The sequence below is a fragment of the Chionomys nivalis genome, chromosome 1 (genome assembly GCF_950005125.1).
Source record: "Chionomys nivalis chromosome 1, mChiNiv1.1, whole genome shotgun sequence".
In the NCBI taxonomy this organism is placed as follows: Eukaryota; Metazoa; Chordata; class Mammalia; order Rodentia; family Cricetidae; genus Chionomys; species Chionomys nivalis.
In genome coordinates this window covers 1,124,552-1,192,836 of record NC_080086.1, presented here as the reverse complement: position 1 = coordinate 1,192,836, position 68,285 = coordinate 1,124,552, and the positions used below count along the sequence as shown (strand labels likewise).

General features: G+C 43.8%; 1 protein-coding gene and 2 pseudogenes across 3 annotated transcripts; 1 reads left to right on the top strand and 2 right to left on the bottom strand.

Annotated features, from left to right (window-relative positions):
- Positions 1-15,137: 15,137 nt before the first annotated feature.
- On the bottom strand, positions 15,138-17,368 carry LOC130887557 (sentrin-specific protease 2-like; annotated as a pseudogene).
- Positions 17,369-20,966: 3,598 nt separating this feature from the next.
- On the bottom strand, positions 20,967-54,868 carry LOC130878596 (regulator of nonsense transcripts 2-like; annotated as a pseudogene).
- Etfbkmt (electron transfer flavoprotein subunit beta lysine methyltransferase) lies at positions 54,525-67,122 on the top strand. 3 transcript variants are annotated; one of them, XM_057771308.1, is made up of 4 exons: positions 54,556-54,630; positions 56,144-56,404; positions 62,776-62,906; positions 66,153-67,122. In XM_057771308.1, exons 2-4 carry the CDS (start codon positions 56,229-56,231, stop codon positions 66,494-66,496), a joined length of 651 nt encoding a protein of 216 aa, XP_057627291.1. In that variant the 5' UTR covers positions 54,556-54,630; positions 56,144-56,228; the 3' UTR covers positions 66,497-67,122. The 3 variants fall into 3 exon arrangements, with proteins under 3 accessions (XP_057627272.1, XP_057627291.1, XP_057627282.1); XM_057771299.1 differs by having other exon boundaries at positions 55,999-56,404; XM_057771289.1 differs by lacking the exon at positions 56,144-56,404 and having other exon boundaries at positions 54,525-54,630.
- The last annotated feature ends 1,163 nt before the right edge of the window (positions 67,123-68,285 follow it).

Below are 68,285 nucleotides of genomic sequence, written 5' to 3'. Positions count from 1 at the left end.
TTATTCTCTCTGCCTGCCAGCCCTGCCTATCCTTTCTCCTATCTCTTTATTGGCTGCTCGGGTCTTTATTAGGCCATCAGATGCTTTAAACAGGCAAAGAATCACATCTTTAAGTCATGAAACAGATGCTCTACAGTATAAACAAAAGTAAGAAACCTTAATGTTCTACAACAGACTGGTCTTGTGATATTTTGGTGAAGAATGTGGCTGCCTTTTGCCATTGTCCAAAGAGTCTGCCTGAGGCTAAAATGAAGAGTTTGGGAATTATCTGTTGGCAGAGGAAATCTCAAAACAGCCTGGGATGGACTGTGGTGTGGTTTTTAATGGTAACTCTAATGAAGATTTATAATGAAAAGAAGCAAGATGAGCAGGGTGAATTACAAAATGTAAAATTCAAGGAGAAAGGAAACACCAAAAAGTGGAACGGAACTAAATCCTGTGTTCAAAGAGACAGATTAAGAAAAGAAATAAAGGGAGTGGTGACCTCAAGACAAGATTTCACTCAGCTAAATTTCCAATTTGTGAATTAAAGAAAATCTTAGAGCCAAGTACGGCAGTACACACCTTTAATCTCAGCACTTGAAAGGCAGAGGCTGGCAGATCTCTGAGTTCAAGGCTAGCCTTGCTCTAAAAATCCAGTTTCAGGACAGCCAACTTACGCAGTGAAGGTAAAAAACAGAAAGCTGGTGAAGATAGAATTGAAGGAGGGGGCCGTGTTCCTGTCCCAGTAAGCAGCAGAACCTGGCAGCTTTGGCCATGAGGTTCTGACTTTAGAGTTAAGGATGGAAGACTTTGCCTCCATGTCTGAGGAAAGCCACTGAGGCCAGGCATGAGTCAGGGGTGTCCCTGAGTGGAGGAATAGAGAGGCCATTGCATGAAGCTGTGAAGTTGAAGCCTGGGTTGCTTTGGAGAACCCAAGATGTTAGAGATGGGCAGGTTACACACCTAACAGAAGCTCTCCCTGGCAGGTACCCCACAACTCTGGCATCTCCAACATCTTAGGATCTTCAAGGCAATCCAGGCTTCAACTTCACAGCTCCATTCAATGGCCTCTTTGGGCCTCCATGCAGGGACATCTCTGACATATACCTTATCACCAAGGAGATTCTATAGCTCCTTTCTTTTATCCTTGAACCACGTGATCAAAGCTGCCAAGTTCTTTCTGCTGCTTGTTAGGGCAACACGGCCCTCTCATTCAGATACATTTTCACCAGCTTTCTACTTTCAGTAGTTCCTTTCACTGCTTAATCTCGGCTGTCCTGGAACTCAATCTATAGACCAGGCTGGCCTCAGTTGCAGAGATCTGCCTGCCTTTTCCTCTAGAAGTGCTAGGATTAAAGGTGTGAATCACCACATCCAGTTTAAGCTTATCTAATTACTTTTTACAAATTGGAAGTTTAGCTGTGTGTGGGGGTCTTGCTCTGAGGTCACTGCTCACATTTTTCCATTTAACACCAAGCTTTGCTTTAATCTGTTTATCTCCTCGAGCATAAGATGTAGCTGCCAAAGACCTGCTTGGGTGGGGGTGGGGAACAAGAGGAGACCATCCGAGGGTCTGAGGGTGAATCAAGACGCTCCCATGCTCCCCACCATGATGGTAAATGCTGGCAGCACTTAATTGGAAAAAAAAAAAAAAGACTACACCTTTTATACTCAATAATTGCACAGAGTATTAAGTGGGAGACAAGAAGCCTGTGAACTATTGCGGCTTGAGGAAGCTAGCCTTGGTCTTGATGATAGGCACCAGTCCCGTGTTAAGGAAAGGGCCACCAGTTCCCCTTGCCAGGGATAAGGAGAAGGACTGCTTTAACCAGCAGGGGTGGAGACTCTTATCTAAATGTCTAACCTTAGGAAAAGGTCTTCTTCTGGGTAGCAGACACACTACAGTTTTTTAGTCTTACTATATGGGCCTGTTCCTTTCATAACGCTCCCAAAAGGGAAGGTCCTGATGTCTTTTCCCATTATACCATACCATTCTGATTTCTATTTATTCACTGAACTCTTGCCCTTAATGGCCTCTGGATCTGAATTACAGACACTTCATCTTTGGGATCAAGGATGAATCCTTGGGATCAAGGTCTAGTAAATCTCTAACTTTCCTGTTTGTTCTTGGTGTAATTAGGAGGGCACAATGGAATTCCTGGTTCCTCAGTGGTGAGGATATTTTTCCAAAAGAATTATTTTGTTTAGAGAGGCTAGCATTGTACACATATTTATCCTTTCCCAAATCCTGCACAAAGGGAAAGGCATTAATACTGAGAATCATTAAAAATGAGAGTAAAAAGGTGCTGGAGAAGTGTGGTCTGCGAGTCAAAATATTGGAACTTTGTCAAGCAGCAATGGTCACCATGCGGTCCACACCACTTAGCTCCATTCCGCTCCCTGGTGTCCCTTTTCTCCTCAAACTGTACATTTTGTATTTTTCCCTGCTTAGCTTGTTACTTTTCATTATAAATCTCCATAAGCATGGGCACCAATAACCAAGCAATGCAGTCAAGACTAGGCTGTTTTGAAATCTCCTCTGCTGATCAGAATTCATCAAAAACTCTTCAATTTAGCCTCAGGCAGTTTTTTGGATAAGGGCAAAAAACAACCACATTCTTCACCAAAAGAATGATCTCTAGGCCACTTACTAATATGCTATGAAATCTCCCAACCTGGGCACCCACAGTTGAAATCACCCTCAGCACCACTGTCTTCAATGCTTCCACTAATATGGGTCATTAAGGCCACTATTAAAGCGTTCAACTGCCTTTCTAATCCAAAGTTCCAAAGCCCACAGTCCTCCAAACAAAAGCGTGGTCAGGCCTATCGCTGCAATACCTCCTCCTGGTACCAACTTCTGTCTTCATCAATGTTCTATTGCTGTGAAGAGACACCATGACCTTGGTAACTCTTATAAAGGAAAATGTTTAATTAGGGCTGGTTTACAGTTCAGAGGTTTCGTCCACTATCATAATGACTGGGAATTAAGCAGGCAGAGACTTTGTAATGAGCACAGGTTCAAGGCCAGCCTGATGTATGTACTGACTTACAGTCAGACAGTACTACATAGTGAGATCACGTCTCAAACAAACAAATCCAAAAGCAAACAAGCAAAAAGCTTCAAGGTTGTCCTCAACTACACAGCAGGTTCCAGGCCAGTATGGAATACATAAGACCCTTCCTCATATCTACAGTTTACTCTTTCACTAAATTCATTCCTCGGCTTCTTCAGTGAAGAGCATATATATATATATATATATATATATATATATATGTATGTATGTATGTATGTATATGTATGTATGTATATGTATGTATGTATACATATATACACACACACACAAACTAAATATAAAACACATATCTTTGTGCTCCTCCATCAGTTCAATATGATTATACATGAGGCAATTACTTTAAGTTTAGCAACTTAGTTACAGTCCCTTTATTGAATTAGGCTTGAAACATTAGACCTTTCAGGGTGTTTATTTGCCTTAGCTTACTTCTAGGCAGTCTGTAACCTTCATGTTAATGGCCCCCTCCACTTGCTCCATTTCTAGGGAGTAATTTTAGTTTAATGATAGTTTATGAAAAACATTTTAGAAAGGGTCTCATTTTCTTTAAAGAAATTATAAACTCTGTCTTTGTCTCTCTATCTCTCTTAGCCAAGCACAATGGCCTATGCCCGTAATAATACCTGGGAGGCTGAGACAGGAAGACCACAGTGAGATCTGGGCCAGCCTGGGCTACAAAGTAAGATTTTATTTTTACATAGGCAGGGGCTAGAAGGGTTGGACAGATGGTTCAGTGGTTAAGAGCCCCGACTGCTTTTCCAGGGACCCAGGTTCAGTTCCCCGGCACCTACACAGCAGTTCACTATCTTCCGTAATTCCTGTCCCAGGGGCTCCCTCCTTTGGCCTTTGTGGGCACCGTATACATGTGATGTAGACACACCTGCAGTCAAAACACCCATACTCATAAATTTTTAATTAATTAATTTTTAAATTAAAATCCTTTTTGAGACTTGGGTCTCACTATGTAGCCATAGCAGTCCTGTAACTCATTACATAGACAAGGCTGCCTTGAACTCTCAGAGATTTGTCTGTTTCCCTCCCAAGTCTTGGGATTAAAGGTGCATGTCTCTATGGCCAGCCAACTAACTTTTTAAAAGCTGCTTCTACAGAGGTGGCTCAGCAATGAAGAGTTCTTAAGAGTTTGGTTCCTAGCACTTACATCAAGGGAGCTGTGATCGCCTGCAGTTCCAGGTTCAAGGGATCTAACACCCTCCTTGGGTCTCCAATGGTACTTGCATAAACACATTTTAAAAAGAAAAAAAAAAGAAATTCCCCCTTTAAAACAAAAATTATCTCTATAATTATTTCCTTTCACTTCAACTTTAGACAATAATTAAAAACAGGCAGAAAGAGCTCTCTGCTTCCTATATGTGGATGGAAATGTGTTCAGCCAGTTTCCTGTTCCAGTCGCTATGTATGCCTTCTCCACTGAAGATGAACTCTGTCTCCTTGGGAAATAAACCCTTTCTTTCTTAAGGAGAAAAAAGAACAGCCAGAAACATGCTGGGAGAAAAGCCAAGCTAATTGTGCTATCCTCAATAGCTGTTCCTTACTTCTAGCTTGTTCACTGTTATTTTGTTAAGAAAAAAAATAATATTAGACTCCGACAATCTTCAAACAAATGAAAATTATAATCGGGTAGGTGGCTATTTAAAGTAACAGAACCCAAGGCAACATAAGAGGCTTAGTTCTGAAGATCCATGCTATTAACCAAGGGTGGAAAGGAACAGCACCTAATGGTCGGGTCAGGAGCGTGAACCAAGCATTTCAGACACACGCTCCCATTTCTTCAAGGTTCAATGACCTGTAATTAGCTTCCCTGTCTTTCAGCCGCAAGGAAACTTGTCTTTTGGTCTCTCAGGACAGGGCTTCTCAGGGTCCATTAGCAGGGTTTGGGATGAGGGTTCACCTGGCTGTCCTGGAGCTCACTCTGTAGACCAGGCTGGCCTCAAACTCACAGAGACCTGCCTGCCTCCACCTCCTGAGTGCTGGGATTAAAGTTATGTGCCATCACATCCAGATTTGTTGTTTTTGAGACTGCCTTACTATGTAGTCCAGACTGACCTCTAATTATTGTTGCCTTTGTAAATTCATTTTTATTATTATTTTTTTTTTTTTGGTTTTTTTCGAGACGGGGGTTTCTCTGTGGTTTTGGAGCCTCTCCTGGAACTAGCTCTTGTAGACCAGGCTGGTCTCGAACTCACAGAGATCCGCCTGCTTCTGCCTCCCGAGTGCTGGGATTAAAGGCGTGCGCCACCACCGCCCGGCTTTGTAAATTCATTTTTAAAAAAAAAAATCAAAGAAATTGCTTTTTAAACAAAGTACCTTACACAAATATGAAATGTCTCCTTTTAAGAGAATGAAGCAGACTTGGAGTTTATTAAAGATGTTTTAAAATAAATTTTAGAACTAAGAGAAAGGCAAGTGTTCAGAAATAAGAAGAAAAACATACCTGAGAGCATTCTCTTGAGAGAGTACCCTGTTGTGGAATAATTTTTCTGTACACTGTGAATATGTGCCACTCTGATTGGTTTAATAAAAAGATGAACGGTTAATAGCTAGGCAGGATTTTTGGAGCAGAGATAAGGCTGGGAAGAAGAGTGGAGTCACCAGACAGACGCAGAGGAAGCAAGAACTGAGGTAACAAGCCATAGCCATGTGGCAGACATGGATTAATAGAAATGGGTTAAGTTATAAGAACTAGTTAGGCTGGGCAGTGGTGGCACACACCTTTAATTCCAACAGTTAGCAGGCAGAAGCAGGCAGATCTCTGTGAGTTCGAGGCCAGCCTGGTCTACAAGAGCTAGTTCCAGGCCAGGCTCCAAAGCTACAGAGAAACCCTGTCTCGAAAAAGCAAAAAAAAAAAAAAAAAAAAAAAAAAAAAACAGAAGAAGGAGGAGGGAGGGGGGAGGAGGAGGAGGAGGAGAAAGAGAAGGAGAAGGAGAAGGAGAAGGAGAAGGAGAAGGAGAAGAAGAAGAAGAAGAAGAAGAAGAAGAAGAAGAAGAAGAAGAAGAAGAAGAAGAAGAAGAAGAAGAAGCAGTAGCAGCAGCTAGAAATAAGCCTAAACTATAGGCTGAACCTTCATAATCAGTAATAAGTCTCCATGTCATGATTTGGGAGCTGCCTGGCAGTACAAGAAAGACTGATTACAGACCCCAAAGTGTGATTTTAATTAAAATTGGTATGCTGAGCCTTGAAACTGGGGCCACTAAATTTTTTAAAAATGAAATATTATTCCTGTTTGATTTTTTTTTTTTTTGAGATAGAATCCTACTATGTAGCCCTGTCTTAACTAGAACTTGGTATTTAGATCACCAATTGCACTGTCTGTACCCCAGAATGCTGGGGTTAGAGGCTACTACACCCATCATGAACTCTTATTTAGTTTCTTTTTTGTTGTTGTTCTTTTGAGATGGAGGTGTATGTAGTCCAAGCTGACCTCAAATTCAATTTGTGGCTGAGAATAACCTTGAAGTTCCTATCCTCCGAGTACTGGTATTACAAGCATCACCTAAGGACTGAAAAAAGTTAAACGTGTTTTATACGATTGCCTGATCTTCACTTCAAAAAAATCATTAAATGCCTGGTTTTTGCTCAGCAATACATTGCTTGCTTAACAGAAAGCTCTGGTTTCAGTTCCTAGGACCACAGTGAAAAAAAGGAAAAAGCTTTAAACCAAGTATTGTGGTTCCTCTTATAATCCCAACACTTGAAAAGAAGCAGGAGGATCAGGAATTTAAGACCACCCTGGGCTATACAGCTAGTTTGAGGATAGTCTGGAATACATGAGACTTTCTTAAGAAACAAACAAAAATAAATAAAAATAAAAATATAGCCGGGCGGTGGTGGTGCACGCCTTTAATCCCAGCACTCGGGAGGCAGAGGCAGGCGGATCTCTGTGAATTCGAGACCAGCCTGGTCTGCAAGAGCTAGTTCCAGGACAGTCTCCAAAACCACAGAGAAACCCTGTCTCGAAAAACCAAAAAAAAAAAAAAAAAGAACTTCAGTGAAACAGAATAAAAAGGAGTCTGCCTTCTTCCTCCCAGCATTCAGTTTAGTTTTCCCTGCCTATCTCTGTTCTGCCTTGCTATAGGCCCAAAGCAGCTTTTTTATTCATGAATGGTAATCACAGCATACAAGGGGAATCCCACATCAGTAAATTACTCTTCACTGGGACTCTGGCTGGACTGGTCAGTTGGACTCACTCCTCCAGTTGTTTCTGAGGGATGTTGTGTCTGATTTTGTGTTTTATTTATTTGTGCCTTGCTGTTTGTTCTTTTACTGTTGTATGCTATAGACATAATAAACTCCAACCTGCCAAAATTTTTTTATTAGTGTGTTTGTGTAAGAGTGTGCACTTGAGCCGGGCGGTGGTGGCGCACGCCTTTAATCCCAGTACTTGGGAGGCAGAGGCAGGGGGATCTCTGTGAGTTCGAGACCAGCCTGGTCTACAAGAGCTAGTTCCAGGACAGGCTCCAAAAACCACAGAGAAACCCTGTCTCGGGGAAAAAAAAAAAAAAAAAAAGTGTCCTAAGAGGCCAGAAGAGGCCTGGAGCTGGACTTATAGGCAGTTGTGAACTACTCTAATGGGGTACTGGAAACTGAACTCCAATACTCTGCAAAAGCCATCTCTCCAACTCCACCTTTATTATTTAGTGTGTGTCTATGTGTGTGGATGAACATGTGAAACAATTTATATGTGGAAGTCAGAGGACAACCGGGTGAGATTTCTCTTCACCACGTGGGATCTAGGGCTCAAACTGAGATCATCAGTCTTGGCAGCAAGTGCATCTGTCTGCTGAGCTATCATGCTGGCCCATTAGAGCTATTTATAAAGTAGCTGTAATTGTTACCAGTAGAGAGAATTAGTATTATCCTGGGGATAGGGATGCACACTATATAATTTACAGCTAGAAACTTAAAAATATACACAACTACCTCACTCATCAACATAGTTGAGTCAAAGTGTCTTTGGACACTCCTCTAAAGCAACACACGGCTTAGCTGGATTAAAGGGCCAAATCATTGTAAACATTTTAGGTAAAAATGTTACTGAAATATGGAAATATTGCTAAATGTTTGTGTGAATGTAAGACATTAAAGTATTGTCTTATAATGTAATCATTGGCAACAAGCTGGCAGTGGGCTCCACAAAGTAGCAATTAGTGTGACAGCATTGTGCTGAGGCCAAATTAGGGGAATTATTGACTCTCCTTGCTATGGTTGGGAGTGTTTATGAGTTCCAGGATCTAGATAAATGAGGTTGTGGTTAAATACATGCTACTTTTTATATTCATCTTTAAATGTACAATTTGATTTTTTTTCAAAAAAAGACCATTCCAAAGCAAGAGAGATAGGAAACAGTTTACAATCTTTTATCTTGTGTGTTTTGAACATCATCCAAGACCCCAAACACTGGCAAAATATTGAACACATTCTTGCTTTTTGTTGTAGAAATTCCAAACACACACAAAATAATAGACTAGTGACCCTTCGAGCATCTGGTGTGACATATCTATATGTCTCAATATATGGCTGACCCATTTCATTTATAACCTCCATTTTAGTTTATTTGAAAACAACTATTAGAGTCTAACGGTATAGCTTAGTGAAAAATCTCTTGCTGTGGTGGTTTAAATGAGATTGGCCCCCATAGGATCATATATTTGAATGTTCAGTTATCGGGACATGGCACTGTTTGGGAGAAATTAGGTGGTGTGGCCTTGTTGGAGAAGATGTATCACTGGGGGTGAGCTTTATGGTTTCAGGAGCCCAAGCCAGGTCCAGTAGACATCTCTCTCTTTCTCTTCCTGCTGCCTGTGGATCCGAATGTAGAACTCTCATTTACTTCTCTAGTACTGTGTCTGCCTGCGTGCAACCATGTCCCCTGTTATGAGGATAGCAGACTAAACCTCTGAAACTGTAAGTTGCCCCAATTAAGTGCTTTTTTTTTCTTGGTAAGAGTTTCTATGATCATGGTGTCCCTTCACAGCAACAGAACACTAAACAAGACGCTTATGTATAGCTGGGCGGTGGTGGCGCACGCCTTTAATCCCAGCACTTGGGAGGCAGAGGCAGGTGGATCTCTGTGAGTTCGAGACCAGCCTGGTCTAGAAGTGCTAGTTTCAGGGCAGGCTCCAAAACCACAGAGAAACCCTGTCTCGAAAAACAAAAAACAAAACAAAACAAAAAAAAAGACGCTTATGTAACATATCAAGGACCTGGGGTTCAATTTCCAGCACTATACAAAATATAAAATAAAATCAAAGGCTATTTTTGGTTCATTAGTCTTTTAAAAAAAATTAATTTGGGGGGCTGGAGAGATGGCTCAGTGGTTAAAGCACTAGCTCCTTTCCCAGAGGATCCAAGTTTGATTCAAGACTATATGTATATACATAGTCTCAAACACACACACACACACACATTTTTTTTCAAGACAGGGTTTCTATGTGGCCTTGGAGCTTGTCCTAGAACTCTGTAAACCAGGGTGGCCTTGAACTCATAGAGATCCGCCTGTCTCTGCTGGGATTAATGCAGTGTGCCACCACCACTCTGCTTGATTTGAGACTAAATTGAAGTTTCAGCATTTGTGCACAAAGACCCTGGAGTCTCTAGGTCCAGTGAACACCTGCCATTCATCCTTTATCTGAAACACAATACACGAAACAGGAAGTAGAAAATCTACTACTGTCTTTTATGACTTTTTAAAAATGCTGGCGGGTCCCCGAGCGGCCATGTGGCGGCAGGCAGCGGGCTCTGGGATCAGCCAGTTCCAGACAGAGACACGAGGCCTCACAATTCTTTGCTTGATAAACAATCAATGATTAGCTCAGCTGCTTGTTCTCAGTGATCACCAGGAGCAAAGGGCTTGTTAGCCAAACTTTGGTCAATCTCTTTTCCTTCCAGGTCCCTGAACCTTGGCCCACACTCAGTTTGAGTCAACAAGTGTCCCCTAGAGGACAGTTGGCCTCAGGGTCATTCTCAGATCAGCCCACACACCCTTCCCATGTCATCTTGGCCCTGGTTACTCTTTGGCACCGCAGAAAACTTGATTAAGCCACAAAGACCACAGCATTCTCTGTTGAAATAGTTACCCTCTTCTTCTGTAGGGGCTCCGTGACCTTTAAATATTACCTTTAGATGAAAGTCTCTTTTTACCAAATCTGGATTTTTAAATTTATTTATTTTTTATTTATTATATATACAGTAGCCTGTCTGCATGTATGCCTGTAGGCCAGAAGAGGGTACCAGGTCTCATTATGGATGGTTGTGAGGCACCATATGGTTGCTGGGAATTGAACTCATGACCTCTGGAAGAGCAGCTAGTGCTCTTAACCACTGAGCCATCTCTCCAGCCCCTATTTTTATTTTTTTTGAGACAGGGTTTCCTAGCTGTCCTGGAACTAGCTCTTGTAGACCAGGCTGGCCTCGAACAACTAGAACTTGTAGACCAGGGATTCACCTGCCTCCGCCTTCTGAGTGCTGGAATTAAAGGCATGCGCGACCACCGCCTGGCCATTGGATTTTTAAGTTTAAAGACACAGAAGTACCAATCTTTCAGTTCCTCTTTTGAGCGCCATCTAGTGTACGAATTATTAATACTGGCCTCTTCAGCCGCCTGGGTGGATATCTAGTGTTGACCATTGGCTTGCCAAAAACAACGACCTCAGACAAATAATGATAAAGACGGACAATCACGTTAAATGCTTACTATGGCCTATAGACGGTTTCCATCGCCTTATATATTATTGTATTTAATTCCCCCAACTTCCACACAAGGTAAGTACTATTTTTCAGCTGTTTCACAGGTGCGGACGAGTTCAAAAAGTTCTCACCCAGCCAGTGAATGGTAGAGTTGGATGCAAATCTGGATCAGTCTGAGGTCGCAATTGTTCAATGTTGGAAAATCTCTTCATTGCATTTATTACAGATCCTGACTGTGCAGATAACAGTCTCCACAGTGGAGACCGACTGAATCTCTCCTCTTGGCATCGGAGTTTGAAGGAAGATGTTTTTGTGACAGTAGCCAAAATCAGAAATTAATCATCTTATACACGTTTGGCAGCGGGACCCTTCATTCTGTACTGAGGACCTTCCTGGGTGTTGATTGGGTGATGGCGTCACCACAGACAAGAAGCACGTGAAAAAGGACCGCTCAGCTAGGATCTAGGCCCGTGACAAGGAGAGCACATGTCCACCTGCTGAACATAACCCATCCTGGAACTGATGATACAACCGCAGAGGCTGCCAGGCCACGCTGCCACTGCTCTGGAGTGAGAATAAACAAACACACTAAAAAACAGTGTGAATTACAGAAATGAACAAAACACCCCCTCTGCTGGCGATCGTGAACATTGCAGCTGCCCTGTTACCGATGGTTTGGTTAGGTCTGATCTCTGCCACAGACTAGGTATTTTAGAGTTCCAGCATGGTAGGGTCTTGAGGTGTTAGTCTGTGAGACTGCACTCAGGAGGCCGAGACAAGACGATCGGAAGTTCAAGATCACTCTTGGCTACATAGCAAGTTAGAGGCTCAGTAGGAAAAAGTGCTCCCCACGAAACGCCAACAAGCCCGTTCCATCCACGAGCTCCAGAGGGAAGGAGAGAACGGATCCCCACAAGTTTTCCTCCGACCTCCATAGGAAAGTCATTCCCCGTACAAACACGTACAAACAAACAAATAAACGAACGAAAACTTTTAAAAGATGCCCAACCACCAGACGGCCCCCACTTTGCGTCAGCACCCAAAGCAGTGTTCACCTTTTTGAACTTTTGCTCCAGTCATAAACCTGACTCCCGTTACAAACGCTTCATCTCAGTGCTGTAGTTCCCTAGCTTTGCTACAGTGAAGGCTAGACCCAATTTATTGACTACAGCCGTGGACACTTTGGGCCAGCGACCTTCAACACAGCTTGTTTCTCTTCCCCCCACAGCTGGATGGACCAGGAACTAGCAGGAGCTCTGAACATCTGGTTGTCCTGAAGTGTTTGTTTCTTTGCTCATAGAACTTTTCCTTCTCTTCCTATTCCTTTTACTCTTCTTTCTTCTCCAAACATATACATATATGTGTATATATATATATATTTTTTTTTTTTTTGGTTTTTCGAGACAGGGTTTCTCTGTGGTTTTGGAGCCTGTCCTGGAACTAGCTCTTGTAGACCAGGCTGGTCTCGAACTCACAGAGATCCGCCTGCTTCTGCCTCCCGAGTGCTGGGATTAAAGGCGTGCGCCACAACCGCCCGGCTTGTATATATTTTTTATTTTATTTTTTTGAGAAAAGATCCCATACCCAGGTTGGTAATGAGTCAGCTATGTAACAGAGGGCAACCTTAAACTCCTAATGCTCCTGCCTCTGCATCCCCGGTGCTGGGATTACAGGCACATTAACATCTTGTTAGCTAGCCGGGCGGTGGTGGCGCACGCCTTTAATCCCAGCACTTGGGAGGCAGAGGCAGGCGGATCTCTGTGAGTTCGAGACCAGCCTGGTCTACAAGAGCTAGTTCCAGGACAGGCTCCAAAGCCACAGAGAAACCCTGTCTCGAAAAACCAAAAAAAAAAAAAAAAAAAAAAAAACATCTTGTTAGCTGCTGCCACCTCCTCCTTTTTTTTTCCCTCCTGGATCTTGTTATATACCCAAGGCTAGCCTGGTCTTCTTGCCTCAGCTTCCTGCTGGGATTACAAGTATAAACTTGATAGTAAATTTACTCCAGATACACATTAAAAATAAAGAGTACAGGGCCGGGCAGTGGTGGCGCACGCCTTTAATCCCAGCACTTGGGAGGCAGAGGCAGGTGGATCTCTGTGAGTTCGAGACCAGCCTGGTCTACAAGAGCTAGTCCCAGGACAGGCTCCAAAACCACAGAGAAACCCTGTCTTGAAAAAACAAACAAACAAACAAACAAAAAAAGAGTACAAAGAATTTTTGTAGTATTTTAAGATGAATTTAAGGATTCTTGAATCTCTGAGAATTTTGAGAATTCTGATTTCTCAGTCTGAATCAGAAAGGCTGACAGCTTAACCTTGTAACTTGCTGTAGATTAACAGAGTGAGAGCAAGCAGGGTATTTTTCTCAGCCAGTTCTTTTACTGGCAGGGTGCTTACTGCAGTTACAAAGAGGATATAAATCACTCTATTACTTATCTTGAAAGGTAATCTTATACAGATTTTTAAAAGAATCATACACCTAAACTTTAATATATAAAAAACAGTCAGCTCTACTTTAAATCTTTAGGGTGCATACCCACCCATCAACACTTTTTTATATCTGGAGACTGAGGACAGAAATAGGTACAAGGAATTATCACCAGTCAATCCTAGCAAAGGAAGGTACATCACTAATAATAATTGGGCTGCTTCGTTTTTGTCCCCTAACCTTAATGAATCCATCACTCAGCTTTGTGTCCTTGTGAACTTTAGATTGTCTTCTTGGGTTTCTCACCTCAAAGCTATTTGACAAAAACATCTTAGTCTAACCTTAAGTTATTTTCAAAGCTTTGTTTCAGCTATGATGCACTGTGAAACCTGTGAACACATTTCCCAACATTAAGATAAAAAGGATTTAAGCTAGCTGGGATACTGGGACTCACTTGTTTTTCTTAATAACCTAAACCACAGTCTACATGGCTCCTCAGTAGAAGCTCATGGGTTCTAACTTTGTGACACTTCCTTGTTTTATTTTTTATCCTTTGCGGTCTCTGCTTGTCAGAGGCAGGGGCAACATTGTATCCTACCTTTGCTAATGTGAATTTTCCCACTAAACTAACCTCTATCATAATACCTTCAAAATCCTGTTTAAGCTAACACTATCTTTTTTTTTTACACATCTGTAAGATTTTAAATGAACAAAAAAGTTAAATACAAACTTTCATATGCAAATTAGATGAGTGTAAAATGGATAACCTCAGAGCCAGGTACTAAATCTCTCTCAGGCTCAGTGGGACTGGAGTAGGGCATGCTAATGAGCCAAGAACTTAATTTCATATATATATTATTTCATTATATATATATAATTCTGAGAAAAGACAGGCTTAAATTGGGGAGCATCTTTTGAAATAGACAGTTCAGACCAGCCCTTAGCCATTGTGAGGCTCATACTCAACCACACCTAGGATGAAGCATTCATGGTCACAGTTACTTTGAATCCAGTTTCAAGAGGAAGCCAAGCTACTTCAGTTCTAGAAAAGGAAGTCTCTAAGATGAGCACGGGCTGTTCTGAGGCTGCACAGACCAAGTTCCTCAGCCACATTTCCATGAACTGTGCTTCTCTAAAAGGTAGCAGATTCCTACAACACAGCATCGTCATTTCTTCCGGCATCTTCAAGTCTCAAAAGAGAGAAACTTAGCTTCATGTGGGCAGTTCCTACTCCAGCATTAGAGAAGCTGATGAACACCCCTTCCTGCCCCTGCTGATGTTCCTCTGCAGCAGGAGTGGCAAGTTTGACTAACATTCTCTTCAGAAATAAATAGTTCAAGAAAATTATTTATCGTTAATTGAAAAAGAGCAGCGAGGAAAGGGCACTGCCCAGTGTTTGCGAATGAGGAAGTGAGTGAGTACATGTGAACAAATATACAGAAACAACAATCCACAAAACAAATCCTGCATTTCCCACATACATTTGGAGATAACGCTTTAAAACAAAAACATTAATTAGCATTTGTTCTTGTGTGGGGTGAACAGTCTAGGGCTCTGAGCAAGCACAGCCTTAGAAACAGGGTTGCAAGAAGCCTCTCCACACCTCAAGTCAGGACTGCTGTGGAGAGTCCTTCATGCACTCTTGATGACTCAGTACCTATGAAAGAACAGAAACGATATGGGAGCCGGGCGGTGGTGGCGCACGCCTTTAATCCCAGCACTCGGGAGGCAGAGGCAGGCGGATCTCTGTGAGTTCGAGACCAGCCTGGTCTACAAGAGCTAGTTCCAGGACAGGCTCCAAAACCACAGAGAAACACTGTCTCGAAAAACCAAAAAAAAAAAAAAAAAAAAAAGAAACGATATGGGAATCTTTTGACCCACAATGCATAAGGTTTTTGGAAACCTCCATGAAAGAACCACCAGCAGCTAGAAGGCCAGGGAAGGGCATTGTCACAGCAACTGCTGGTGAAGGATTTCCCACACCAGAGGCATATGGTACTGAGTAAATGTGATGGGTTTGTCCCTAGAAATATCATCTGCATATTTGCAAGTAAACGTTCCACAATCACTCTCATTCAACTGTTGAGGAATCTCATGTGGCTTTATGCTATAGTGGGTCCACTCTAAGAGACTGAGATCTGTATTTCTTTTGGTCTTACTTTCACCCTACAAATACTGAAGAAGAATCTCACAGATCCTGTGGCCTTTTTGTTCCATAGAAACCAGATATTTAATACACTTTTTTCCTTAGGTCCATCACCACCAGGTTCCAATGCACCTCCTGATGAATAGGTACCAGAACAAGCTCTTGTTCAAAGAGATTTACCCCTTTGGTCCATCTTTTCACTGCTTGGTAACCTCCAGACTTTAATTTGGGATAGAAGAATGTACTGAATGCGTGAAGTGCTGGTTGGATAGCCTTGCTTTTTACTCCTTTCCTCTAGATGATTCTTGTAAAAATTAATGACTTCATCATTAAGCCACTGATAGTTCCTGAAGGTCTGGATATCTCGTCGAGTAATTCGCAATTTGAAAATGCTACTTAGGATCTCGTCTGGTGGGCCATGGCCCAAGGCATTACTGATTTCCTTTTCCATGTCCTCTGTAAGTTCAAAGAGATCTGTTCTTCTCTCCTTTTCTCAGCTTGGGAAGTTATTTTCCTTTGCCTCAAGCACTGACATTTTCCTCCTGGGAAAGCCATTGCACCCACTTCCAAGGAGTAGCTGGGCAGACAAATCAGGCTCCAATTGGTGTCCTCTTGTACCCTCCTTTTCAAATTGGAGTCCCGCCTCCTTCTCTGTATCTGTTTTCCCCTTTGAGTGCCTCTTCTCACTTCTCCTTAAACAGAGAGGCCCCTTGTTTCAACAACTCTGTACTGTTTTGGAATAAAGTGGGTTCTGCCTCTATGACTCTGCTGCTCCACCTAGTCTGTAATGGTCTGCTCTGTCCCTTTAAGAGACAAGCCACGTCCACTCCCTTCCCCACCATCTGTGGAGGCTTGCTGATCTTTAGCTTCCAGCCTGAGTCCTTTCTTTTCATCTCTCTCTCAAAGAGGCAGCTTCTGTCTCTCCCTTCTCCCCTTCCCCCTTCTCTGTTTCTCTCTCTCTCTCTCTGCATGGCGTGCCTATCCACCTCTCTCTCTCTCTCTCTCTCTCTCTCTCTCTCTCTCTCTCTCTCTCTCTCTCTCTCTCTCCTCTCTCTGTCTCTCCTCGTGGGACTAGTTGCCCCATCGAGGTTTCTCACCCACCATGCAGCTCACTGCCTAGGACTCGTGGCCCACTGCAGCCACTCGGGGGACTGCACCGTCCCAGCCTGTGACCGGGGCTGCTCTCAGGACCCGCTGTCAGTTGCCTGCGGCCACTTCAGGAACCTGCGATCTCATGGCCCCCGCTGCCGCTGCAGTCACTTCAGGGGGATCTGCAGCATTTTACTTAAGCTATAATACAGCCTTTGGTCTTTAATGTGTCCATCTGACTTCTCTGAGAACTATGATGTGAAGCTACAGGAGGGAGAGTGTTTTGTTTTGGTTTGGTTTTTTTTTTTTTTTTTTTTTTTTTGGTTTTTCGAGACAGGGTTTCTCTGTAGCTTTGGTGCCCATCCTGGAACTAGCTCTTGTAGACCAGGCTGGCCTCGAACTCCCAGAGATCCGCCTGTCTCTGCCTCCCGAGTGCTGGGATTAAAGGCGTGCGCCACCACCGCCCGGCTCATGACCACCTTCTTTAAATCACTCCAATAATTTTTGGTATTTTTCCTTTTCATCCTTTTGGACACCCCCAAAGAAGGCAGGCCTCTACGTGGCTGATCTCTGGACACTGTCAATCTGATCTTTCAGCCTGCTGTTGCAGGATCCAGAACCCGTCAGTTCACAAGACAAAGAGCTTGAAAATACCTCTCCTGCAGGGGCCACCTTCCGTGTTCCGTTACAAGCAGAAGACACCATAGGTTTTGTGGTCAGCTGGCATGGTAATCCAAATAAACCCGCAGCATTGTAGAAACTGTTTTTCACTGGGTGAATGACGCAGTTTAATCTTGGCCTTTTAGCAGGGATTTCATCTGTGTCCACTGCAGGAGGAAACAGTGCGGCTTGAGCCCCGCCTTTTGAGCAGGGCACTGGCCCTGGGCCAGGGCAGCTTGCACAAGTGGAGAATGGTGCCAAGAACCCTAGCCAGCCACCTGTACATGCCAGCAGTGGCTGACACACCCGGAGAGGCTGCCTTCGCTGTTTCTGCAGTGTCCAGTTCTGGCACAGGCTTGTGAGGCTAACACTATTATTGTATAAAATCATTGCTTCAGTCAAACAGTACAGTTGAGGAGAAAATGATCTTCATAATAATCCACAGGTTAAAATGTCCAGTAGAACGGAATATTTTCAAGAGAAATAAAAGGCAGTGGTGTCAGGGACCAGCCTCGACAAAAATACCTCTTGCCAATGTAGAGGCATGAGGATTTAGAAATATAGTAATGAATATGAAGATGTGTGTCGACCGCCTCGACGGGTCACTCTGTCTAGGGTCTGTAACCCGCCTGGCTGGTCAGTTATTCCAGGGTCACGGAGAGGTACCACCTGAAAGACATAGGCTGATAAGAGGAAGAAGGCTAGGCATATTTGTCAAAGCCTCCGTTTATTAGAGTCATGGTTACAGCTTATATAGCCCCTGGATGAGGAGCTTGGGGGGCTGGGGCACGGGATCTTGCCACGTGGTCCATGCCCGTCACGTAGGCCAAGAGGTTATGTCAGGAAGTCACAAGTTGACACACCTAGTTCTCTAGATAGTTTGGAATGTGAGGCAGGTTCCGTTAACAGATAGCTCTCTATTAACAGTTAATTTGGGTGTGGGATAGGCTTTGTCAATAAAACTATTCTCAATACAATTGGGAAGTGGGGCTCTCTGCAAAACTCCTTACGGCGGTGCTTCCTATAATAATTTGGGGGGACATGGCTCCTGACAGATGTGAATGAAAATAATCAAACAGATAAACATATAGGATAGTATTGGGAGGGAATTCCAGTGAGTAATGAAAATTCGTCCGTGTTTAATTTCCAACTGCTTAAAATACTCCTGACCCCAAAACATAGGAATTAGACAAAAGAATGCATTAATATGATACAAGGAAATGAGCAAACCAGTTGAAGGTCTTGGGCTACATTCATAGCTAAACATTCTGTTGCTAGAACAAAACAAGTCACGCTTATACCCTAGACCAAAACATTCTGTAGGCAAACCACTCCCTGGGTGGAATCCAACCCTATCTCCTTAAGGGAACTGGAACTTAGCTGGATCCTTAGACTTTTGTTTGAGGTAGGAACAGATCTACTTCTCTATTCCTGGAGCACAAGGGCTGGCTATTAGCCTCACCTGTTGACAATAACCTTGAGAGAGCAGAACTCTCTGATTTACAGCCAGGTGGGACCTTTGTCTAAGGTAGAAGCACAATAACCTTGAAGGATCTAGAGGTGAGTTCCAACTCTCTGACCTTTGGCCAATGCAGAAATGGCTCCTATTTTCCGGCCTCCACACAGTGTGGATCTCCCCACACCCATTCTCACTGTACCGGATACTAGATAAAAATGGCAGCAGCAAACATATATTCTAGGTCTGAGGCTCTCAGGGCCTTGCCTGTCTGAGATTCACCCATCAGGATTTTGTTTCCTAGTGGGCTGATACCCTGAGGTCAATTGCCACCTGCTGACATTCCTCTGATATGTCCACCATAACACACACACAACAAATACACATAACTAAAAAAAATGACTCTGTGAAGCTCAGTACTATGTATATCAAACATTTGACAAGAAAGAAATGGAGGGAGGGAGGGAAGAAAGAAGGGAGGAAGGAAGGAAGAACAGACACAAAACAAAACTCTAATGTCAGTTTTTCTAGATTTGGTATTCCAGATTTCAAAGGAGTAAATCATTGGCTCCAGCAGGTAAAAATCTTCCAGGGGGTGCATTGACTGGAATAATTCTGTAAGTTTTTGAAAAAGTAAAGTGAGTCAATTCACCCCAAGACTCCATTTAAAAACATTTGAAAACGTATGTCAGGGGAAAAAACCAATTACATTCTGAATCTCTACAGTCTGACAGTTACAGAGTTATTTGCAAACAACTAAACACATTAAACAGGTTGTCCTTTCCTTTTTCCTCCTCTTCCTTCTATCCTTCCTTTCTGTTGACTCAGGTCTTACTTTGTGCTCCGGCTGGCCTCAAACTCAAAGTGATCCATTACAACTGTTTGGACGCTAGAGTTCAACATTTGGTTCCCTGACCAGGAATCGAGTCGCTCCCAGACACACTCTAGACCCAGTTGGAGGTATAAAGAAACGAGCTCATTTTTATGTCTGTCTGTTTGTGTATTGTGTTTGTTTCTGTGTAACTGTGAATCAGTAATCTGAGAATTGTACTTGTGCAGGGTCTGTGTTGAAACGGGGCTCAGGGAGGAGGCAGACGCATCCTGAGATCCCTTGCCCCAGCCCTGAGAGACGTTTCATGGGCATTTATGGGAGGGAGGGGCGACCAGGTTGTCCTAATCTCCAGGGGAGACATGATCCTCCATCTGTATTTTTGGATCTGCTACCACGTGGCTTCTGCTATGTCTGTCTTTTTGTTCTTGTGTATTTTCAGTTCTACACCAGAGTGGTGGTGAGAGCACCAGCTTCTGGTTTTGAGTTTATGTCTGTCTCTTTGTGTTTTTGTTTTTGTATGTTGGTTTGTCTTTGTTAAAATCCACCTGCAGGAATTCACGACCTGGCACCGGGCCCCTGGCCATCATTAGTTCCCCTGATTCCGAAAGCAGCCCCACGGCTGGAGGATGCAGTGGCTGCCCTTCCCCAAGCCTTTTGTCTTCTCTCTTTCCTGTACAGGAGTGAAAGAAACCCAGAATCCAGGCACCTCTGGTTCTTCCTGATATCCAGCCGAGCATGGCAGACTACTCCCTCCTCCTCCCCGGGAGGAAGCACTTCGTTCCTGAGGAGCCCCGCTGGTCAGGCCCTAGCCCTGAAAACTTCAGTACTCAGCGTCTATGCTGGGACAGGGGAAGGATGAGAGTGACTTCTCAAGCATTTCCCCTTCGCTCAGTAGCAGGCCAATTACAATACTGCCTTTTTCTGCCTCTAATCTTTACTTGTAACCCTTCCCTTTCTCCGGACCCTCAGGCTGTGACCGGGCTTATGGAATCTGTTCTGGTTACCCATCAGCCCACTTGGGTGATTGCCAGCAGCTCTTACAAGTGCTCCTAACCACAGAGGAAAAGCAGTGAGTTCTCTTTGAAGCTCAAAAGAATGTCCCAGGAGCTGACAGCAGGCCAACCCAATCACCGGACAAGATAGAGAATTAGACTTCAATACTCCAGCTGGTAGGGAGCAGCTCCGTCTTTATTGCCAGACTCCAATTGGCGGGTCTAAAAAAAGGGGGGGGGTTGCAAAGCACCCCACTAATTTGCTAATTTGGCTAAGGTAAGAGCAATAGTGCCAAGGTCTGATAGTACTCCTACAGGATTTTTAGAAAGACTGTTGGAGGGGTACAGGAGGGGTACACCCATTTTGATCCCACGGCAGCAGATCACCAAGCCGATGTAATGATGTCTTTTATAGGCCAGTCAGCATCAGACAGCAAGTTGCAGAGAATGGAGGGACTGCAGAGATGCTCCCTCCAGGACTTAGTAAAGAAAAAAAATTAGATAGATAGGGAGGCAACAGAAGACGACAGCTGCAGAGACTGCGCACCTCAGACAGAGCAGCCCCTGAGTGGCCAAATGCGGACTTCAGTGAGGAGGAATGGCCCTACAGGACTTTGGGCTCGAGACACTTCCCAAAGCAGCTGCTGAGCAGAAGCAGGTCGGAAAACAGCGCCGAGCACATCCGGCTACTGAAGCAGCGCTCTGCCCACCTGAGAGGCAGCCACAGTGACAGTACTGAAATCCCCCCCTGCTTACACTGTGCACCCAGGTGTCCGATTCTGGGGTGTACGGGGGGAAAAGGGGACGAGTTCCCCCTCGCTAAGTCTAAAACATTTGACCATGGACACAAGGACTGATTATTCCTGAGTGTCCCCCGCTTTTATTAGAAAAAGACCTGTTGGAGACTTTGACTTCCCCTACTGTTCTTCAGGGCTGTAAAGAATAGCAGGCTGCTCTCTGCCTTTGCCATGTCCACCTTGCTGAGGAAGGCTTTGCAGCCACTGCCAGCTGAATCCTCCTTCCTGCTGCCTTGGTCACAGCCCAAGCCTGGGAACTCTGCTTACAGCCGCCTGCCCCGGCAGGTAGTGACTGACTGAAGCGAGGAGGGCCCTGGAGATGCCAGAGTCCAATTCTAAACAGCCTTCCCGAGCTGCTTGCAAGTTTCACAGAGAACAACTGCCCCCAGCTCCCAGACCGCAGCTGTGGGAAGCTTGGGGTACAGCAATGCCCAAGCAGAGCCAGTTTTGGTTGTAGACCGCCTCGACGGGTTACTCTGTCTAGGGTTTGTAACCCGCCTGGCTGGCCAGTTATTCCAGGGTCACGGAGAGGCACCACCTGAAAGGCATAGGCTGATAAGGGGAAGGAGGCTAAGCATATTTGTCAAAGCCTCCCTTTATTAGAGTCATGGTTACAGCTTATATAGCCCCTGGATGAGGAGCTTGGGGGGCTGGGGCACGGGGTCTTGCCACGTGGTCCATGCCGGTCACGTAGTTCAAGAGGTTACAATCGGTCACGATTCCTTGGTCAGGAAGTCACAAGTTGACACACCTTAGTTGTCTAGATAGTTTGGAATGTGAGGCAGGTTCCGCTAACAGCTCTCTATTAACAGTTAATTTGGGTGTGAGATAGGCTTGGTCAATAAAACTATTCTCAATACAATTGGAAAGTGAAGCCCTCTGCAAAAACTCCTCACGGTGGTGCTTCCTGTAAATTTTGGGGGGACACGGCTCCTGACATTTGGTGGTGCACGCTGGTAAGAAGGCAGGGCAGCAATGGTGAATGAGCTGGGCAACCTACTTAAAGGGACATCGGCCGGATATCAGAAAAGCTTCTTCTTACCAGGACTAAGAAGATCAAAGAAAAAATCTTCTTGAGGTTTGGCCTGCTCAAGGTAATCGAAGTTGATGGTAAAATTGCCTTGTTGCTCAGAAAAGTCAGGGCATAGGTAAGACTGGGAAAAATTACATTGTACATACAGACCCCAGAGTTCAGGACAGGTAAAAAGGATAAACAAAACCAGATTAGCCTTTGGAATCTGGCACTAGAGACTGGGTACAGCTCCTTCCCCTAGCCCTGTTCTGTGTGCGAAACACCCTGTCTCAGCTTGCAGTAACTCCCTATAAGATCCAATATAGGGGACCTCCCCCTCTTGGTTTCCTAAGGCCCCTCATGACCCATTTGCTCACAAACCCGATCTGCAGGCGCGGTTGAAGGCTCTCCAGATCTCTGAGCCCAGGCATAGAGACCCCTGGCCACCCTGACACCTGGAAATCTCGCAGTCGTTCCAGAATTGACGCCTGGGGTATATCCGGAGGGACATGAGGAAAGCTGCAGCACCCCACAGCCAGAACAGCAGCTGCCCGCTCATACCTGCAATCCACCCCTCCTCAAGCCCTTGCATTGATACCCTTGCCCTCACCCCTGATTTCTGTCAACTAGTGGCAGGGCTAGCCTCCTGGGATATCTGAGATACATATCCCCCACAGCTGCCCCTGGAGGCTGGCAGATTTTCCCCTGGAGGAGATATTTGGGCATGGGGGTCCAGAACATAGATGCCACTTAAAAGAGCTAGATTTTTATGCTTCCCCAAAACAATGCTCCATGTGGAACACAGGGACCTGTGACATCTCCCCCACTTGTCTCCCAGGGGCGAGCAGAGGGACTGTCTCCATGGGTGTCGGGAAGGACTTGGGGCATGAAATGGTATTTAGCTGACTAGAGAGCCTGCTGCTGCCGGCCAAACTAGACCCTCCCTAAAGGGGCCCTAGCTATCCCTGGTGTTGCCCGCTGGACTAAGCTACTCTCCCTGCTTCTCTGCCGGCACCTCCCAACACCAGCCCGGGCACCCGGAGATCTCACACCTGTTCCAGGTTGGCGATTCTGTGTACATTCGGAGACACCGGTCCCAGAACCTTGAACCTCGCTGGAAGGGACCCTACACCTACTGCCCTCAAAGTGGACGGTATTGCAGCCTGGATCCATTTGTCTCACGTGAAGCCTGCACCTCCACAGGATGACCCAGGACCTTCCAAATGAAAGCTTCAGCATACCCAAAGTCCTCTCAAGGAGGCCTGACTCTGCCAGGCTTGCTGATCTTTGCCCTGATGTTTATACCTCAGGACTTAACCTGGACCCTGACTAACTTTGAGACTGGGCAAGCCTTAAGGCTAGCCACTGGAGTTCATCCCCTGAATACCTGGTTCCCCCAGCTAACTTTTGACCTGTATGTTTTAGCAAAAGCCTCTTGGAAGGATACTGGAAACTTTTATCCTGTATGCAAATATTCTAAATGATATATTTGTCCAGGGGGGAAAAACAAACTCTGCAGTATGGGGGCACCTATTTTATTGTGCTGCCTGGGGATGTAAAACCAATGTCAGAATGTCTCCTGCTTGAGGGTTAACAAAAAGAACTTAGTGTCTTTCACCCGTACCACACCAGAAAAAAAATCTGAAATCACAATCACTTTCACTGAGAAAACAAAGAAAAGCTAACTGGTTAACAGGCAATACTTGGGATTTATGGTTGTATGATCCAGGAAAAAAAGACATAGAGATTCTGTTCACCCTGTGAGTTGCTGTAACACCTCCAATGGCCATAGTACGAGGGCCCAACCCGGTATTGCCTGACCAGGGCCTGCTATCCCCTGCTGAGGTAGCCCCCCTTGCCAGGGCCCTGGGCCCCACTCCTAGTCCTAAAAACCCTTCTGCAACCCCTACTTCACTGCTGGCAAGCTCTAATACAGGCCAGCGACTGTTTAATCTGATAGTGGGAGCCTTTTCTTTGCTAAATAGTACTGACCCCAGCTTGACACTATCTTGCTGGCTATGCTTGTCAGCAGGACCTCCCTAGTATGAGAAAATAGCCCCATCTGGCAGTTTCAACCATATCAGCTCTTATACGTCCTGTAACTGGGGACAAACTAACTCTCCCAAGTCCCACGACGACAGGACCTGATGCCTTCTATTGATCTATGATGAGCCTACAACATTGGTTTGTTAATTTCTGTGTACAGATCCAATTAGTCCCCCAAATTTACTAATATCTCAAGATTGAGATATTTGACCAAATAAGAGGAGGGAATGTAAGACTTTAAGACAATTCTGAAGCCATTTTGACAATTCTGAATCCTCTCAGCCTCCGTGCCATAGTGTTTCCCCTCCTCCCCTGCGAACCAAGGACCTAACAGCTACACTCGCACGTACTCAGTTCCTGAACAATTACCCATATACGTATACGCCTGCCTCTGCCTCCCAAGTGCTGGGATTAAAGGTCTGCTGTTTGTTATTAATTCTAGTTCAGTTCAGGTAGCCAGGTGTGGTGGCATGCACCTACAATCCAAGCACTTGGGAGGCAGAAATAGTCAGATCTCTGAGTTTGAAGCCAGCCTGATCTACAGAGCATGTTCCAAGACAGCCGGGGCTACGCAGAGAAACCCTGTCTTGAAAAAAAAAAAAAGAAAATTCTAGTTCAGGCTGATCTGAAATTTAGGTTACTGACCAGCGATGTAGCCTTGACCTCCAGGTGAGACACCACGCTCAGCTGCCAAATGTTTTGGTTTTTTTTTAACTGTTTTTGTTTGTTTGAAACAGCTGCCAGAGCTACCTGGAACTTATTAAGTGGGCTAGGTTGGCCTCAAACTTGTAGCAGTCATCCTCCTGCCTCTGCTTCCCAACTGTCAGGCCATCAGCATGAACTATCACACGTGAGCCTTCTCTTTTTGACTTTAAAAAGAATAAAACAAACAAAACAAAACCAGTCTTATTTGTTGCACTGACTGGCATGGAACTTGCTATATAGATCATGTTGGCTTGAACTTGCAGTGATTTCTGCTTCTGCCCCCCACATGCTAGAATTATAGGCATGTTCTGTCACACCTACCTAATGGATGGTAGTGAACATCCACCTATGCCTAAATGTACTGCTTTGAGGACCTTTTGTATTCTGTGTTTATAATATACAGAATCTGTCTTTTTTATTTTTCGTATGGTTTTCAAAACAAGGCTTCCCTGTGTAGCGTTGGATCCTGTCCTGAAACTTGCTCTATAGACCAGGCTGGCCTCGAACTCACGTAGTCCACCAGCTTCTGCCTCTCAAGTGCTGGGATTGAAGGCATGTGCCACCACTGACCAATCAGGATGTGTCTTTTGTATGTGTGTGTGTGTGTGTGTGTGTGTGTGTGTATGCTGTGGACTGAATTTAGGGTCTCAAGCATGTGAGATAAATGTCTTACCAATGAGCTACAGTCTTGCCCCCTTTTTACTTGAAAAATTTAAATTTTATTTTGTTTATTGTTGTTGTACATGATATGTGTGCCCATGTATGTGTGTGTGGGTGCACATGTGAGCCTGTGTATGTGTGTGGGTGCACACGTGTGCCCGAGTATGGGTGTGGGGTGCACACGTGTGCCCGTGTATGTGTGTGGGGTGCACACATGTGGCTGTGTATGTGTGTGTGTGCACACATGTGCCCGTGTATGTGTGTGGGTGCACAAGTGTGCCCGAGTATGTGTGTGGGTGCACACGTGTGCCCGTGTATGTGTGTAGGTGCACACGTGTGCCCGTGTATGTGTGTGTGTGTGCACACGTGTGTCCATGTATGTGGGGAGTTGCACACGTGTGCCCGTGTATGTGTGTGGGTGCACATGTGTGCCCGAGTATGTGGAGGGGTTCACACATGTGCCCGAGTATGTGTGTGGGGGGGTGCACACGTGTGCCCGTGTATGTGTGTGTGGGTGCACACGTGTGCCCATGTATGTGGGGAGTTGCACACGTGTGCCCGTGTATGTGTGTTGTGTGCCTGAGTATGTGGAGGGGTGAACACATGTGCCCGAGTATGTGTGTGGGGGGGTGCACACGTGTGCCCGTGTATGTGTGTGGGTGCACATGCAGAGAGCCAGGAGCTATTTTTGCCTTCTGCTGTGGGTTCTGAGGATGGAATTGAGGTCTTTGGGTCTGTGCAGCAAACACTTTTAGCTGATGAGTCATCTCTATGGCTTTTTTAATGTTTTATTTTGAAACAAGTCACACTGGACTGGCCTTGAATTTACTCTGCAGTCCAGGCCAGCCTTGTATTTGGACTCTCCTGCTTCAGAAGCTGGAATCAGTGAGATAAAGGTCTGCACCACCAGGGGTGGCTTACATATTGCCTTCATTAATAAATTGGTTTCTCATTTTTATAAGCTCTATTTGAAATTACCTGGGCGCGAGTGAGAAGGAAACACAGACACAGAACATGCAAAAACCTGCTTAGGAGTTTATTATTGGGGGTACGTACAGGCCTGGGGAATCAGTGTGCAGAGAGAGAGAGGAAGATGGTGCATCCAGCTTTTTAAAAGTTGTCTAGTGCGTGCGCACAGGGGGTTGGCGTGACTATGTCATATGCAGGTGATGCAGATGATGGGTTCACACATGTGTGCAAGGGTTTAGCTGAGTCATAGTGGATGTAACCACGTATGCATGCATGTGGGTCACGCGGGGGTGGGGGTGGGGTGAAGGGGCTTTAACATTCAGGCACTTTTGCCTGAGGGTTTGTCTGCACATTCATGGCTCTAGAACCCGGAAGTGCCGCCTTATTTTTGGCTGAATAATTACACTATTTATTCTCTTATTTTTCTGTACTGGAGCTTGAAATCAGGACCTGAAACATACTAAATCAGTGCTCCACCACTGAGCCACAACCCTAAACCTTCTCATTTTGAATTAAAAGAAAATGAAGTGTTAGCTTACTTGGAGAAACATCATAAAGTCTTCAAACAGTACTGTTGACTAGAAAACTGTCTGTACTCAAGCCTAACACTTGCTGGGCACTAAGGTACATCATGCAGATTTGACAAAGGCTAGAGGCAGAAGGTCCAGAATGGCCTAGGATATTCCACAGCTCTTTGGAAATGATCCTGCACCTGTTATGTATTTATTTTTCAGTGTTGGGTCTATGGCCCAACATCTTATGCAAGCTAGACTCTTGTACACTGTCATCTAACTCATTCACACACATACACACAAGTACACATACATACACACACATACATACATACCCACATACATACATACAGGTACACACATATATATACACACATACATACATGCACGCATACATACATACAAACGTAGAGGGAGTAAGGTCCTGCCTCACTCTGTAGCCCCAGCAGGCCTGGAATTCACTCTGTAACCTAGGCTGGACTTGAACTCAAGGCAGTCCTCCTGTCTCAGCCTTCCTAATATACAACCTTTTAAATAAAACATATCTTCCCTTTGCCTTCTTATGTTTCTCTTATGATTTCATGCATAGATGAAAAACCATTTCTAATAATGGATGGAGGACAAAAAGGTCACACACGATGATGGATGAAATAGGACTTTATAAAACCAAATCAAGATAAAGCAACACAAATCTAGTTAAGTGGCTCTTAACCTGGGGGTCATGACCCCCAAGCAAACCTCTATCTTCAAAAATATTTACATTACAATTCATAACAGTAGCAAAATCTCAGTTATGAATCACAAATGAAAATAATTTTATTTTATGGCTGGGGTCATCGCAGTATGAGGAACTGTATTAAAGTGTTGCAGCGTTGGAAGGTTGAGAATCACTGCCTAGAGAATCAACTCCCAAAATCTTTCAAGTTTTCAGAGTTCTCATTTCACCTTGTCAGATTCATCATAATCCATTTAAAGCCTACTCTTTTTTTTTTTCCCAAATGCCAAGTTTCAAAATAAATAATACGTCATCGGCTGGAAAGATGGCTCAGAGGTGAAAGGCACTCGCCGCCAAGTCTGACAACCTGAGTTTGAGGTTAAGTAATTTGCCTGACATTAATTTGCAGTAGGCTGGAAATGATAGCACAAGCCTGAAGTTCCAGCTTCTGTAGCGACTACAATACACCATGAGTGGTGTTATGATTTCAGCCACAATAAGGCTGACTTGGGGTTCTAGGGCCATGTATGTGTAGACAAGCCCTCAGGCAGAAGTGCCTAATGGCCCTGGGGCCCCGTGTGACCCACATGCATGTGTGGTTGCGTCATCATCCACGTATGACTCAGCTAAGCCCTTGTGTGCATGCGTGGTTGCATCATCCATGGATCCAAGCCTTTATGTGTGAGCCCCATCAGCTGCGTATGATGTGGTCACATCAACCCCCTGTGTGCATACATAGGCAGCTTTTAAAAGCTGGAGGCGCCCTCTCTCTCTCTCTCTCTCTCTCTCTCTCTCTCTCTCTCTGTACACTGACTTCCCCAGGCCTGTACACGCCCCCTAATAAACTCCTAAGTGGGTTTGTTGCATGTTCTGTGTTTCCTTATCACTCACACCACGTAATTTCAAACGGTTGCTTGAGTCTATGAGTTCAAGGATGAGTTCAACATAGTGAGACGGTATCTCAAACAACAACAACAACAATTCTCGGTAAAGCTAAGTAGACGCTTGTTCAAGAGCAATGCACTTTTAAACAGCATGTCATATCCCATTACCGGACTTAAACCCAGCAATGAGAAAGAGAGCTATTTCCAGCACATAGTCCAACACAGGAATTCATAGGTTCACTGTGGACAGAATAAAGAGCTCAGCCTGACTGGAGCGGAGTTTTCTGGGGCCGGTAACGGGAGATGAAACGAAAGGGATAGGGTGGGGGGCTGGAGAGATGGCTCAGTGGTTAAGAGCATTGCCTGCTCTTCCAAAGGTCCTGAGTTCAATTCCCAGCAACCACATGGTGGCTCACAACCATCTGTAATGAGGTCTGGTGCCCTCTTCTGGCCTGCAGAGATACACATAGACAGAACATTGTATACATAATAAATAAATAAATAAATAAATAAATAAATAAATAAATATTAAAAAAAAAAAAGAAAAAAAAAAAAAAAAAAGAAAGGGATAGGGCGAGGCCAGCTGATTCAGGACTTCCAGTGCCAGGCTTAGACGCTTGGATTCGGTTAGGAATTTTAATTGAGAGTCACGGTAGGTGTACAATCAAGGGAGTTAAATGAAAATAGCAGTTCAGTAGCTGTCAGCATCTAATGACTCTAATAATAAAGTAGACAAAATATGGAGTGTTGTGAGGGCGAGAGAAAAGCTTTCTTGTCAACAAGTTCAAGCTACTCTGTGCTGCCATGACATCTTGTGGGCAGATGAAAAGGTAACCCAGCCATGCTCACCAGCTTCCTGGCTCCTGCAGACAGACACAGAGGTTAATGGCTATAATTTGCCACTTCTCATAGTGAAGATACCCACACACGGAATCACCTGAAAACATATGCTCTGTCCTTTATATCCAGTTTCTACTTTGATCTGTGCAAGAGCTCAGTCAGAAGAGGAAACCAAAGAAGAGGGTGGTGTGTATCTCTCTGTTTTCCCTACAATCACTGTAGCCGCCTCGACGGGTTACTCTGTCTAGGGTTTGTAACCCGCCTGGCTGGCCAGTTATTCCAGGGTCACGGAGAGGCACCACCTGAAAGACATAGGCTGATAAGCAGGAAGGAGGCTAAGCGTATTTGTCAAAGCCTCCCTTTATTAGAGTCATGGTTACAGCTTATATAGCCCCTGAATAGCTTGGGGGGCTGGGGCACGGGATCTTGCCACGTGGTCTATGCCGGTCACGTAGTCCAAGAGGTTACGATAGGTCAGGTCACGATTCCTTGGTCAGGAAGTCACAAGTTGACCCACCTAGTTCTCTAGATAGTTTGGAATGTGAGGCAGGTTCCGCTAACAGATAACTCTCTATTAACAGTTAATTTGGGTGTGAGATAGGCTTGGTCAATAAGACTATTCTCAATACAATTGGAAAGTAAAGCTCTTTGCAAAAACTCCTCACGGCGGTGCTTCCTGTAAATTTTGGGGGGACACGGCTCCTGACAAATCACAGATACTAGTCTGGAAAAATAACTTTAAGGTCGTGTGGTGGCATCGGCCTGTAATTCCCGCGTTTAGGGGATAGAGGCAGAGAAGCTGTGAGTTCTGAGACTGTGGTGTTTTGAATGAGAATGGCCCCACCATGGTGCTGGGAACAGATAGTCTTTCGTGGGAACAAAGTGAACTCTTACAGCTGAGCCATTTTTCCAGTCCCCCACTCCTTTCTTAAAAAGATTTCATTTGCTGGGAGGGATAGCACACACCTTTAGTCCCAGCACTCAGGAAGCAGAGGCAGGCAGATCAACACAAGTTTTATTTATCTCTATTTTGTATGTATGAGTATTTTGCCTGCATGTACATCTGTGTATCACCTGTGTGCATTGCTCACAGAAGCAAGAAGAGGACATCAGATTCCTCAGAATTGGAGTTACAGATGGTTGTGAGCTGCCATGTGGGTTCTTGTCAGGAACCATTTTCCCAAAGACTATATAGCAGGGACCATTGTCCTGGGGATGTTTGCCGAAAGCCCCACACCCCAATGGTATTGAGAACTGTTTGTTGGCAGAGCCCACCCCACACCCAACTATCTTGAGAGCTATCTGTTAGCGGAACCTGCCCCGCATTCCAACTATCTAGAGAATTTTTTGTGGTTGGAATCACAAAAGGAACGATTCCGCTTGCATAGAGAACACTAGGTGTGTCAACTCGTGACCTCCTGACCAACGACTTGTGACCTCGTGACCGACTCGTGACCAAATGTCGACTTGTGACCATTGCTACAAGACCCCCTCCTGCCCTCGCCATGCCCCTGCCCCCATCCCAAGCCAAATTCCTCATTCAAGGGCTATATAAGCCACAACCATTTCGCCAATAAAGGGAGGCCTTGACAACAGATCTTGCTTGGCCTCGTTCCTCTTTCCCGCCCATGGCTTTTCAGATAGTGCCTCTTTGGGGACCCTGGAATAACTGACCCGCCAGGCAGGTTACAACCCTAGAATAACTGACCAGCCAGGCGGGTTACAGGTTCTGGGAATTGAACGCAGGTCCTCTGGAAGATCAGACAGGGCTCTTAACTACTGAGACATCCAGAAGCTCTTTTACTTCTACCAATGGTCAGACCGCAGTGGCTGGCCACTTTGCTTCTCTGATCTTCACCATTAAGTCTCATATCTGATTTTGGGTTTTTATGGAATTCATGCTACAGACAGACCCTGGGAATTGTCCAATCGTGTTCAAAGTTGAAAGAATTATAGCCCTAGACAGCCCGTGTTAGCCCTAGCTGATCAGAAATGTACTAACATAACTGCCACTTGCTTAGCCAATCATAGACAAGATAACCTATCTGTCCCTAAAAGTGCCTCTCAGGGTAGTCACCATTTTGTACAGGGGAACGACCCCGCATACGCTGGTATAGTAAATAAACGCTCTTGCACATGTTCTGGTGGTGTTTTGTGGGACCTCTCCCGGATCCTAACTCTCTCCACTCTGTAGGCTAATGGGGTATCAATAGGCCAGTGGCAACTCTTAGCCCTCTTCAAATCACATTGATGGCTCTAATATTTTTCCCACTTACTAAAGCATGTCCCACAGAGGTATATTAATACCACAAAGCTGGATTGGTAGTGGCATATGCCTTTAATCCATTGCTTTGGAGGAAGAAACTATCACATCTCAACTAGTATGGTTTACATAGCAGATTCTATTTTTTAGATTTTATTTATTTATTATGTGTACAGTGTTCTGCCTGCATGTATGTTTGCGTGCCAGAAGAGGGCACCAGATCTCATTTCAGATGGTTGTGAGCCACCATTGTGGTTGCCGGAAATTAAACTCAGGACTTTTGGAAGAGCAGCCAGTGCTCTTACCCCTTGAGCCATCTCTCCAGCCCATAGCAAATTCTTTTAAGACAATTAGGACTACATGGTGAGATCCTGTTTCAAACAAACATAGAGTTGGGCACAGTGGCAAATACTTAAAATCCTGTCACCCAGAAGACTGACATAAAGGATCACTTCAAGTTTAAGAAGAGCCTGGGCTACAGTGTGAGTTCAAGGCCAGGATGGAGTACACAGAAAGATTGTCTTTAAACAAACAAATGATCAAAGAACCAAACACAAAACATGGTATGGGAGCTTGATCCGTTTAACCAATGATTTTTGGGGTGACTTGCCGTGGGTGTGGTTTTCTCTGGAGAGGTGACTGGATAAATTGGAGGATAAGGGTTGTATGTGCTCTCTTGGGAGACTGGGGCTGGAGCAAGCCTTGCAGTTGGTCCTTATCACCCTGGGAGAACAATGGGACAGCAGCAGCTGGATCAGCGGTGTGAGTTTGTTTTTGCACTGCACCCCTTAATAAATTGTTTAATAGACTTTTGTGGGTTCTCACTTCAGCTTGGTGTCATTTGCCTGTAACCCTAGAACTAAGGAGACTGAGGCAGGAAGATTTTGAGTTCCAAGCCAACCTGGGCAGCATAGTGAGTGACTGCCACACACAGGGTTGGGAACAGGAATCCCACTTTTTTTTTCTTCTGGAGATAGGGTTTCCCAGTAGCTATTGAGCCAGTCCTGGAACTTGCTCTGTAGACCAGGCTGGCCTTGAACTCACAGAAATCTGCCAGCCTCTGCCTCCCGAGTGCTGGGATTACAGGTGTGTCTCCCACCACTGCCCAGCTTGGGAATCCCACTTTTTTTGTTTGTTTGTTTGTTTTGAGACAAGGTTTGTCTGTAGCTTTGGTGACTGTCCTGGAACTAGCTCTTGTAGACCTCGCTGGTTATCGATCTCACAGAGATCCACCTACCTCTGCCTCCTGAGTGCTGGGATTAAAGGCGTGTGCCACCATCGCCTGGCAGGAATCCCACTTTTAAGATGATAAAAAACACTTATGACTAGCTCAGTAGTCAACTGTTAGTCACCTGCTGATACCCAGCTAAAGGTAGGCACTCTGGGAGGAACAAAATGTATAAGGTTTTAGAGTCTCCCTTCAAGCGTTTTGCATGAATCTAAGTTGTTTTAAAGTGTGCATATGAGCTCTAAGGAAGGTCTATGTTACAAAAGAAATTCTGTTGTATATTATAGCACAGGCTCAGCTGTCTCAGTCTCTAAGACTTCCATGGGCTATAATCACTTGACTTAGCTGGGCCATGTTCTGTCTGTAAATGAGATGAGGTCCCTTGCAGGATTGTGGTGAGGAGAGCTTGGAACATTCAATACCTATTACTAATAATCATTATATGTTATAAATAAATATTATGTACCTTCATGAGTCAAATCATCCGGAATGTATCATGTTATATTAAGAAATTCCATGCTCTATCAAGAGTTGGGAGACATCTTTTTGTGTGTGTTTTATTGTTGTTCTGGAACTTGTAACAATTCTGCTGTGTCTGCCTCTCTGGTGCTAATATTATAGACCTGTAGTACCAAGCCTGGCTTCAAACATAAAAATTGTTATAAATGATACTTGGTTTACCGGTGTGTGTGTGTGTGTGTGTGTGTATGTGTATGTGTTTGTGTATGTATGTGTATGACAAAATCATGCTATCACCTAAGACTTGCATGTTTGCAGTTTAAAAACAAATGTGAAGGGCTGGAGAGATGGTTCGGTTGTTAAGAGCACTGGCTGCTCTTTCAGAAGACCAGGGTTGGATCCCAACACCCACGTGGCAATTTGTAACTGTCTTTAACTCTGGTTCCAGATGATTTGATGGCCTCTTCTGGCTTTCACAAACACTATATACCCATGGTACACAGACATACTTACAAGCAAGACATCCAGACACATAAAATAAGGACTTAAACCCTCAGCAAGTTAAAAGACTGTTAATAGACTTTAGTATGTGTGTGCATGTGTATACATGTGTGTCTGATGTGGGATTCCCCTCTGTATGTTGTGAATACCATTGGTTAATAAAGAAGCCGTTTTGGGCCTGTGATAGAGCAAAATAGAGCTAGGTGGGGAAAACTAAACTGAATGCTGGTAAAAAGAAGGTGGAGTCAGGGAGAAGCCGTGTAGCCCCGCCAAAGACAGACGCCAGGCAGAACTTTACCTGGTAAACCACAGCCATGTGGCCATACATGGATTAATAGAAATGAGTTAAAGTAATATGTAAGAGCTAGCCAATAAGAAGATAGAGCTAATGGGCCAAGCAGTGATTTAATTAATACAGTTTCTGTGTGGTTATTCCGGGGCTGAGCAGCCGGGAATGAGCAAGTAGCCTCCTACTACAGTGGTGTCAGGGTTAGAGGACAGAATGGGAGTTGGTTCTCTCTTTCCACTGTGTGATTTTCAGTGACTGAATTCACAAAACAGGTTTTATTCAGGCAATGCTCCTTTATCTGATAGGCCATCTTTCTGGCCTAAACAGGGTCTCACTTTGTAATCCCAGCTAGGTAATCTCTTTGCTTCAGCTTTCTGAGTGCTCAACCATGTTGAGCTCAGAATTCAACCCTTGATCTCTATTCAAGAACTTCTCTGTCTGACTTCATATTGGGAATTTATTTTTTAGGAAATTTTTTTTTGATATTTATTGAGCTCTGCTCCCCTCCCTGCCTCTCCCCCTCTCCAATTCTCCCCCAAGGTCCCCATGCTCCCAATCTACTTAGGAGATCTTGTCTGAGTTACCTCACTCAAAATAATGTTTTCTAGCTCCATCCATTTTCCTGCAAAATTCAAGCTGTCATTATTTTTTTCTGCTGTGTAGTACTCTATTGTGTAAATATACCACATTGTCCTTATCCATTCTTCGACTGAGGGGCATTTAGGTTATTTCCACCTTCTGGCTATGACAAACAATGTTGCTATGAACATAGTTGAACACATGTCCTTGTGGCACAATTGAGCATCCTTTGGATATATAGCCAAAAGTGGTATTACTGGGTCTTGAGGAAGGTTGTTTCCTAACTTTCTGAGAAATTGCCACACTGACATCCAAAGGGGTTCTACCAGCTTGCATTCCCACCAGCAATGCAGAAGTGTTTTTGATCTTGGCCATTCTTACAGGTGTAAGGTGAAATATCAGAGTTGTTTTGATTTGTATTTCTCTGATGACTAAGGATGCTGAACATTTCCTTGAGTGTCTTTCAGCCATTTTAGATTCCTCTGTTGAGAGTTTTCTGTTTAGGTTTGTACTCCTTTTTTTTTTTTTATTGATTATGTGTTCTTTTGGTGTCCAATTTCTTGAGTTTTTTGTATATTTTGGAGATCAGACCTCTGTCTGATGTGGGGTTAATGAATATCTTTTCCCATTCTGTAGGCTGTTGTTTTGTCTTGTTGACTGTGTCCTTTGCTTTACGGAAGCTTTTCAGTTTCAGGAGGTCCCATTTATTAATTGTTTCTCTCAGTGTCTGTGCTGCTGGGGTTATATTTAGGAAGTGGTCTCCTGTGCCAATGTGTTCAAGTATACTTTCCACTTTCTCTTCTATCAGGGAATTTTTTTTTTTTTTTTTTTTTGGTTTTTCGAGACAGGGTTTCTCTGTGGTTTTGGAGTCTGTCCTGGAACTAGCTCTTGTAGACCAGGCTGGTCTCGAACTCACAGAGATCCGCCTGCCTCTGCCTCCCGAGTGCTGGGATTAAAGGCGTGCCACCATCGCCCGGCCTCCAAGAATGTTTAAGATCCTGAGCCCTTGAGAACACCGAGAAGGCAAAACCCTTCATATTAGGTTACTATTTGTTCATCCTGTGATATTAAAAAAAATGCCTGTGCTTTGGGAGATGGGGAGGAGGGGGCTACTGAAGAGATGACTCAGCAATTAAGAGCACTGGCTGCTCTTCCAGAGGCTGGGGGATCTCTGTGAGTTCGAGACCAGCCTGGTCTACAAGAGCTAGTTCCAGGACAGGCTCCAAAACCACAGAGAAACCCTGTCTCGAAAAACCAAAAAAAAAAAAAATTGTATATGTTAAGAAGAAACTATTGTGGACTCCGTTCTCTCCTACTTTTGCTTGGATCTGGAGACCAAAATTAGGTTGCCAAACTTCCCCAACAAGCAGCATTAACCACTGAGCCATCTCTCTGGAATTTCTGACCTTAGAAGTGTTATGCCCAGATCACAGAGTCCCCCTCCAAAACCAGTTGGAGACCGAGTTCCTGTATGTAAAAGCAAGGAACCTTTATTCTTACACAAGTTCACAAACTTGGACTCTTCATGCGTCCCAGGTATTGGCCTTATCAAAGAGCCCTGAGTTCAGTTGGAGTTGGTTGTTTATAATGGTAAAGGTAGGGGTGAGGGATTTCTAAGGTTCAGGACCCCTGATTGGCTGCCATTTGTCTGGAGGGGGGGTCCTGGTGAAAAGTGATGGGTGTGTGCTGGCAGGTGATTCTGTATACAATGGTTGGAACGTTAGGAATTTCCTTTGGATGCTCTGTTCCTGGGTGGTACCTGGATAGTGGTCTTTCTTGGAACCAGGTTTTGTCTTTGGGTAAACAACTGAGACTCAGGTCTCTATTGAGCTTGTCATGACTGGGTCCTACAAGGAGAAACAAATCAGCAGGTTTTGGAGAACAATAAGTTTTATCATCTTTTAGTGAAATAATCAACCATTTTGTGAATAAGTGGAAGACACCCACATGAGAACAGAGGTTAGCTGGCTTTGTTCTAGCAAGGAAGTCCCCACCATTGCTAGACTGGCAAGCTCTGGAGGGGAGGAGAATGGGAACCAGGGGACCAACTCACGGGAGGCACTTATTTGAGACTGCTTGGAGGGGTGTGCTTAGCATCTCTGGTTGGATCTCAGTTTGATCTGAGGAAAGCATTAGGGAAGCTGACAGCTTGTTTTTGATGTTTTTACAGTTTACCACTGCAGATATTGGTGAGAATTCTCTTACCATGTAGGTTGGTCATTAACTCTAGATATATCCAGTCTCTTAAGTTGTCATAAAAAATAAAGACTTATAGAGAGAAGCTGCTCAGAGGGAACACAAGTGGAATTGATATGATAATCAGCAGGGTGGGGGTCTGTAAGCCGCTGCAGGCTGTCTGGGTTAATCAGGAACTAGGAGGAAGGCAGAGAAAGTCATGGCTTTCCTGACAAACAGGAACCCTCATCACAAGGTCTCTGAGTTGTTTTTAAGGTTTTATTTTAAGACGTTGTTTTAAGATTATATAAGATTATATAATCTTACATCATTTATTATATATTATATAATCTTACATTATATAATCTTACATACGTATCAATGTGTATATGTATGTGGTATACATGTATTGTGTGTATATGTATACATACATATATATGTGTATACACATATATGTATGTATACATATAAATACCTACACACACGTATGTATACATATATATGTATGTATACATATAAATACCTACACACACACGTGTGTGTGTTGTGTGTGTGTGCGCGCGCGCGCGTGCTCTATCTGCATGTACAACTTTATGCCGGAAGAGAGTATCCCATCTCACTATAGATGGTTGTGAGCCTCCATGTGGGTGCTCTTAACTGTTGAATCGTCTCTTCAGCCCATAATGCTGAGTTTAGGGTCTATTATTTGATAAGCACCCAGCCTGTGTTGATCCAGGCTGCTGTCATCTTAGGACACTGCCAGCAGCACTGCCAATCTGGGGCCTACTCTGTGACCTAATAATGACAATTTTTTAAAATTTCAGATACATTTAAAAGTTTTATTTTGAGATGGGATTTTGCTGTGTTGCCAGGACTAATCTCCAGGTCTCCATTCCTGAGCCTCAGTCCTTCCATTGCTGGGCTTTACATTTTTTTTTTAGGGTCCTTGTGGTTTTTCTATAGAGGCTAGTGTTATGCACAGTCCGTGGGGACCCCAGAAGACCACCAAGGAGACGACTTACTGAAATGGAAAAGCAAGGTCTATTGTGTGCACAATACTATTTGGCAGGAACCTTGTTAAAGTAATAGACATAGCGCAGCAAGAAGAGGTACCTGCCCTTCTAGAGGGCACTATTTAAAGACAAAACCCAGAAAAGTTACTTTAACAGGGTGTGGGGTGATGGGTTCAGTCCTGATTGGCTCGTGTCTAGGGCCTTTTCAGAAATTTTATTTTCAAACCTCGCCTGTTGCTTGTCAGGTTTTCTTATTGGCTGACCTGGGGGGGGGGGCAGACATTTGTACTCGCCAGTTACTTTTGCCCCTAGCCATTGTAGACCGCCTTGGCGGGCCAGTTAGTCTAGGGATTGTAACCCTCCTGGCTGGTCAGTTATTCCAGGGTCCTGGAGAAGCGCTACCTGAAAGACATGGGCGGGAGACAGGAAGGAGGCCAGCAGGGTTTGTCAAAGCCTCCGTTTATTAGCGTCATGGTTGCGGCTTATATAGCCCCTGGATTTGGAATTTGGGTTGGGATGGGGGCAGGATCGTCAGTCAGGAGGTTACGATCGGTCAGGTCATGATTCCTCGGCGAGTTGACACACCTAGTTCTCTAGATTGTTGGAATGTGGGGCGGGTTCCACTAACAGATAGCTCAAGATAGTTGGGTGTGGGGTGGGCTCCGCCAACAAAACAGTTCTTAATACCGTTGGGGTGTGGGGCTCTCTGCAAACATCCCCAGGACAATGGTCCCCGCCATCGTCCCTGGAAAATGGCTCCTGACAAACCATTTCTGAGAACTGGAATGTTTCACATAAGACACAAGATGGAGGCAGAGAACAAAATGGAGGAACTTTGGTTCTTCACGTAGACCAAAGGAGGAAGGATGGAAATTGAGGAGCTAGAGTACAATTGTAATAATTCAGGTGAAGTGGTGCAAGAGGGAGAGGGGAGAGGTAAAAAACGTGATACGGATGATATGAAATTGTTCTTAAACTTTAGGGCATATCTACTTATCAGTAATACTTATTTATGCAATTTCCTCCAACTAAAGAAACATGCACCCTGTAGTAATATTGCTGGATGGAATTCGTTACACATCACACTGTTTCTTTATTTCTTTTCTTTTTTTAAATTTTTAATACTTTTAGGTAGGACTTAGTGCTCATTAAATTATATGACCACTAGGTGGCACCACATCACCAGTTACCTAAAGATCGGGTTGGGTTTCGTTCTGCAGCAAGGGTTTACAGGTGTGAGCCTGCGCTGTTTGCAGACCAGGAACTAAATACAGGAAATTCAGATACCCACAAAGCTGGTGTTAGAGATTTGTCATTAGGCAATTTGTTGGCGAGAGAAGCTGGAAGAATGAAGCCCTAGAAAACCAAACTCCCGGCAGGAGTTGGTGTGGAGGTTATTCTTGCATTGCACGGGCAATTTTCGGTACTGAAGAACATGACTGCTCCTAGGTTTGGTGGAGGAGAAAGTTTATTGTAGATAAAAGAACATAGTCAGAGGCAGGGACATCTGGGAGAGTCCAGAGTGGACATGACCAGGCTCAGTTGGATCATGTGCAGAGAGGGAGAGAGGAAGGGAGAAGGGAGAGAGATGAACTAGTGAAGCAGCCAACAGGCCAAAGGTCCTAAAAGGGAGGGTAACCAAAATGTCTGAATTATATAGGGAAGAGCCTCCGAGGGAAGGACATCCCAGTCCCTGGGCTGGAGAGTTCGGGGTCGAGGGCACAAACCAGATCCAGCTTAATATATTAAATCCACACTTCAGCCTTTGACCCTGGATGGAAACTTAACAGGTGCAACTTAATTTATTCATTGCTTGCATTTGGACTCAGTTGTAAAACCGAACTGAGTTATTTATTAGGAAGATAGTTACCAAGCTACTCATTGTACAACTAGGAGCATTTACCAAACGTTCGATTTATAAGTAATATTACCGCTCCCCCCCCCAAAAAAAAGGGCACAGGATAGAGGAGAAAGGGCAAATGCCCCAGCTTTCCCAATCACAACTGGTAGGTTTCACATCCCATCCAGACATACCAGTTAAGAAAACAATTTATAGTCAATGAAGGTCTAGAAATAAGAATGAAAATATAGGGCTGGAGAGATGGCTCAGAGGTTAAGAGCATTGCCTGCTCTTTCAAAGGTCCTGAGTTCAATTCCCAGCAACCACATGGTGGCTCACAACCATCTGTAATGGGGTCTGCTGCCCTCTTCTGGCCTGCAGGCATACATACAGAATATTGTATACATAATAAATAAAAAATATTTTAAAAAAAAAGAATGAAAATATAGGAATAGAAATATAGACACCAAAGGTTAGGATATAGAAGCTTAGGCTATAGGAAGAAAGACACATAAAGCTGTAAACCCAGGCAGACTACCAACAGCTTTCTCAGCAGATCAAGGGTCAGTCATTCACAGTGAGCTATTTTCTCAGATGCTTAATAAGCTTCTATAAACTTAGGTATTTCATCTTACAGCTAGCTGTTTTATTTACAAGGCTGGAGCTTCTCTCTGCAAACTGAGAGTAGTTTCCTGGCCATCCTTGATCAATGACAGATAGGAGACAGAGACCTCTGAGTTAGGCACTGTCCCTGCTATGGGAAACTGGCAGCATCAAAGGGAAAAGTAGGGGCTTCAGCGAACACGATCTGGAAATACCACGAAACTGAAAAATGAAGATTGTAAAGTAAGGCGATCTGTATCTGAGTTTTACCCCCGGATTGTAATTGTAAAAATTCCTTTATTCAGACCTGATGCTTGGTGCTCCTTACTGTAAGAAGGGGTCCTCGAGGACCCGTTTTTTTTTTTTTTTTTTGCCATAGTGTCAGAAGTCCGAACTCTGCCTGTGGTCTCAGCTGATGAGCTTCTGTGCCCCGCGGTCTTTTTCTTTTTTCTTTTTAAGTTTGTTTCCGGTTTTCCTGGAATCTGGTTTCTGAAATAAAGTTTGCTTCTGGTTTAGACTTTGGAGGTGTGTCCCCATCTTTGCGCAACCCCCTGGACCCAACAGTGGAAAGCAGAGACTTATCAATGTGGCCATTGATAAGTTAATTTTAAAAAATTAAAAATGACAAACTAGTGCCATAGAGTTTTTGCCATGGAAGTAATATGCCTTCCCAGTGAGAAATTGTCCCCCACATTTAGAGATTAATAAGGAAAAGTCTCTTTAATAATAGCCCTTGACTGGGTCTGGCTAATGCACAAAAAGGAACCAGTCTTAAATGGAAAATGTTGCCAGTTTATATATCTTACATACACTGTGTTATTCCTTTGGTCCACGCCCCTTTCCACGCCCACTCCCAGCAACCTCTGATCTCTCATCGCCATCTTGAACTTCCCTTCTTGCTGTCCTCTCTTCCTGGAGCACGTGTGTTCCTGCCTCTCCCCTCTTTCTTTCCCTTCTCCTTCTTTTTCTACTCTCTCTCTCTGCCCCCCTTCTTCCTTTCCCCTAACCCTCATAACCCCCTAAATAAACATTCAACATGTTTTGTCTGTCCATGACTCTGTCTCCCTCCCGCCTGCCAGTCGCTCGCAGCATTGGAGCCGTTTTCAGGACCCGACCCCAGGTTACACTTTGAACAATTTAAATAGAGACAGGACGCCGCAAGTCTGGTTACTTGGGCAGAAGGGAGATTTACACAGCAGAGATATTGGCAGGATTACTTCTTATGTACCCCAGTATTGTTCTTCTCATATAGTTGTTACCCAGGTTCATCTTGCCTACCAGACAGAATTATGGTTTTCTTGGTAAAAGCACAGGAAACTTAGTGTCATCGACTTAATCATGGCTGTGACACCACCCCCTCTCCAGGCCTACTAGAGGTATGTTCTTTAATAACGGAAGGAGCCTAATGGCCAGTTGTAAATCAAGGTTGTCCTTATTTGTTATGGAAATAATGGGTAATAACCTCGGGCCACAGGAATTGAGTCAGGTTTATTATTGAGTGGTAACTAAATTAACTGTATGCAGGCACCTTATGTCAGTTCACCCCTATTTCTGCATATATGGTTTGTTAAGTTTTGTCCGCAAAGTTCCCCCAAACCAACAAGGAGGCAGAGTCCCATATGTAAAAGCAAAGAGCCTTTAATTTATTCAAGTTTGCAAACTCAGTCTCTCCACATGTCCAACGTATTGGAATAAACGGAGAGCCCCGGGCTCAGTTAGAGTTGGGTTTTTAAAGTAGTAAAGGTGGGGGTGAGGGTTTTTTGAGGTTTAGGACCCCTGATTGGCTGACATTTGTCTAGGGGTGTCCTGGTGAGTGCATGCTGGCAGGTGGTCCTATCTGCTACAGTTGGAATGCTAGGCATTTCCTTTGGATGGTCTGTTTTTGGGTGGTGCTCAGGTAATCTCAATTTGTGGTTCTTCCTGCAACCAGGCAGCACTCCAGGGCAAACTACTGAGACTCAGGCCCCCACCAAGTCCACAGAGGGCTGAGTCCCACTTAGGCAGGTGACAACGGCTGGAAGCAAAGAACTTACTTCGGGTGATCTGTTTACATTTGGTTTATCACGGCTGGCTCCTACAGAGCCAGTCCTGCCTGGAACTCGCTCTGTCGACCAGACTGGCCTCAAACTCACAGAGATCCTCCTGCCTCTGCCTCCCGAGTGCTGGGATTAAAGGCGGGCATCATCGCCACCCGGCCGGATTGTTGTCTTGAGAATGTGTACCCATGTCTATCATCTTTTAGCTTTGTAAGGACAGAATGGCCTAGCTTGATATTTAGCCAAGCTAGCAAAATGCTGAGCATTGTTTTTGGTTTAAAAGTTGGGAAACACATGTTTATTTTTGCCTGAGGTTAATGATGGGGGACATATTTATTGTTGAAGTATATATAAAGCCGGCTTGAGCTATTTTGGACCTGCCACTTATGTGAAATTCCATCTGGTGTTCAGACCTTTTTTTTTTTTTTTTTTTTCACCAATGCCCCTTCCCTGTCTCAGGACCTGGACTTGGCTGGGACAGCTCCCCAGAAGACTTTTTCTTCAAACATAATTAGAATTTAGAGTTACTGAAGACGTTTCTGTTAAAGTCTGTTGTCCAGGACTGCTTGCTCATTAGGCCCTATTCCCACTCAGAAGGAGCATGCTTCTGCCTGGCAGCTCAGAGAAGATGACCTGGCTAACAGCTGCTGTTAACCCCATAAGCCCTGTGTCTCTTATTAGGAAGAGCATAATTCTGCCTGGCAGACAATGGTCCAGGTTAACAGCTGGCCCAAAGTGCAGTTCTGGCCTGGACTGTTTCAAGATAACTATGACAATTACCCATTTGTCCAAATGACCAAAATCTGCAGGTTTTGTCTCTGAAATATTGTGAGGACTTGACAACCAGCCCTAACCTGATGGCACTGTGTTTTTCATCTGCCCAGAAATGAAGGGCTCTATCCCAGTCATTAGAGTAATAATTTACACAGGTCCCTGGGATGACCAACGAAACCTAATATGGAGCCAGGCATCCCTAAGGGCTGTTGACCTTTGGCTCTGGAATGTCTGGGGATCCTAGTGGCCTGCAGGTGAGGTAGGAATAGGATAATGGCTGTGAAGTACTGAGCCGCCTTTGCTTCTGTAGAACTTGCTCGTTGCTATGGGAAAGGAATAAAATAGCAGGGAAGTAAGAAACAACTGAGAGAAGTAAAACAGTTTTCCCACCCAGCTGTGAATTCCACAGGTAGCTGTAATACACACCTTCTGATTTCTGCCTTAAAACCCCATCTTAATCCCCCTTCTGCACCTGCATGCTGTTTGGCTCTAAGGAAAATCCTTCTGCAATAAGAATAAATTCATTTAATCTAAATTTGAATTGAGCCTATGTCTTTGGTTTCTCCCAGTGGATTCGAACGCCACAACATGTTTGGTTGCTCAATGTGTAATTTGGGGGCAGGAACCTATACACAATTTATGGGTAAATGCATATGCAAGACTACGAAGTGATAGTACAAACCTGCAGAGGGACTGGAAGATTTCTGATCCAGTCAGCCTCCTTGAGCAATAACCAGGAATTCAATAAAGAGCCTTTCTCCCATTATCTGGGTGCTTAGAGCGACTTTGTCCTTCAAAAAAAGATTTACTTGTTTATTATGTATACAGTATTCTGTCTGCACATATGTCTGCATGCCAGAAGAGGGCACCAGATCTTATTAAAGATGGTTGTAAGCATTGAGTGGTTGCTGGGAGTTGAACTCGGGACCTCTGGAAGAGCAGTCAGTGCTCTTAACTGCTGAGCCATCTCTCCAGCCCCTATTTTTAATTTTTTGTTTATTTGTTTTGTTTTTCGAGACAGGGTTTCTCTGTAGTTTTGAAGCCTGTCCTAACGAACTCACAGAGATCCACCTCCCTCTGCCTCTGCCTCCCGAGCAGGAGTTAAAGGTGTGTACCACCACCGCCCGGCCTGGAGCAACTTCTAGATGGGTTAAATGCATCTGCTGTTTCAGGAACAGATGATTGTTAGGTCTCAAACCCAGGGCAAATGGTGAACTAAGGTGTCTGTTTAACACATCAAATCAGACTACCAGGTTTTCCCAGTATTCCTCATTCCCTGTCAGGAGCCATGTCCCCCCAAATTATTATAGGAATCACCGCCGTGAGGAGTTTTGCAGAGAGCTCTACTTCTCAATTGTATTGAGAATAGTTTTATTGACAAAGCCTATCCCACACCCAAATTAACTGTTAATAGAGAGCTATCTGTTAGCGGAACCCGCCTCACATTCCAAACTATCTAGAGAACTAGGTGGGTCAACTTGTGACTTCCTGACCAAGGAATGGTGACCTGACCTATCGTAACCTCTTGGACTACGTGACCGGCATAGACCACGTGGCAAGATCCCGTGCCCCAGCCCCCCAAGCTCCTCATCCAGGGGCTATATAAGCTGTAACCATGACTCTAATAAACGGAGGCTTCGACAAATATGCTTGGCCTTCTTCCTCTTAATCAGCCCATGTCTTTCAGGTGGTACCTCTCCGTGACTCTGGAATAACTGACCAGCCAGGCGGGTTACAGACCCTAGACAGAGTAACCCGTCGAGGCGGTCGACATCGAAGAGGATCCTTATGGAGTTTGATAGCCATTTGGGCAAGAAACTGCTCTTGCCTGGACTGCTGCATAAACTGGACACAAAGAACCCGCAGAAAGAGGACTGCTGAACTTGCCTAAAGGTGAGATGATCTTTCGGGGTTCCTGATTCATGAAAGAGTCTGTGAGACATTCTGCAGGACACAGCAGATAGTGACTAAACTGCCTTTGAAATTTCCTGCTTCATGGAAATGTCTCTGGATACTATGGGCCTGTAGGCTGAAGATGGATACCCCAACGGTACAGAGGAACTTTGGGTGACTGTCCAGGCAGTGAGATGTCTCTGTCATTTCTAGAGTTTTAGAAGTTGCTTATTTCTTCTTTACTTAGGTAGTATTATATCCCTCTGGAGTTTTTGGTGGAGTTGAAGAATAGATAGATAGTTATAGTTTTCCTTTGTTATGATAAAAGATAAAATAGATGTAAATATTGTAACTGTAATTCTTGCTTGATAACTGTTTTGTTATATGTAATTTTGCTGTTAAAGTTAAAGCCTTCCTTTTTTTTTTGTTTAAACAGAAAAAGGGGAAATGATGGAGGAAGGTCATTGGCTAATAAAGAAACTGCCTTGGCCCATTTAATTGGCCAGCCTTTAGGTGGGTGGAATAAACAGAACAGAATGCTGGGAGGAAGAGGTAGTGAGCTCAGATGCCATTTCCTCTCCTCTCTGGAGCAGATGCGATGAAGCTCCGATCCAGGATGGACGTAAGGCTAGAATCTTCCCGGTAAGCACACCTTGGGGTGCTACACACATTATCAGAAATGGGCTAGTCCAGGCGCGAGAGTTAGCCAAGAAGAGGCTAGATATGATGGGCTAAGCAGTGTTTAAAAGAATACAGTTTGTGTGTTGTTATTTCGGGTATAAAGCTATCCATGTGGGAGCTGGGTGGGACAAAAAGCAGGCCCACAGCTCCCTTCAACACCACCCCACCATAAACCTCTGGCATTAGGTCTGTTGTATGGCACCTTTTTCACTGCCTTATCCAAACCCAAGCAGGGCTGCGTCCCACTACTCTGTATGGGACAGTAGGTGGAGAACATATATAATCCATATAATTTAACTTATTTGGGCCTCTCTTTGGGTATAAAATAATAGTATGGATAGTGTAGATGTTAAGTCTTAAACCCTGGGTCAAAGGACTAAGGTGTCTATCTAACCTATCAAAGAGGGTCTGGTCACCAGGTACTCCCAGCATCCCTTGGTCCCTAGTTGTTATAGTGTATGTCTGGTATACCCTGTCCTCTACTGGATTTCCTGAAAGCAGATATTCTATAGAGACACTGGGTCTCCCAACCTATCAGACTACTAAACAATGGATACAAAAGACATGGTAATGTCCCTAGGAACCTCATGTCGGGAGAAGGAAAAGTTTCCAGCCAGAGATTTCACACAGTTCTAGTAACTTGCCAGACCATTTTATAGGACAAGACAAAAGTCCAGATAATGATGGTGAAACAATAACCCTCTTTGACCAGGGCTGTTCAGACATCCATACTGCTAAGCTTTGATCTCACTTCAGGACTCTGAAGAAGAATTCTGAGGTAGTTCACTACATCTCTTTGTCCTTCTTCCTAATGTAGCCACACGGAATAAATCTCCTTTCTCTGCTTTCTAGTTTAATTTGGCTCCCTCAGTTGGCTTATTGAGGATGGGTACCTGGACCTGACTCGGGAAATAAGTTGTGACCCCTCCCAAGTTAGATACCAATGGAGACGTAGGTTTGGTAGAGAAATTGAGACAGGGATAAGAGGCATGCACAGTTAAGCTTTCATGATGAAGTGCCAGAGTCCAGCTGCAGAAGAGGGCAGGGTCTGACATGGGAGGATGGAAGAGGGGTGAAATCAGAAAGAGGATACTTTTTAGTTTTACGAGCGAGGGACAGAAAGGAAGCACATCTAGGTGTGGTGCCCTACTCTGACAGGGTGCGTCTCTCACAGGCTTTATTTAAACACAAAATAATTTCCTCATAGATCTTGATCATTGATTACAAAACCTTTCATGGTACATTACTTTTTCTAACGTCTTCCTTGATTAGACAAACATATCAAAGTAAAAGAAGGGAAATGAGCAAAAAGCAGATTTCTTCTTTTTTGCTTCTTTTTTTATTGTTTTTATTGAGCTATACATTTTCCCCACTCCCCTCCCTTCCTCCCCTCTGCCCTTCTACCCTCTCCTGTGACTCCCATGCTCCTGATTTACTCAGGAGATCTTGTCTTTTTCTCCTTCCTACGTAGATCCATGTATGTCTCTCTTAGGGTCCTATTTGTTGTCTAGGTTCTCTGGGGTTGTGGACTATAGGCTGGTTTTTCTTTGCTTTAAGTCTAAAAGCCACTTATGAGTGAGTACATATTATATTTGTCTTTCTGGGTCTGGGTTACCTCACTCAATATGTTTTTTTTTCCTAGATCCATCCATTTGCCTCCATCCAGTCCTAAAGATTAGATCTGCATTAGGTGCTCCCTTTGGATGTTGGCTGCTGCTCACAATCGGTGTTTGCTGGAGCTGGGCGCTGTGCAAGAGACTGCAACACTTCTTGATAATCTAGCTCTTGTTTATTGATATCTAATGTGAGCTTTTTCATTCTCATCCTCTCCTCTTGTTCTGCGTGCTGCGGGTTCCAATGATTTGCAGCAAGTTGGGACGACAAGGGCACATTAAGAATCTGAAACTGCTGCTTATTGCCTTTTCCTGTTCACATGACAAAGGCATTGTGTCTGCAGACTCAGTCTCTCCTTCCTCCCCACCAAGTGAGGGCCCTTTCCTCAGCTGGCTTTTGAGATGCAAAGGAGTAGCAACATCAAGTTGGTGCACTTTAACAGATTCACCACTTCTCTGCTGAAGGCTTTCTAGCATCGTTGTCCAGAGCCTGAACGAACCCTCATCTTCTACACGAGGAACATTCAGTACACCCCTTTAACCATCCCCTCAGCACTCTCTTCATCTGTTTCATTCTCCTTGTTGGAATCTGTGAGGTCATTTATATTTTCCTCTTTCTCCTCTTCTCCCTTCTTCTCAGAACCCTCTTCTGGCTCATTCACTTCACCTTCATTTCCAGACTGTTCTTCAGTTTCAGTTCCTCCTACTTCTTCATCATCCTCTTCAAGATTTTCCCCTTCTCTCATAGAATCTTTGGACTCCTTGTCATTTACTAGGCCTCGTTTTATTAAGAATTCTCGTTCCAAGTCTTGTACCTGCCTGATGGATTCTTCCAGAGAATTACAGAGTTTGATCTTTGGCCTCAGTAGTTCTAGTTTATCACTGATCATGTAATCTACATCAATAGGAGATAGATGGTCTTTCGTCCAAACCTCCAAACTTTTCTTCCACCAAACATAATGCTGAAAATATACAAGGAAGCAGTCCAGTTTTTGTTTACTGGAGCCTCTGCCAAAGCACTGGTCACAGATATTCAAAATAATGCGTACTAGTCTATTTCTGAACAATTGCTCAGGAGGGTCCAGTGAACTTGGAGAACCATCAGGGTTGACACCAAATGAAGTAAAAGAATAAAGAGTTCTGAAAATTACAGATGATTCCCCCATTCTGTAATTATAAAGTTCTCCTAAGAACTTGGCACTACTGACACGCCTCTGGCTAAAGTTAGGTTGATTAACCTCCACTCCCAGGCGAATCTCTTCAAGTACTGCATCTACAACATGGATTCCAACATCCTCCTGGTAGAGTACTAGTCCTACTACGAGGTTGGCCACATAGTGAATGCCAGATGTTTATCATACAACAAATAACATAGTCTTTTACTTCTTGGTCTTGCTGGGCAACTTTCACATCTGTCTCAAAACCTTCTCAGTAGTGACCTTAGAGAGATGCATATACGAAAGTTTTCTGACACACTCCTGAAGTGGAGGACGTTTCTTTCTCACAGTCTTTCCAGCTGGAGGTGGGTTGCAATAGTAATAAAACTGATGGTTTTGTTCTTTGTTTCAATGTTGATCTGGTCCTTTTCTCGTACATGAAATCTGAAATCCCCCCTCAGCATGGAACAAAGATCCTCTGCTACATCAGACATTCAGGGATGAAATGTAGCCACCAATCTTGCATAAAGTGGTTGCAAATCCAACCTTTGTCTAGAAACTAGGAAGAGTGCTCGTATCAACTTTTTCCCGTTTGCCTTTGTGTTCATGTTCATGCAAAAATCCATGGCTGCCTTGTCAATTAGATCTCGGTTGACACAGGCAATGCTGGAGGAAGGCAGCTACTGTGAGTTTGAGGTGAGATCCAGTGCTGGCTTCTTCATCTTCTTGTTCTTGTTCATCAAGGAGTTTCTTTGTAAGGTCGTCAGCTTCATCTCCACCTTCTAACTCCAGCGTATCATTAATCACTAGATTCTCTAACTCAGGTTCCAAGTCATCAGGACTTGATGCCTCCTTATTATCCTTTGGTTCTTTTGCCTCTTTGGAATCGTCTTTGTCAGCATCTTTGTTCTGATTTTAACAAGGTGGCTGGAACAAATGCTTTCAAATCAATGAGATTTTCATAAAAATTCCAAGTGTCTTTATCTTCTCATATACCACCTTCTTAGTCAAATTCTCCAGGTTTATGAGGTGTAAATATATCGATTCCAGGTCCATGTTCTTCTGGTGTTGGTTTGTCCTGAGGAAGATCTGGCAGATTTTCATCCAAGAGGTCTGCTAAGGATTGAGAATTTGTCAGCAGCTTCTGGTAAGACATTGCAAATTCCTCATACTGTTTATGCATATCTTCACTTAGCGCACCTTAGAATGCAGAATGCGCCTGTTTTGCCTCTCAGTATTCTGAAGCTCCCTGTGTTCCCTTTTCAGGTGTTTGGTCAAAGGCATAAATTGCTCCTTTAAAAGATCCTGGAAAGCCTTTGCTTCTCTGGACTCAGGAGGAAAGTTCAAATTAAACTTCCTTGCAGCACTCTTGACTTTCCTTGGTATGAGTCCAGCATTATCATCTCCACAATGGCGACAGAAGCTAATCACCACAAAAACATGAGTGTGGGATTCTTTTTAGCTCTTCATAGATCAAGGAAAGACCTTCCTTGTCAGTGAAAATTCTCACTAATGTCAATTCTGCAATGATACACAAGGCAGTTCTTAGCTTGGTGATGTTAAGCATTTTCTCCTCTTTCCTTGCTTCAGATGCTTTTTCCACACCTGAAGACGTGAGGGCGGGAAGTCAGTCACCGGTGGTGTAAGACAGAGCAGAGATGCACGGCACAGTTCACACCAGAGACTTTTAATTTTGCTTCTACAATGGACGGTACGGCTTCTGCAATATATTTGCTTAAATTCAGGCCATTAAAATCATGAGACAAGGAGTCTCTCTGTTCCCTAATTGTTTTTAATTTCTTGACAAAAGTAGTACTTTTCTTTATGCTCGAATCTAGGCGACTGAAGAAATTTTCCTCTGGTCGGTTGTCTGGAGCATTTTGGTTTTTGCTATGGATTTCCTTTTGTAACTGATGCTGTTCCCAAGTTTCCTGATGAAGCTGAAGGGATTCTTCTTTCTCTTTCAGCTGAGCAGATGCTGCTTCTTGCTACTGGCAAACAGCCAGTTTCACGAGAACTAAAATCTAACATGATAAAATCAGTTCTTTTAACTCAATGCCTTTTTTCTTAAAATCAGTGCCATAAACCCTGTGGCTACAGAAATGCTAGAAAGAATTTCTCTAAATTTGAGAAATAGACCAGAAATCATTTCCTACCACCTGTTATGTCAAGCTTATCCTGTATTATTTTATTAATCTACTATGATGAATATCTGATCTTTCTATGGAAACCTAATCCCCTGTTTTAGTTTTGTCTTTTCATTTTTCTATTTTTCTTTTATATCTGACATAAGACTGTTGGGTCTGGGTGTCACACAATGATGGGGGACAGACCACCAAAGTCTATTAAACCAGAAGCAAACTTTATTCCAAAAAAAGAAAAAAAAAAAAAAACACTACAAGGCACACAAAGCTTCTCAGCTATAGCTGTGACCACAGCCAGAGATGGGGCTTCTCTAGCTGTGGCTGTGGGGGTGGTTTTGGGCCTCCTCTTGTAGTAAAATCAAGCACCAGGCGTGGGTCAAAGAGCTTTTACATCCTCGAGGTCAGGCTTAAAGTCACATTATATTTTAAGTTTCACAACTTTTGTTTAGGACATTAGAATGTTAACTTAGAGCGTTTGTGAAGGCCTGTGACAGTTTTCACTGTCCCTGAAAGAATTCAAGGCAGAGTCACAGCTGAGGACAGTTAAAAATGAAGGGAATAGGAGCAGAGGGCCCCCTAGAGGCAATAGTTAGAAGATAACCTTTGTTTGCAGGACCCGACCAGCTCGAAAGCTCTGTACACAGTGGCTGCCAGGATATCTGTTCTTAAGGCAGAAAGTGTTTGTTAAAGGTTAACACTGGCTTCCAGTTTTGTTTATTATTTTTTTTCCAAAATGTGTTTGGGCTTACAACTCTATATTTCTATATTTCTGGACCAAACCTTTTATTTGTATTTTATTCCTGGACTCTTTAAGACTATCTCCTTCCTTTGACCTTTGAAGTGCTGTTCTCTGTTCCTTATTCTTTCTACAATCCCAGAAAAGTCCTGATCTGACAAGTCTTCTCAGGAAGACAGGTGGTTCACTGAGCCAGAAAGTGTCCTTGTCATAAACTTGTCGCAATATAATTCCTACAATCCTCAAAAGGCAGAATGACAAGATGCCTAAAATGTCTTATTTGTCCTCAAGAGGGTATCAAGGTTTGTTATTAGTTTTATAATCAAAATCTTTCCCTGTCCATGCTAGTTCCATGTTTCTGAGGCAGAACAAGCAAAAACTGCGTAGCAAATTCCACCAAAGGATGGTGAAGGGTCATTCAAGGTCATCTACAGCGGGGATCTTTGTCAAAGTGCCTCCAAGACCTTGGCGCTTGGGTTGCCAATGAAGGTGTGCTCTGGTCCTCATTGTCTCAGGTCTGGTCCTGAGGACGTTATCTCTGTCATATCCTGAGGGAACAGTCTGGTTCTCCTGAGATGATTACTCCTGCTGTGGGGTAAGGGCCTCCCAATCAGGGATAATTGTTCCCATCTGGATATAGCAGGCCCTGCAGGCTCATGGTACTTGGGGGTAGTTTGAGCTCCAGTTTACAAAGATGTTAATCAGTCATGGAATCTAGGTGACTCCAGAGGAAAGATAAAGGAAGCCATAGAACCAGAAGGACAAGATGGGAGTTATTCAGGCCAGTAACCTTCATAACCAATTTCCTGAACTATTCATCTACAAACTGAATAAAACAGGCACAAATTCCTATTTTTAGTGTCCCTTGCTGGCGTAACAGGCAGAAATGTGCAGTGTCTTCCTCTGTTAGGTCGTCCTCGTGGCAGCTCCATGGCTTCTCACTGACGCTGCCTTCTTTCTCCCAGCAATCAGTTTAGTTTTCCCCGCCAAGCTCTACTCTGCTAAGCCACTGGCTGAAACAGATTCTTTATTCATTAACCGATAAAAGCAACACATGTACAGAAGGACTTCCCACACCAGGTAAGGAAGACATCTGATTGAGTGAGACAACCTCTGGCGTCTACATTCTTTGACAAGTGCACCAGCACACACCTGTATATATCATATACATAAATGTAAGGTACTCATCAATAATGTAGGCAATTAAAACATATTGGTTACTATAGAAGAAATCTAAGACTACACTGGAATTTCAGAGTGTGGGTCCTATTAGCAGGAGTAAACACACCATTCATCTGAGGCAAATGATGATACATTTGGGGCTGTTACTTGGTAGATGGTATCATTCTCCTTGGAGGCTCCTAGAGATTATAGTTATGGACAGCTGGAAAACCAAAACCATTAATAGTATGGTAGAGAGCCTTGAACTGAAGGTTTGGCTCTGGTAGTGTTAGCTATGGTTGGACCCGAGATAGGCCCCCTTATTATGTAGGGATTGCAACTATACCCACCCCATGGTATAGTTAGTCCTACAGAACAGAAGAGGACTGAATCTATTGCTTCTTAAGGATGGAGATCTCTATATGGCCTTGTGGGGAACTTGTTTTTATGCCAATCATTCTGAGATAGTCCGAGATATCTTAGCGAAAATAAAACAAAACCTGGTGGATAGGGAAGAACAAAGGAGACAGGCCGGTAACTGGTTCCAGAACCTCTTCTATTGTATTTAAACTTTATTTTACATTCCAGCCAGAGTTCTCTTTCCCACCCCTCCTTCCCTCCCACTTCACCTTTAGCCCATCCCCTATTCATTCCTCCCAATGGGTAAGAGCTCTCATGGGCAATCAACACAGCCAGAATCTCGTTGTTTGGTTCCCTTGGCTAACCACCTTGCTCACTGCCTTAGTGAGACCACTGGCCCTCCTTCTTCTGCTTCTCATAGGGCATTGCATCTTCAATGTTTTAGTTAAATTTGTCCAGTCTAGAGTTAACTCAGTTAAGTTCATGGTCCTAAGGATCCAATATAATCCCTTATACTTGAAAACAGATAATCAAGGATTTGAATAATGTACAAAGACAAGGGGGTGATGTAAGCCATTTTGAGTAAAACTTCCATTTTGAATAGGGGTCAAAAAAAAATATATAAGTTCCCAAGACCTCCCTGGGTAACTGACATCCTGTTTGGTGTGTGTGTGTGTGTGTGCTGTCGGAGGACACTTGTAGGCTCTGTGGAATTCAGGTTGTCAGGCTTGGCAGTGGGCCTGACACACTGAGACACTGGATGGGTCCAGCTTTGGTTTTTGTTTTTCTTTTGAGACTGGGTGTCCAGAGCCCTGGCCGAGTATGACCTTGAACCTCTTCCTTCCACTCCCGAGTGCTAGCTAGGATTAGAGATGGCTCCCAGGTCTCATGCTACATAAAAAACTCTTAACAACCGAGCCAGGCCCCAAGCATCTGAAGAGCATTTCTCTTAATTGTAAATTTGGATACAACAACATAGCTGGTCATTTTCTTAGTTTGGGATATATTTTTCTTTCTTGTATATCATAGCAGATTTTCATTAATGAAAGTGATATCGGTTAATTTTGGAGTCATGAGTAGAGGGACCAGTGGGAAACCTAAACACATTAGAAAGGTGGATATAAGAAATTCATAACCTGAGTCCTACAGACTGAAAATCGCCTTAGGCTGTGACTTTACAACAGGGGAGCCATATACTATGATGTATCGCAACTCAATGTGTTATTAGAGGTTCACTCACCTCTCCAGATTCAGACTCTTACAAGTGCATGCAGTTCTGCAGATTTTATAAATCAGATTTCGCCAGACACGGCGCATGGAAGCTGTGCAGTTGCGTCTCTAGGGACGGACCTGAGGACGCGGCCCCTAGTCGGAAGATTGCAAGGTTACAGAAGGATTTTAACGTTCTCAGCTGCCTTGAGAACTGAGGTAAGTCGGAAACAAAGCACAGCTAGGAAGAGGGGCGGAGCCGGTGTCCTGGCGGCTGCGCGGTCCGCGTTTCTCCGCCTCCACGTTCCGGCCGCTCTGTTTTTCCTGCTGCCGGTTCAGACTTCCTGTCCCGAGAAGTCCGACTCGGTGCACTTTTTTTTTCTTCTTCTACGCGTGAAGCTCCAGCAAAGTCAGGTAAGTCCACAAGGACCGCATTATCCTTTTAAAAGTAAAGTCCTGTGTTTTTTTTTTTTTTCTTTTTTCTTAGAAAAGTAACGTGGTCACAAACATTGTTTGGAATTTAACCTTTTTATTTCTTTGCTTGAGGATAAGGTCTCACTTTGTATCTCTGGCCCGCAATGCAGTCCAAACTGGCTCGAATTAGAGGCAGTCCTGCCTTAGCATCCCAGACAGGTACTACTGTGCCCTGCATTGTTTACTCTCTCTCTCTCTCTCTCTCTCTCTCTCTCTCTCTCTCTCTCTCTCTCTCTCTCTCTCTCTCTCTCTCTCTCTCTCTATCTCTCTCTCTCTCCTCTCTCTCTGGTCAGAGGTAAAGTCATACAGCTTGCAACTGCCTCTGCAGTCACATACACTCAGACACAAATAAAAATAAATCTTTAAAACAACAAGCCAGCATAGTGGCACATGCCGTTAGTGTCCGCATTCTGGAGGCAGATGCAGGTGGATATCTGTGAGTTCAAGGTGTAAGTTCCAGGACAGCCAGAGCTGCATAATAGAGAGACCCCGTGCCAGAAAACAAACAAACTGTGGTATTTCTCACTTTTCCTTACCGAGGTATACTTTGGGTTATAAATATTTTAAGTTTAGGTTTGGTAAAGTCAAATCAGTATTGACAGGAATTTAGAAGTTGGTGTTCTTTTATTACAGTGAAATCCACGCCGGGTATGATGGCGTGTATACCTGTAGTCTCGGCCCTAGAAGTTAGTGTCCTTGTATTGCAGCGGGGTATGATGGCGTATACCTGTAGTCTCAGTCCTCAAGAGACAGAAGCAGGAGAATAGCCGCAAGCTTGGTATCAGATTGGTCTGCATAGTGAATTCCAGTGCAGCCTGGGCTACAGTCCAAGTCTGTATTTGATGGATACGAGTGTTTTGTCTGTCTGGTGCCTAGCAATGCCAGAAGAACGCACCAGATGCCCTGGAACTGGAGTCATAGTTGTGAGAGGCCGTGGGGGTGCTATGAACTGAACCTGGGTCCTCTGTAAGAGCATCAGGTGCCCCCCTAACTGCTGAAGCCTCTCATTAGCCTCAGCTCAAGTCTGTCCTAAAAGCAAAACAAACAAAAAGGTATACCTTATTTCATTTTCTTGAAGATTGTTGTGAAATAAAAAGCCCTGTGTATTTTTGTGATTATGGATTACAAAAAGGATTTCACAATTAAAAAAAAGGATTTATTTTTTTACTCAAATTGATATGCCAAAGCTGTCCTCTGACATGAACTTCCACTTGTGAGTTGTTAGAGCATAGCTAGCCTATTTTCTTGTTATGTTGAAGGATATGGACTAAGAGTTTTCAGTATTGCTTGTTTGTTTGTTTGTTATAGAGATCAAAATTCCAGTGTCATCTAAGTGGAGAGGCAGACCCTCATTCTGTCTGTTTGGGGAGCAGTCCTTTTAGTAGTGACACTGACAGACCCTGAGGCTTGGAAAAGTACTAATGGCTTTCGGCCTGGGTTGGAAAAATTCCAGGAGTCAATGGCGTTTGCTGCAGACTGTGAGCGGTGGGGTCCCCCTGTTACCCTGGAGGACAGCAGGGAGCTGTTTGGACCCTGAGATGAAAGCCTACCTGGAGGAGAATACTGAAGTCACCAGCAGTGGCAGCCTTACCCCTGAAATCCAGTTACGGCTTTTGACCCCCAGGTGCAAGTTCTGGTGGGAAAGGGCTGACCTGTGGCCCTACAGTGACCCCTACTGGGCAATCTACTGGCCAGGAGGCCAGGCCCTCTCTAGGTATGTCTCGTTAAATGTGACTCTTTACAGCTGTTGAAGAAGAGCCTTTCTCCTTTCAGCACCCGCCACCTCCATTCCATTCTTTCTGACCCTATAACATTACAGCAGAACCAGAAAAATCACTGGGGTTTGTACAGATCCCAGCTTGTGTATGATGTGGATTGCTGTCCTTCTCATAAAATTAGAAGATTTGTCCTGTGGGAAGACAAAGTCACCTCCAAAACGGCGTCCTGTAGTGATCCGTGATGTGGTGTGTATCCTCGTAATCCTAATACTTGGTAGCTGAACCAGGAAGGTTGGAAGTTTGAAGCTATCCTATGCTATATAGCTTTCTTTAGAAATTTAAATAGTCTCTGTGTACTTACATACTTGACTTTGACATTACCTACAAGACACACCTCTGAGAATGGCTACGAGGGTGTACTTTTGTTAGGTAATTACTGTGATAAAAAACACAACCAAAAACAACTTGGGGAGGAAAGGGTTTGTTTTGTTTTACACTTCCAGGTCACAGTCTATTATCTGGAAGTCAAGTCAGGAACTTGGAGGCAGGAACTGAAGAAAGGGCCATGAAGGAGCCCTGCTTTCGGGCTTGCTCTTCATGGCTTGCTCAACATACTTTCTAATACCACACAGGACTACCTGCCCAGTGCATTGTCCCCAGTGGGCTGGGCCCTCCCATAGCAGCCACTGGTGTGGACCGTATAGGGGCCATTGCTGCTTGACAAAGTTCAGCATTTCGACTTTGTGGATCACAATTCTCCAGTACCTTTTTACTTTCATTTTTAATAATTCTCACTATGTTTTATGGGAGTTAGTTCCCTTATGCATTTTCCTTTGGAAAATTTTGTGTGGGCTTTGAAGGATGAAAATGTGTAAAATGGCAGCCTCTTTGGGAAAAAAATCCCCTCCACCAAGGAACCATATAGCTTGATAACTCTGCCTGCTCCCATATAGGTTAACACCAAACTAGAAAGTTTAGATAAATCACATATGCTTGATAAATAAGGTATATTTGATAATCAAGACTTATAAATCCCTAAGGTCTATTCAGGTTCACAGTAACATTTGTCTAACTTCATCTTTGCTTACCTTAAGTTTTAGCTAGTTGGATAAATTTAGCCACATAAAAAACTGTAATAAGCCGGGCGGTGGTGGCGCATGCCTTTAATCCCAGCACTTGGGAGGCAGAGGCAGGCGGATCTCTGTGAGTTCGAGACCAGCCTGGTCTACAAGAGCTAGTTCCAGGATAGGCTCCAAAACCACAGAGAAACCCTGTCTCGAAAAACCAAAAAAAAGGAAAAAAAAACTGTAATAATCTATAGTGGAATATCTGATCCCCCAAGAAAGTCCTTTTCCCAAGGTCAGGCATTTAGACAAAGCACCTGTGGTAGTTTGGATGTAATTGGCCCTCCTAATCTCATTGGGAGTGGCACTATTAGGAGGTGTGGGCTTATTGTAGGAAGTGTATCACTGTGGGCGGGCTTTTGCTTCAGCTTTGCATAGTGTCAGAGTCTACTTCCTGTTGCCTTCTGATTGAGGTGTGGCTAGCACCATGTCTGCCTGCACACCACCATGCTCCCTGCCATAGAAACCGTAACTAAGAAGTTGGTACCAGGGACTGAGGTATTGTTGTGATAGGCTGGACTGTGTTTTATTTGGAGGAATTTGGACTTTGGTAGTTTGGGTTAGTGGAATACTCTAAGCACTGCTTACTGGGTCATTCTAGTAGGAACATGGAAGACAATAGTGCTGTTGATGATTTGACTGTCTAGGGCTAGATCAATAGATTCAGAGGAGAAGAATTTTAGTATGTTGCCTAGAAATTGTTCTTGTGATATTTTGGTGAAAAATGTGAATGCTTTTTGTCCTTGTCTGAAGAGTCTGCCTGAGGCTGAAGTGAAGAGCTTTAGATTAATTCCATTGGCAGAGGAAAACTGATGAAGATTTATAATGAAAAGGAGAATGCTGAGGTGGAAAAATACAAAATGTACAGTTCAAGGAGAAAAGGAGCCCCAGGAAGTGGAATGGAGTTGAGACCTGTGCTCAAAGAGATCAACAGATTAAAGAAGAGCAGGATATTAAATAAAATAAAGGGAGTGGTGACCTCAGTGTAAGACCCCACCCAGCTAATCTTCCGATTTGTGAAAAGGAATTAAGAAAAGTTTAGAGCCAGGTGTGGTGGTGCACATCTTTAAACCCAGTACTCAGGAGACAGAGGCAAGTAGATCTCTTGAGTTTGAGGTCAGTCTGGTCTAGAGATCCAATTTCAGGACAGCTATGCTTAGGCAGTGAAGGCCAGAAAGTTGGTGAGGATGTAATCAAACAAGGGGGTCATATTCTAGCCCCAATAAGCTGCAGAACATGGCAGCTTCTGGAGTTGAGTATAGAAGAAAGAGGCTGCGGAATTTTCCTGTAAGACTAAGGCAAGCCGGTGAGCCCAGGCATGTGTCAGGGGTGTCCCTGAATGGAAGCCTAGAGAGGCCATTGTGTGAAGCTGTGAGGGTGAAGCCTGGAGTGCTGTGGAGAACCTAAAATGTTGGAGATGCCAGAACTGTGGGATACCTGCTGAGGAGAGAGCTGCTAACAGGTAGTGGAACCAGCCCAAGAAATGTGTTGCAGTCAGCAAAGGTGTAAGGAGTTGGAGATCTCAAGAGCATTTTGACATCAGTCATGGAGATGCAGAGTTTGGAGTTTGCCCAGCTGGTTTTTGGCCTTCCCTTGGTCCAGTGTTTCCTCACTGTGTTCCCTTTCCTCCATTTTGGAATTGTAATGTATATCCTGTGCCATTATATGTTGGAAGCATGTGATCTGCTTTTTTATTTTGATTTCTATAGTGGGTTACAGTTAAGAGATTGCATGACTCTCAGAAGAGACTTCGGATTTTGGACTTTTAAACATTGTTGAGACTATGATAGACCATGGGGACTTTTGAAGTTGAACTAAATGCATTTTGCATCTTGAGATGGCTACTAGCTTATAGGGGCCAGGGAGTGGAATGTGGTAGTTTAAATATAATTGACCCCCATAATCTCATAGGGAGTTGCACTATTAAGGGGTGTGGCTTTGCTGGAGTGGGTATGGCTTTGTTGGAGGAAGTGTGTCACTGTGGGGGTGGGGTTTGAGGTTTTCTATGCTTAGGATACCACCTAGTGTCTCAGTTGACTTCCTGTTGCCTGTAAGATGTCAGACTCTCACCTACTCCTGAACCATCATGTCTGCTTGCACACTGTTTTGCTTCCCACCGTGATGAGAATGGACTGAACCTCTGAACTATAAAGCCACCCCAATGAGATGTTTTCTGTATGAGGACATGGTCATGATGTCTCTGCACAGCAATAGAAACCCAAAGACAGATCCCATTTCCTTGGGGGCTTGAAGAAAGTTCCTCCTTGCTAAAAACAGAATCATTTTTATCTCTGACAAGAGGAACTTGTAGCCCTTCCATTCACACATAACTGTGGTGACTATGGTGACTATTAACTTGTCAAGGTCAGTACTAACTTTCTCCTTTCTTCCCTTTAATCCTCTGTGCAACTGTAGAGTATAAAAGGTGTGTAGCCTTTTTTTTTTTTTTTTTTTTTTTTTTTAAGTGAAGTGGCAGCCATCCAGACTCACCACCCTCTGATCCTGTCAGTTCTCACCAACTCCACACCTCCTCTTTGGGACTTGGACCCCAGGAAAACATTAAAGAAGAAAATGTTTCCTAGGCTTGCCTGCCCATAGGCCAAACTGGTGGAGGCATTTTTTCAGTGAGAGTCCCACTTGTCTCTAGCTAGTGTCAAGTTGACAGAAAACTAAACGAGATTGGACCTTCCAGTGAAGCTTAACAGAGGGAAGGCCCATCTTGAATGTGGGTGACACCGTTCTCATAGGAAGAGAAAAGGGAAGAAAGCTAGCTGGGTCCTTGTTGGGATCCATGTGCCAGCCCCAACATAAACCATCTCTCTGAACCTGCGTGGGGGCGTGGGAGTAAAGGCACAACTCACATGGCTTTATCGGGTGGGAGATTCTCAGGGATCCCTCATGAAATCCTGAGTTCACCTCCTGAAAATTCCTCTGCGTTTATTCTCCAAACAGCCTCAATACCAAAACGTAAACTGAGGGGGAAATATATTAGCATTCTGCTTCCTAGGTGACCAGGTGAATGGCTTTAGTCACGCCCACATCTACCTGTGCTCTTTCACGTCTTCCTACTCTGTATGCCTGCTCTGTCACGTAGGCTGAATTAGTCTATCCAGGCATCCTCCAAATTACAGAGAAGGAGCAGAACAACATCCTGACCCCTTGTTAGGGTAGGGTCAGCCTGTCTGGAAGGCTACGTGACCACCTGAGGTGTGCTAGGGCTTGAGAGCCTGGCTGCCGCACCATGTAGAAATATGAGCCCACAAGTCCTACAGTTCTTTTCTTCCTAATTTATACTGATGTGAGCAAGCACTCGCATACTTTGGCTGTCACAGCCCCCTCCTGCCAGGCCTTCCTTCCCCCTGACAGACGGTATCTCCAAACTGTTCCTTCAGAAGAAACTCTTCCTCACACCTTACAAGTTTCCTGTCAACTTTAAGAAAAAAAAAAAATCTGTTTTGTGTATGACTGTTTTGCCTGAATGTGTGTCTGTGTACCTTGTGTATCTGGTGCCCATGAAGATCAGAAAGAGGCATCAGATCCCCTGGAACTGGAGTTATAGACAGCTGTGAGCTGTCATGTGGGTTCTGGGACTTGAACCTTGATCTTCTACAAGAGCAACAAGTGTTCTTAACTGCTGAGCCAACTTCCAGCCCTCAAACTAACTCACCCCCAAGGTATTGTTTTGATAGCAGTTTGACCAAACCTTTGGTGCTTCATTGCATAGCTTTACCCCCTTACATGTAGCACGAATAATAAAAACCCTAAAACAGATATTGGGGTTCAAGCTGAAGATCAGAAAAGCAAAGCAGCCAAACACTAGAGAGACCTTTACCACTACCAAATCTTAAAACCATGAAGGCAAGATCCTGGCTCCACGAATCCTTAGACTCCACACTCCAGTGAGTCTCTTCCCCTTTATATTCCTCTCTCTGCCCAGTCATATCCCTCCTCTATCTACCTCCCTAGTGCTGGGATTAAAGGTGTGTGACTCCCAAACACTGGTATTAAAGATGTGAGCCACCATCACCTGGATCTGTTTGTGGATTGATCTTGTGTAGCCCGAGGTATCCTTGAACTCAGAGATCCATTTGCCTCTGTCTGAGTCCTGGGATTAAAGGTGTATGCCACCATTGCCTGGCCTCTAGTAGCTGAGCATTAAACTCTGATCCTCAGGCAAGCTTTATTTATTAAAATATGAATAAAATATCACTACACTTACGTAAGATTTTTTACCCATAAGTAAAGTGTCTACCCTATAAGAAAAGCCCCACCTTCTCCTTGAATTGCCTCTTTGCACACAGGAAGTATGAGTGATTGGGATTTTCTCTATGGCAGCTTAAAGACATCTTAAGTGGACCCTGCATTTGATTCTTCATTTTTAAAGCTCTCATCTTGTTTTTCATATAGCAGTAACTGTACTTTTTTTTTCAAAGATTTATTTATTATATATACACTGTTCTGCCTGCGTGCCAGAAGAGAACACCAGAATTCATTACAGATGGTTGTGAGCCATCATGTGGTTGCTGAGAATTGAACTCAGGACCCCTGGAAGAGCAGCCAGTGCTCTTAAACTCTGAGCCATCTCGTCAGCCCATGTACTTTTTGTTAAGAAATAGAAGCTGAAACAAAAGCAAGTCCTTCTACTTTGCTGTAGCATTGGTCATGAGTTCATCTGGTTATGTCTTAAGGGGGTGTAGTGGTCAAACATAAGGTATTCCTGTTCCCCAGGAATAGTATTGTTTGTTTGTTTTTTTTTTTTTTTTTTTTTTTTTTTTTGGTTTTTTGAGACAGGGTTTCTCTGTGGTTTTGGAGTCTGTCCTGGAACTAGCTATTGTAGACCAGGCTGGTCTCGAACTCACAGAGATCCGCCTGCCTCTGCCTCCCGAGTGCTGGGATTAAAGGCGTGCGCCACCACCGCCCGGCCCAGGAATAGTATTGTTACTCCTGGTCTAGGTCAGGGATGTTCTATACCCTGGGAAAAAATTACAATTAATTGCTTTGCGTGTTTGTGTGTGATAGCACAGGCATGCCATGGTGTGCATGTGAAGGTCAGAGGATAACTTTCATGACTTGTTCTCTCCTTCCACTGTGTTGAAGTCAGGTCATCAGACTTGGCAGCAAGCTCTTTGACCTGCTGAGACATTTTGCCTGTTTCTGTTTATTTTTATTTTTTAATTATTCTTTCATACTCCTCACTGTTCTTTCCCATCCTTTAGGCATTTTCCCCTTTCTCTCTAATTTAGGTATCTTTTGGATAACCCTGATGTTGTTAGAGGAAAGTCGGTCTTAGATCTTGGGAGCGGATGTGGAGCTACAGCAATTGCTGCTAATATGAGCGGAGCATCAGAGATCTTGGCCAACGACATAGACCCCTGTAAGGACTGTGTGTTTTAAAACATTTAAAGCTCACCACTTCCCTTTCAGGATATATCGAGATAGCTTATTACCTTGTTTGTAATCTGATATTGTGAGGTATGTTCAGTGAGATTATCTGGGGTCTGAACTGACAGTGCCTTTCCTCAAGAGGATCTGATGTATTTGCAGAAGGATACAAACGTGGGGACATGTATGCTAGCTTCTGGGTTGAGAATTCCATGAAATGTGTAAGTAATGTTTATTTGACACAAAATTCAAGTAAAGATAAGCTTGTGTTTAAAGGATAATTTTTTACGTCATTAAGACTCAAGTTGTTGGGTATGGCAGAGGCAGGTAGACTCCAGAGTCCCAGGCCAGCTAGGGCTACAAAATGAAACCCTGTCTCAAACAAAATGGAAGGGAGGAAGGGAGGGAGAACAAAGGCCTACGTGGTGACAGGTAAGCTTTTATTTCATCTGATTTTTTTTTTTTTTTTTTTTTTTGAGACAGGGTTTCTCTGTAGCTTTGGAGCCTGTCCTGGAACTCCCTTTGTAGACCAGGCTGTTCATCTGATTTTTTTATGATCCTGTCTTTATTTAGGGTAGAGCCCTCCAGGAGTCTTATTTTATTAAGAGGTTTCAGTTATAACTTAAGCTCAACATTTTTTTCTGTCTACAGTAAACAAACATACAAAAAAAAAAAAACAGAAAGTGTTCCTAAATATCCTACCATTGCTGTTCTATATTCAATATATAGCTTTAAAAAAATTCCTTATATAGAAACCCTGTCTCGAAAAACCAAAAAAAAAAAAATTAAAAAAATTCCTTATAATCCACGTGAGAAAGCTATAGACTACCATGAATATAAGATCAAATAAGAGTCTTTTATTTAAGCTGGAGTCTGAGAGCTGGCTTTTGTCACAGCGAACTCTCGGCCCCTGTATTAAACAGAATTTATAAGGATAAAAGACCACAATTGAATCACACCAGGTGCAGGCTAGGGGAGTTTTTACTTTAAACAAGGGATCATATCCCAGCAAGGAAAAAGGAACACTGATCTGTTAAACATTTTACAAGCATCATTTTATTTCTCAGAAGGAAGAAACTGTTCTGTCTAGCAGGATGTAGTTCTGGGAGGAGGGTATGGGATCAGGATAACCTGATCTCTCTTTGACCAATTCCCCTTCTCACCCTCCCTCTTTCTTTTTTTGAGACAGAGTCTCATATAGCCCAGGATGAACTCAACTAACTATGTAGCTAAGGATAACCTTCGATTTTTTTATCTTCCTATTTCCATCTCAAGTGCCACAATTATGGGCATGCACCACCACACGCAGCCTCTTTGTTTTTGTTTTTAGTTTGTTTGTTTGAGACAAGGTCTTATGATGTAGACCCAGCTGGCCTGGTACCTCCCTCTGTAGCTCAGGCTGGCTAATACTTGCAGGGATCCTCCTGCTTTGTACTCCCTCGTCTTGGAGTCAGAGGTATGCATCATCATGCCCAGCCAGTATATAGTTATATTTACATAAACTTTGAACATCTTTGCTGAAAAAACAACAACAACAGGGGCTGGAGAGATAGTCCAGTGGTTAAGAGCACTGGCTGCTATTCCAGAGGACCCAGGTTCAATTCCCAGCCCCAATATGGCAGCTCACAACTGTTTGTAACTACAGTTCCAGGGATCTAACACCCTCAGACAGACATGAATGCAAATAAAACACCAATGTACATAAAGTTAAATTAAATTTAACCAAAAATCCCTTTTAACAAAGAAGATAAGTATAAGATTATTTTTACAGTTATTTATTTATTCATCTGTGTGTGTGCCACAGTGCACACCACATGGGGATATGAGGATAGCTTGTGGGATTTGACTCCCTCTTTCCACCATGTGTATTTTAGGCTTTGGACTCTTTGTTTGTTTGATTTGTTGAGATAGGTTCTTTCTGTGTAGTCCTGTCTGTCCTGGAACTCCCTATGTAGACCAGGCCGGCCTCAGATTCACAGAGACCTCCCTGTCTCTGCCTCCTGCGTGCTGGACTTAAAAGTTGTCTGCAACCATGCCTGGCCTTCAGATGTTGAACTCTTGTTAGATTTAGTGGCAAGCATCTCAACCTGCAGAGCCATTTCACTGACCCCTATTGTAAATTTAAAAAAGTGTTTAACCGTACTTGGGAGGCAGAGGCAGGTGAATCTCTGTGAGTTCGAGACCAGCCTGGTCTACAAGAGCTAGTTCCGGGACAGGCTCCAAAGCCACAGAGAAATCCTGTCTTGAAAAACCAAAAAAACCAAAAAAACAAACAAAAAACAAAACAAAACAAAACAAAAAAAAAGTGTTTAACCACAGAAACTCAGACTATCCCCCATTGACTTTTTTTTTTTTTTTTGGTTTTTCGAGACAGGGTTTCTTTGTAGCTTTGGAGCCTGGCCTGGAACTAGCTCTTGTAGACCAGGCTGGCCTCGAACTCACAGAGATCCGCCTGCCTCTGCCTCCCGAGTGCTGGGATTAAAGGCGTGTGCCACCACCGCCCGGCCCCCATTGACTTTTGCAATCCATAAAATTGGCAATTTCTGGGAATACGAATATTTATGCAAGGCTTGTGGGTATGATATGAAAGACATTCTCTTTCCCAAAGGGGTAATCTTTTCGCAATAAATTACTTCTCTCATCAGTGTTAAGGTCTCGGTTAAGAGGTCTAAATAGCAAATGATAACAGACTATGTACACAAGGCTTACATATCATGGAGTTATAGGATGTTCTTATGAGTTTTTAATAATTAATAAATTAATAATTACTAAATTGGAAAAAATTCTAAATACGATTGCCTGAGGAGTAGAGAAAGAGGCATATTGTCTATTAAATGTTGTTTTTTTTTTTTGGTTTTTCGAGCCAGGGTTTCTCTGTAGCTTTGGTGCCCATCCCAGAACTAGCTCTTGTAGACCAGGCTGGCCTCGAACTCCCAGAGATCCGCCTGCCTCTGCCTCCCGAGTGCTGGGATTAAAGGCGTGAGCCACCACCGCCTGGCTGTTAAAAGTTTTTATCTCACTCAAAGATAATAAAATTGTTTCTAAGCCAAGTTCAAGAACTCTTTATGCAGAATTCATATTAATCATTGTTGATCAATACTGCTGTTTTAGGAAAGCTTGGGCCAAAACAGAAAATGAAATATAGAGCTTATGTGGGGGAAAATGTGTTTTTAATTAATAAGAAATTAAATAGCTTACTAATATATGCTTATAGACCAATTTATCGTGTTTTGTAAAGTTGCAGGAATGGCGATTACACTAAATTGCAAATTAAATGGACTGAATCCGTTTCCCATTTTAACCAAAAACATTTTGAATATGCAACCACGTAAATTTGATCTCATTGTTCTTGGAGATATGTTTTATGATGAAGACCTTGCAAACACTCTTCATTTGTGGCTGGAGAAGTATTTTTGGACCCATGGAACCCGAATATTGATTGGTGACCCTGGGAGGCCCCAGTTCAGTGGACACAGCATTCAGCATCAGCTGCACCAACTAGAAGAGTACACACTTCCAGAGCCAACTCAGCAGGACAACAACGGACTGACCACAAGTGCAGTGTGGGATTTTCATCCCTGATATGTCAGAGTGCTTTCAAGTGTTTGTATTAAACTCTAAAAATTTCCTCTGTGGGATGTAGTTTAAAGAATGCAGTTCAGTGGGGTGGGTGGCTTGAGGCTTAAATACCACCACGTGGGAGACTGAGGTGGGTTGATCTCTCTGAATTTGGAGCCAGAATGGTCTACATGGTGAGTTAGTTCCAGGACAGCCAGAACTACGTAGTGAGACTCTAATGGAGGGAGTTATTTAAAATTTCTCTCTTCAGCCCTGCACAGTGGTGCCTGCTTTTACAGGTGGATCTCTGAATTTGAGGCCAGCCTGGTCTACAGAGTGAGTTTCAGGACAGCAGAGCTACACAGTGAGACCTGGTCTCAAAACAAACAAATAGAAATTAGTAAGTAAATAAAAAGAGAGGAAATTTCACCTTCTTTTGCTATTCTACCTTGAATAACTCTGTATGGTTTACTAAAGTTAGTAATGGTTATGCTTCCATTTCATATACCTGGTTGGCAGGATTTTATAAGAACAAAATACTCTAAGCAAAATGTGAATAATACATTTCACACACAACTGATTATGTAGAAGGTATATCTTATATGTATGGATATAACATACACAATTTGTTACAGTATTAATAAAATATCTCTGGAAAGATAAGGAGCTGGAGTGTTATCTTTCTGTTACTGTAACAAAATAACTGGAAAAAAATCAGCTTAAAAGGAGGAGTGGTTTATTTCAGCTCCTCCTTGGTCTGCTGGCTCCATTGTTTTGTGTGGAGGCAAGGTGGGATTTTAGGGCAAAAACAGTGTGCGGTAGAATTGGCTTCCCACATGGTGGCCAGGAAGCAGAGAGAGGAAGACCAACTGCCTAGTCTTGCTTCTGTAACTGTGCTTGCTTGCAAAATCCCCCACCTTGCAGTTTGCCCTATAAAAGAGGTGTGAAGAATTGGCCCAGGGCTGGTCTCTTGAACCCTGTCTTTACAGTATTCCATTCAGTTATGAGTCCACTGGTGTGTAGTAGGAGCTGTGGGCCTCTTCCCACAGCCCGGCTCATGGCTGCCTAGCTAGCTTATGCCCCGAAATAATGACACACAAACTGTATTCTTTTAAACACTGCTTGACCCATTTCTATTCATGTGTGTAGCACCCCAAGGAGCGCTTACCGGGAAGATTCTAGCCTACGTCCATCCTGGGTCGGAGCTTCATGGCGTCTGCCAGGGAGAGGGGAGCATGGCATCTGTCTCTCAGAGGAGCTGCCCTGCATCTGAGCTCACTTCCTCTTCCTCCTAGCATTCTGTTCTGTTTACTCCACCCACCTATGTTCTAACCTATGAAGGCCAAGCAGTTTCTTTATTTTTAACCAGTGACCTTCCTCCATCATTTCCCCTTTTTCTGTTTAAACAAAAAAAGGAAGGCTTTAACTTTAACATAGCAAAATTACATATAACAAAACAGTTATCAAGTAAAAATTACAATATTTACATCTATTTTATCTTTATCATAACTAAGGAAAACTATAACTATCTATATATTCTTTAACTCCATCATAGACTCCAGAAGGATATAATATTACCTAAGCAAACAAAAAATAAGCAACTTTCAAACTCTAGAAATGACAGAGACATCTCGCTGCCTGGACAGTCACCCAAAGTTTCTCTGTACCGTTGGGGCATCCATCTTCGGCCTACAGGCCCATAGTTTCCAGCAGACATTTCCATGAAGCAGGAAATTTCAAAGGCAGTTCAGTCACTATCTGCTGTGTCCTGCAGAATGTCTCGCAGACTCTTTCATGAATCAGGAACCCCAAA

Excerpts from the sequence above, each read along its gene's own strand:
- Etfbkmt (XM_057771299.1), top strand. The coding sequence starts at position 56,112 with ATGGCTTTCGGCCTGGGTTGGAAAAATTCCAGGAGTCAATGGCGTTTG. Across the intron at positions 56,405-62,775 it reads GGAGGCCAGGCCCTCTCTAG|GTATCTTTTGGATAACCCTG; the intron begins GTATGTCTCGTT and ends TCTCTAATTTAG. Across the intron at positions 62,907-66,152 it reads GGCCAACGACATAGACCCCT|TTGCAGGAATGGCGATTACA; the intron begins GTAAGGACTGTG and ends TGTTTTGTAAAG.